At 40.4% G+C, this 60,948-nt stretch overlaps 1 protein-coding gene across 1 annotated transcript; it reads left to right on the top strand.

Annotated features, from left to right (window-relative positions):
* Positions 1-210: 210 nt before the first annotated feature.
* On the top strand, positions 211-10,921 carry fbxo5 (F-box protein 5). The gene is made up of 5 exons (XM_034016984.3): positions 211-441; positions 1,425-2,183; positions 2,518-2,608; positions 3,892-4,074; positions 10,272-10,921. The coding sequence occupies exons 2-5, from the start codon at positions 1,471-1,473 to the stop codon at positions 10,521-10,523; spliced, it is 1,239 nt and encodes a 412-aa protein (XP_033872875.3). The 5' UTR covers positions 211-441; positions 1,425-1,470; the 3' UTR covers positions 10,524-10,921.
* The last annotated feature ends 50,027 nt before the right edge of the window (positions 10,922-60,948 follow it).

The raw sequence follows: 60,948 nt of genomic DNA, 5'->3' as shown, positions 1-60,948 counted from the left end.
AATGTATGCCTGTGTGGCTGATTTTATATATATATATATATATATATATATATATATATATATATATATATATATATATATATATATATATATATATATATATATATATAAATTACAAAGCAATACATACAGTTAGTCAAGAGGTTGTCAATGGACTTAATTTTACTGACGCTCCTGTGAATCCGGGAATCAAAACATCAGCGCACTTGGACTTTGGTTCCGCTTTCTGAATCCAGGCTAGCTTGTGTCTGGTTGGTTGTTGAAAGTTAAAGTTCTCCCGCTTCATTTTGATTGGTTCGTGTATTTTGGGGGGCGAAATTCAAACTGGTTAAGGTACTGGCGCTTTTACTGAGTTCAGAAAGCAGTGAGAGAGTAGTTTAAGCAGCAGTGTTTGGTGAACTGAAGCAGCACTGAGGATATTCAAGAAACTGTAATACAAATGTAAGTATGCATTTAATTATTGTATTGTATTATGTTTTTTTTATTCGCTGTTTTTGTGACTATATTATGAGGTATCGCTTGTAGTACATTTCTAGCTGTTTTACGGGTGTTATTACATCTGTATTAAAACAATTAATATAAATAATAACTGTAATAAAATAATATTGATGAAAACAAACGTTATTAGTGATTGCAAGAAATGTATAATAATAATAATAGTAATGTAGATTTATACAATTTTGCCAAATGATTAAAACGCGCCAATAAATGAAACATTAATTGAAAGGCCTGTGTGTGCCTGCGTGTTGTATGTGTCTCATTCATGCTTTGAAAATATTTACTTCGTAATACATGTATGTTTTTAATGTAAATCACTTTTCATGATAACACTTTTCAATTAATTATACTATACCCTTTACAGTTATGTAATACTGTTTACAAAACAATAACATGTTAAACTTCAGCATATTTTCCTACTTGAATACAATATTTTTTAAAAAAAGTTTGAAAATGATGCTAAACGTTGTTACTGAACATTACGTTTGAGAAAGCAAAATCTAATTTTATTTTAATGAGGCCTTGTTTTCATCCAGCTTGTCTTTCTGGGGGAGGGGCGGTATCAATGGGCGCTAAAATGAAATTCCTACTGTGTAATCTGCATATTGTGGCCGCCATATATTACACAGACTTAAGTTGCAATTAAAATGTATGGCATCTGATTTTGTTGGTAATTTGTGTTTAGGATCGTTGTGCGATGTTAATAATGTATTTATTTGGCAGACGCCTTTATCGAAGGTGACTTACAGGTATTACAGGGCAGTAAAGGGTTACAATGGAAGCTTAATATTTAAATACAGTGTAGTTTACAGTAAGAACAATAGGATTTTTGAAAATGGTTTAATCAATAATTTCATAGAACAATGTTTTAAAATATTAATCTAAAACTGTTTACGATCAAAATATGAATCTTTTGTTTTTTACAGAACAAGAAATTAAGTCACTTAGGGAGGTGACTTTTTTCTTTTGAAAATGAAGTGCCAGTATACCAGCCAGAAAAAGCAATCCAGCCCCTGTGTTAAACAAGATGAAGGTTATTACAACAAAGAAGATTCACCAGCATCAAATCAAACATCACCTTTCAAGGATTATGCAGATGCTTATCTTCAAGAAAATAAATCGATGAATACTAAAATTAGAAGTTTAGATTTTACAGATGAAGTTGAGCCCATCCACAATAAAGAAAATAGAGAAGATCTGTCTCTCTCTAGATTTGGTGATGGCGGGGAGTGTGGGTCTGACTTTACCCTGAGCAGTAGCCCACAAGAAGACAGTGGGTACCTGTCTTTTTGTAGCAGTCAGGGCTGTAGCTCATTTGATCATGTACAACTTGACTCTGGAATAGCTGCAGATTGTAGTAATCCCAAAGTAACTGTTTTCCACACACCTGGTAGAGTAAGACCCATAAGAGAACTCCAAAATGCTTCTCCAACTGACTTGAAACTGCTCCCAGCCCTGCAGTTTGAGAATGCAGTTTGTTCTGCCTTGATAAACTGCCATAAAAAAACTCAGAAATTTGATTGGACTTTAATTGATAAAATTGCAGGGGATTTTAGTCTCCAGAACATAATAGGGAGAAAAATGGGACTTGAACAAGTGGATATTCTACAGGAGCTGCTGCAGAGAGACATGAAACATCTTATAGCAAAGTTACTACGTTGTCTGGGGGATATTGATCTTATAAAGTAAGTTGGCTTTTTGCTTCTGTTTTTCTGTCCGCACATTTGTACTCCTCTTTATCAGTAAAGTATTTACATGTTGTAATCCAGTGTATTTTTATATTGTGTGTGCTGTACTTTAACACAGACTTGTAGAACTAAACTTCTACAGCTAATGGGAATGAAAGTCATGTTTGATTGCTTATTCCATAAGATCAACTTCTAAATATGGTGGACAAATATTGGCCATGAGTAATACACAATTGATAAGTAAATATAAATAAGATCCCTATTTTTATTTACAATGAGGTGGTACTGCCACATGCATTATTTGATTTGAAATATGTAATGTCTCCAACAGCTTTGCAAGAGTGAGCAAAACCTGGCAACGGATCATCTGTGAGGATAAACTGGCAACCCAGATGCACACAGAAGCTAAAGCGAGGCTAATGGTATGTAGTGTTGTAAAATATTGTTTATTTTGTGTGTGATATATATTAGTGCCGAGAGTTTGTGAACCCCAATGATAATTATGGAAATTCCATAGTTTTACCATGATTGCCTTATTGAATCAAGTCTTTTCTTAAATATCCAATAGGTTTTATATTAACCAATTCCATGTCTTTTGAAAATGATGTATGAATTAGACAAACAATGAGTAATTAAGATTCAGGTTGTGAAAAAGTAAGTGAACCCCTGTTTTTATCAGCTCAATTAAGGGGATAATTAGAATCAGGTGTTTAAATAATTAGGTAGATCTTCAGGGGTGAGTTTGGGACGCCCCACCCTATATAAAGATCAGAAACGATATGTTTGGCGAAAACCAAACACTTCGTTCAAACAGAAGAACCTCATCCCAACCGTCAAGCATGGTGATGGGAGTGTGATGGTTTGGGGCTGCTTTGCTGCCTCCGGACCTGGACGGCTTGCCATCATTGACACAACCATGAATTCTTCATTGTATCAGAAGATTCTAGAGGAGAATGTCAAGCCATCCGTCCATGAGCTGAAGCTGAACCAAAAGTGGGTCATGCAGCAAGACCATGATCCTAAACATACAAGCAGATCTACCAATGAATGGCTGCAGAAGAAGAAATTCTGCGTTTTAGAATGGCCTAGTCAAAGTCTGGACCTAAACCCCATCGAAATGTTGTGGCAAGACCTGAAGCGAGCTGTCCATGCAAGGAAGCCCTCAAATGTCACTGAGTTGAAGCAGTTCTGTAAGGAGGAATGGGCCAAAATTCCTCAAAACCGATGCGAGAGACTGACCAACAGTTACAGGAAATGCTTACTTGAAGTCATTGCTGCTCAAGGAGGTGCCACCAGTTACTGAATCTAAAGGTTCACATATTTTTTCACACATGGATATTGAATGTTGAATCATTTGTGGATAAATAAATGTTGAAAAAGTATCATGTTTTTGTGTCATTTGTTTAATCAGGTTATCTATCTATTAGGACAGATTAAGATCTAATAACATTTTAGGTTTGAAATATGTGAAAATCCTAAGGGGGTTCACAAACTTTCTCGGCACTGTATATTGTGTACAAAATACTTTGTTAATGCATAACAACATAGTAACGTACACTCATTTAAAAAGGATCTTAAAATATGCAACGTATTGTCATGCCACTTGTTGTATTATGGTAGCAAAGACCAACCTGGTATTTACTGTGTTATTCAATGTAAATATAATTTTTTTTCTACGTTTATTAATTTAAATACATTTTTTTAGGCAAGTTCTGCAAAAAGACGAGCAGAGGTTACTACGAGGCACAATGCAGTTTCCAGGGTAGTGTTATCTTGCATTCAGGGATTGGCTTCAACACCCATTCAGACACCATTAGGGGGGACAACGCAGAAAAAAATGAACCAGAGCAATAGATCTCCACCAAGTCGACATGCAGAGTTTCAAAAGGTAGGTTGCTTTAAACTGTTTTCCTTCTCTGTATACATGTAATACATTTTGTGAAAAGTTACTTGATAAACTTATCCTTGTAGTTTTTATGAGATGACTATAATGGATTGCAGATTAGTGTAATTTACGGCTTCTGGTTTTTGGTTTTAACCGATAAACCCTGACTTTAAAAGGGGAAAAAAAAACAAACAAAAAAAACGGTATATTCAATAAACACCTGAAAACCACTGTAAATAGGTACCCCATTCACACTCAATTCACTGACTTCACACCTTTCCCAAGTGCAGAGAGAAATAAAATGTTGTTACTGTTATTAAGCACTAGTAATCTGATGCGGTGGTATTTTAAAATAATAAAAGCCTGTTTTTACTTCGTGAAGTAAGCTACAATGTGGTTTTTTTTTAAAATTAATTTTCAGCTTTCATATTGAACTTTTTATGCGCATTCAATCAAATTTCTTTACCGTTTAAGATGTTTTTCAAGTCGAGTAAGCTTATTTGTGTATATAAAAACGACAATAGAACGCAGTCCTTCTGTGTCATCTTACTTTTAAAGGCACCTGAAATTCATAAGGTAATTACAATATTTTTGTATATATTACTTTCCCCGTCGTTCAGTGGCAGCCATTGTTAAAGATATAAGATAATGTACCTCGGGGGCACGCGGCCCGTTTATCGACTGACTGCAGCCCAGTGTATTCATTGCATTTAACTTATTAATATATTGTAAATATTTTTTTTTTAACTTTAACTAATTTTATGAGTCTTCCCCTCCTTTCTCAAATGCACAAACCCGCTGCAATGAAAGAAGCCATTTCCAACGTAGGAGGCTTGTTGCCAGGGAGCTGACGTCACTGCCCTGTGACTTTTGCTACACTGCAATGCGTGTGTATATGGTTTAACAGTACGATATTAATGCTTTGTTTTTAGTTGTTTTGTATATTTTTGTTTGTGTATCGTGCAGTACAAAATAAAATTAAAAGTAATTCTAAGGGAAATTGCCATATATATATATATATATATATATATATATATATATATATATATATATATATATATATATATACACCTCTGGAAAAAATTAAGAGACCACTGCAAAATTATCAGTTTCTCTGGTTTTACTATTTATAGGTATGTGTTTGGGTAAAATGAACATTTTTGTTTTATTCTATAAACTACTGACAATATTTCTCCCAAATTCAAAATAAAAATATTGTCATTTTAGAGCATTTATTTGCAGAAAATGAAAAACTGGTCAAAATAACAAAAAAGATGCAGTGTTGTCAGACCTCAAATAATGCAAAGAAAATTAGTTCATATTCATTTTTAAACAACACAATACTAATGTTTTAACTTAGGAAGAGTTCAGAAATCAATATTTGGTGGAATAACCTTGATTTTCAAGCACAGCTTTCATGCGTCTTGGCATGCTCTCCACCAGTCTTTCACATTGATGTTGGGTGACTTTATGCCACTCCTGGCGCAAAAATTCAAGCAGCTCGGCTTTGTTTGATGGCTTGTGACCATCCATCTTCCTCTTGATCACATTCCAGAGGTTTTCAATGGGGTTCAGGTCTGGAGATTGGGCTGGCCATGATAGGGTCTTGATCTGGTGGTCCTCCATCCACACCTTGATTGACCTGGCTGTGTGGCATGGAGCATTGTCCTGCTGGAAAAACCAATCCTCAGAGTTGGGGAACATTTTCAGAGCAGAAGGAAGCAAGTTTTCTTCCAGGACAACCTTCCAGGACAACCTTGATAAGTTTGGTGGCGCACCTTTAACGTACCTGATCCGAAGCAAGTGCAGAACTTTACCCAAAATTTAAAGTACAAAATATAAATATTTTAAAACTAGCAAGAGATGACTAGCAGCAGTTACAGTGTTTTAATTTATTTTATTATGGGTTAACTTTGCCCTCCAACTCATTGACGGTTACATTTTAAACAACTTCAATATTAAAATTAAGACGACAAGCTATCGGATACAACTCAAAAGTTTTATTCAAGCACATCATATCAAACATCTGCACAGCCGAAACGCCGTATTTAAATGAACTATTAAACATGAAAGGGTTTATTTTCTCACTTGCCACAAATTAAGCACTACTTCAGAAAATAAAAAAAACTAGTGCATAAATAGCTATATGTACATACAAAACTATAAAAGTGAATTTTTTTGATTTAAAACAAAAGTAACGCATGTTTTCTCTTGCGCGTGTCGGTTGGTGCAGCACTGAATCCAGGTTGAGCTACATTTGCCTGCTGCTTTGCAGTTTTCTGATTGAAATGTTTCTGCGGAAGCGCTGTGGCTAGCTTCAAGATGAAATCTCTCCTACTGATTTTCCCCAGTGCATTCCTTGTACAAAATGAAGGAATTGATGGCTGCCAGGTCCAGTACATTGTAAAATACAACAACTGGCCACCAGCAAGAACCGGATTTCACTGAGTACTGACGTGTCATCTGGCCTAAAACGTACACTCCATACTTTGTGTCACTTTTATCCTGTCAACAGTCCCGATGGCAACTGACGTATGAAGGGAGCTGAGAATAATTACATTGTTTCTTGGCTTGCACTTGTAAACAGAGCGTAGCACAGTCGTATTTCAAAATTGTACTGGAGTACAGCTGTGGTTGCAAGTTCTGCACAGATGGTGGAAGCTGTCTTCTTGCTTTGTTCACTGTTCCAACCAGGTTGTTTTTTTTTTTTTTTTTTTTTTTCATCAACTCTTTTGCCAATCATCATTTTGTATCCTATGTGCCTCTGCTACAGTACAGCATTGAATGGGTGTAGCTTTTGCATGTCGGTTAACAAATGAAAAGCACTGCTATCGATGTTGCAGTTTGTGTACGGCATGGGACCTGAGGCTTCAGTCAAAACATTTTGTGCAGCCCGTCTTCCTACAGCGTCAACACCGGGATTTATAATTTCCCAAGTAGTGCCATCCTTCCCATTCTCCTGAATGCCTGGCTGACAGCAGGCTTCCTCCAATCTTAGGACTGTGTTGTGTTAAGCCAGAAGCTATACGGGTGGGCATCCCTGCATATTGCTTCTTCAGTCATTGTAGGTCACTGATCTACCAGCGTTCTTAGTGAACCGTACCATGTGCACCATACTTTATACTGTCCACCGTACCTTACCGCGCACCGTACCATACCATTGCACCATACTGTCTGTACCGTGCACCGTACCGTACCAGGGGTACTATGATCTGTGCACCATACAGTACCGTTTGCATCGTACCATGTGTACCATGCTTTGGGCACTATAGGTTACTGTAACGGTAGTGGACCGTGCTCTGCACCGTCAGTGTGCACCGTTCTTATACCGTACACCTGTACCAGGGGTACTATATATATGGTACACTGGGCAATATAATATCATTGGCACTACCGTACTGTGCATTGCCCATCATAATGTACTGCACTGCACCATACGCACTACTATATGTACTGTATAATATATAATTAGCACTACCATACCGTACCATTTATACTGTGCCGTGTATACTGTGCATTGCCCACCATACTGTACTACACTGTCCTTATTGTGCACAGTCTGTGCACTGTATGTACTATGCTTGTGCACTATAGACACGTTCTGTGTGTACCGTACTTTGTACTATAGTAAACAGTGCAGGTGTTAAGCATTCGATACAAGACGGTACCATCTTTGATCTAATCAGTATTCATAAGTCTCCTTGAGTACTAGTAATATATGCTATACTGTTATAGAGATTTACAGTTAAATATTGTTTGCATTACGTACTACTGTGACTACATTATGCTATCTTGTGACATATGCAAGAGGGGTCTCCTCACAGAGCACAGGCATGGCAGATGCCTGTCTGGGTCCGGAGCATGCTAAAGAGGCACTCGCCGACTGCAATTGTGAGTTTTGTTCTACGTGTAGATTAGAAAAATGAGTGTCACGCAGTTCTACAGAGCGCCCTCTGTCCGATCCACCTGGACAAGGCTCCCCTTCACCTCAGAAGAAGAGAGCTGTATCCTCTCGTGTGAGCTCTGTGCCTAGGGAAGATAGGAGACCATCACGTAGGAGACCGGCTTCACGGTCTTCCTCATCTTCTCCTTCCCCTTCCCCTCATCCGGTTTCCCCGCCTAAGAAAAGGAAGAGAAAGAGCCACCTGTCTCATAGATCAGAGAGCTCTGAGCAGCTGGATAAGCTCTGGGAGGCGGTCTCCCAACAGGGAAACATGTTAGCGGAGCTGTTGCGCGACCGCACTGCTACACCTGCTTCCTCTGCACCATTACAGTTACAAGAGTACATGCAGAGTGGCATGCTGTCTATCGCTGCTTCTGAGGAGGCGGCTGATCAAGAGTTCCCCTCTGACGAGGGTGATTCAGATGGTGCAACACCATTGGCGCATGTGTCAACTTGCTCCGTATTTCAAAATTCAACAGGCAGGTAGTGGGTAGAAACTTGCCTGCTTTAGTAGTTGCAAGACGTCAGCTCTTGCTGTCTCAGGCAGGCATAGCAGACGGTGACAAGGCACCATTGCTGGATGCTCCCATTACTCCAGGACACACTTTTAGTCCTATGGTAGATGATGTGCTGCAGCACTCTGACGTGAGAGTCAGGAACTGGTGCGCCTGCTTCCAAAGAGGCCGCCTCCAGTACGCAGACTGGCGCCAAACTGGAGACCAATGTTCCAGACTCCTGCTAAAGCCAGAGGGGGTTTCCACAACTGACCCGTGGCTGCGCAAAGGGGGAACTTCATTAAATTCTGCCAGCAAGTGCAAAGGCAAAAGCCTCAGGCAAAGCCGCAGCCCTAGCAGTTTGCTGCCACAGGCTCTGGGCCCCTTTTTAGGGAGTCACCTGGAGTACTGCCGTCCATGCACCTTGGACACCTGGGTGCTCAATACTGTACAGACCACTTATTCTCTGCAATTTAGACATGATCCTCCTCCATTTTGGGGCGAGGCACATTGGTATTGTCTCAGGAGGTGACAGCCCTGCTGCAGAAGCGGGCTATTTGCACAGTATCCTCTTCACTTGGAAGATTTTTACTCCAGGTACTTCCTGGTGCCCAAACGGGATGGTGGCCTCAGACCAATCCTCGATCTCAGACAGGTCAACCCTTATCTGAGTCGATGGAAGTTCAAAATGTTTAACATGCAGCAGTTGTTACAGTCAATAAGGCCAGGTGATTGGTTCACTATGGTGCATTTAAAAGACGCTTACTTTCACATCTCAATAAAATCAGGGCACAGGAAGTACCTCAGGTTCGCTTTCCAAGGGACAGCGTACAAGTTTCGGGTTCTAACGTTCGGCCACTCTTTAGCCCCCCGTGCATTTTGAAAGTGCATGGAAGCTATTCTGGCCCCATTGAGAATCCGGGGCATACACACACACACACACACACACACACACACACACACACCCCTTTCCCAGGGTAGTTATGCAGTATCTAGCATTGATTTGTTCTGAATACTTTAAAACCCACCCCAGCAAATTCCTAAATTTCTATTGGAGGATTATGCATGCTTGTGAGACTTAAAATGAGATTACAATTAGAAACGGGAGATTGTTTCTCGTGGTATTTATATATATTACAGTAACAGTGAGGATTTACAGTACACGCTCGTGGGATTTAAAACCAAATTGCAAAATGTAAAGAAAATGTCTAGACACACAAAAACCCCCAGAAGAATGTTCCCGTCACCGTAAGGATTTTGTTATGGAAGACAGCATAGGACAGAAGGTGCAAGTACTGCCGCGTTACTATATATATTGTGACAGAAAAAATAAATACCCAATCATTTTGGAAAGTAACTGAAAAACAATAATTTCATACAGTATATAAAAAGCGAAAGCCCCCCAAAAAAACTCAGGGTATCTACATAAAACTCAAATAGCAAAAAATAAACACCAAAAAACAGACGCCGTAAGTATAATGTTATATCATCAGTGTAGTTCTTGGACTGATAGGGCAGGATATTAAAATACACATAGACCTGAACTACAGCATTGGGATTGAGCTGGCTTCAAGCTATCAATTTATTTTTTTATTAATCAAATATATACAAATTTAGGAGCTGGTTGAAACAAACTTCTCATTCCACCTCTTCTTGTGTAGTAGTTATGGATTCTGTTGTGTTACCTGTAGAGATTACTGTTGGTGGTGGGCACTAAGAAAAGTGTAGATTTTGTTTTAATGTCTTTTTTTCTTCCTTAATAGGCTGCCAATAAGCTAAAACACCAAGAGTCTCTAAAAAAATGTGGACATTGTGGGTCTCCTGCAAAGTTTTATCCCCACCTACAGAGGGCGACATGTAGCCGTGCAAGCTGCGGTTCTGACTTCTGCACAGAATGTCACTGTGACTACCATGGTTTGTCAAATTGTGTAACTGGAAAAATAGAAACCTATAGCAAGAAATCAGGACCATTACCAGGAAGTGGCAAGAGCAAAAGGAATTTGAAAAGACTTTAAAAAAAACTAAATAAATAAATAAATGTATAAAAAAATGTAAATGTAGAAGCAAAATGTATTTTGGAGTGCATTTCCATTGTCACACATTTAGGAATTTAAATCTTTTTTATTTATTATTTTTTAAATTTTAGAAGGAAATATTTTATTACTATTAGATTGATACTGGCAATGTTTAAACTCTTTTAATATGCTACTGTATCTACGGGGGAGGGGGGGTCAAGAAGTGTTGTGAATACTGTGTGTAAATATGTTTATTTAAAATGTATGTTTCATGTAAATATGTTTATTGTCGGTCAATAAAGCTATTTTATGAGAAGTAATGACTTAATAATTTGAATGTTGAGTAAATGCATTACATATTAAACATGGGTTACATCGTTACTTTTATCCCTGGTCATGAGAACTGGTTTCGACAAGTTATGTCTTGTGTTTTTTTTTAGGAAATACTACCTTTTTATAATTAATCGGATGACTCTGTTGTTCTAGGATATGTCTTGTTATGCTACAGCTTTTGATTTCTGTAGAGGATGAAATTAAACTATTTTAAACTGAAAAACAATTGTCACTAGGGGTTGGCCACCAAGGAGACTACCGCAGAAGAGAGCAAAGTTTAAAAAAAAAAAAAAGTCTATTGTTCAATATCGATAATTTAAATAAAGATATCGTGGGATTTAAAAAAAAAAAATTCAGGTAGGCTTACAGAGACATACTTTTTATTGCTAGTACAGTCAGCACTTGCATATCCAACCCTATAAGATTTTGACTTCAGTGACGGTTAAACGCACGTGATGCATATCTGATTATTTCATTTTGGCCCGTTCCAACCCTTGTCTGTTTTTTTTAGGGAACACATACACAAAAAAAAAAAAAAAAAATACATAGCTGAAAGGACTATGTTTTAAAATAAGCAGGCTTCCATTTAGCTGTACTGTTGGTTTTGTTGGTACAGTACTATATTTTCAACATAAGTATTTTAATTCAGAACGATATGAGTCTGAAAATATCCCTTGCCAAAACTAAAGAAACGACACGTTCACTGCAATACAGTACATACTTTTAAATCCGGTGTCGTAGGGAATTTAGTAGACCGGGGGAAAAGTGGATCTCGCAAGCGCAGTAACACAAAAGGAAGGTGCAGCAGCAGTTTGATTTGGCTACAACATTTTCTATCTGGTCATTTTATTTGCAGATCGTATGGTAATGTGTACACACCACTTTTATTTATTTTTTTATTTTTGGTCTAAATATGTGCGATGCAGTGTTCAGTTATACTGTAACTTACGTCTTTATACTAGGCCTAGTGTTAAACGCTTGACAGCTTTTTTCTGCTTGTAAATATGTCGTTAATCAGATGTGTTGATGTGTGATCGCAAAGATTTATTTACTGTATATAAGGTTTTACACGTCAATGTTAATCTTCAATCTAAATAAAAATGTTTTAGAAATATATTCTAATGACATACAATCATTACAATATTATTATTTTGTCAGTAGGCCTAGCGTTAACTATCATGGTTTACAAAGATGAAACATTAACATCCTAGTTAAAAAAAAAAAAAGACATCAAACATGATCGCTAAATTAGTAAACGTGTTTTTTTAATCTTTTTTATTTGAATAGGAACAGGAGTAACCTATGTCATGTAGCCTATGTATCTAGGTTGGATAATAAAAATGAGTACTGTCTGTAAAAATAAATGAAAGAACAAAGCACATAATAAATAATACAAGTGCATCAGTGAGTGCTCTGCATCGTGGCCTAAGTTAGTAACCGCAGCATGTAGCTCAATTGTGTCCATGACTGAAAATCGTGCTTTAACTTTTTGATAATTGCTCGCATACCTATCCTTGCAGTACTGCTTACACGTTAAATATATAACAAAAACATCTTGTGTTGTTAGAACATTTGGGCTTGATCTACTAATTCCTCAGATGTAATACTAGTAGGCTTAAACCTTAAAAACAATGGAACCTCCCCTTCAAAATGGGGAGTTTTGTAGGTCACCCTAAATTGCTAATTTCTAAAGACTGGGAACACATGGAAGTTATTGATCAATTAAGCCAATAATTTGTTCCCTGGTCATTGGGCCAGTTTACATGCTGGGAAAATGTCATGACTTATTTAAGGTGGTACGGTCTGGATTACAATTTTAGTTAGTTTTGGTTTATATTTAGTTTACGTTTGAATACAAATGTAATACACTATTGTGGCGGAGTGTCCCGCCCCTATATATTTATTTATTATTATTTGTATTTTTGTTTGCGGCGCAGATAAAAGCGCAGCGTATTTGTTATTTGTTATTTATAATTTAAAACCCAGTGAGGATGCGTGGCTGATCAGCTACTGATTATTTAACTAGCTGACAGTTACGCATACTTACCAAACGCGTGCAGACTGTGGCCGAGGGGTAATAAGATAATTAACAGCTAGTTAACCCCTCGGCCAGAGTATAAGAACCTGCAGCTGTCCGTGTTGCGGGGGTGAGTGTACAGAGGAGAGTACGGGAGAACACGGGAGATCGAGCGAAAAAACAATTGCTATATTTAAAATATACTTGTTGCTGTTTATTTGTTTGGCCAACACGCCTTTTTGTTTTGTTTTGTTGTTTGTTTAAATCTGTTGTTTTTGTTTAATTATTTAATAAATACGCTGAGTGCCATAGCATTCAGCTTCACCCGCCCATCCACTGTTTTGGTTTCTATACTTCCTGGTCCGTGACGTCACCACACCTCACCACTGCAAGCCATCCTGTCACATATGGTGTTCAGAAGAGGGATTCTGTATGGACGCTGCCGCATTAGGAGCTGCCTCCGCCACCTCCACCGCTTCCACCACCAGGAGCAGAGCAGCGGGAGCTGCCTCTGCCTCCGCCACCTCCACCACCAGGAGCAGAGCAGCAGGAGCTGCCTCCGCCACCTCCACCAGCAGAGGGTGAATGCCTGCTGGTTCCGCCTCAGCCGCCGTAGGAGTACTGCTTGCCCCTCCCACCTCCACCAGCAGAGGTTGAATACCTGCTGGTTATGTCTCAAGCGCCGTGGGAGGACAGCTTACCGCTCCTAGCTCCACCAGCAGAGGGTGAATGCCTGCTGGTTCTGCCTCAACCGCCGTGCGAGGACTGCTTGCCACTCCCAGCTCTACCAGCAGAGGGTGAATGCCTGCTGGTTCCGCCTCAGCCGCCGTGGGAGGATTGCTTGCCCCTCCCACCTCCACCAGCAGAGGGTGAATACCTGCTGGTTCCGCCTCAACCGCTGTGGGAGGACTGCTTGCCACTCCCAGCTCCACCAGCAGAGGGTGAATGCCTGCTGGTTCCGCCTCAGCCGCCGTGGGAGGATTGCTTGCCCCTCCCACCTCCACAGCAGAGGGTGAATACCTGCTGGTTCCGCCTCAGCCGCCGTGGGAGGACTGCTTGGCCCTCCCACCTTCACCAGCAGAGGGTGAATACCTGCTGGTTCCATCTCCACCTCCACCAGCAGAGGGTGAATACCTGCTGGTTCCACATCCACCGTCATGGGAAGGACTGCTCCTGCCCTGCCTCGCACCGCCCAAGGATGCCTGCTGCGCACCGCCCAAGGATGCCTGCCTCGCACCGCCCAAGGATGCCTGCCTCGCACAGCCCAAGGATGCCTGCCTCGCACCGCCCAAGGATGCCTGCCTCGCACCGCCCAAGGATGCCTGCTTCGCACCGCCCAAGGATGTCTGCCGCGCACCGCCCAAGGATGTCTGCCGCGCACCGCCCAAGGATGCCTGCTTCACACCGCCTGGGGATGCCTGCTTCGCACCGCTCAAGGATGCCTGCTCCGCATCGCCTGGGGCTGCCTGTTGCTCCGCATCGCCTGGGGCTGGCTGTTGCTCCGCACCGCCTGGGGCTGCCTGTTGCTCCGCACCGCCTGGGGCTGCCTGTTGCTCCGCACCGCCTGGGGCTGCCTGTTGCTCCGCATTGCCTGGAGAGCCACCAGTTACAGGGTACGAGGGAGAAGTGGAGTTCCCGCTGCCACCTCCATGGCCAGGGGCTCCCCTCCCAAGGGTCCGCTGCTGCTGCCGTCGCCTCCCGAGGGTCTGCTGCTGCTGCCGTCGCCTCCCGAGGGTCCACTACTGCTGCCGTCGCCTCCCGAGGGTCCGCTGATGCTGCCGTCGCCTCCCAAGGGTCCTGTTTTGCCTGAGGTCGCTACCAGTCCTGCCATGCGGCAGGAAATACTGTGGCTGGAGCCCCATGAAGGAGAGCTGCCGGCCACGGAAAAGGGGGGGAGGTCAGGAGACCAGCTCCCCCAGCCGCACTTTCACGGCAGGAAATACTGTGGCTGGAGCCCCATGAAGGGCATCTGCCAGCCATGAAGAAGGGGGGGGAGGTCAGGAGACCACCTCCCGCCGCAGCAATTTCGCTGCAGGAGAAAGAGTGGCCGGAGCCCCACGGAGGGGAGCTGCCGGCCATGAAGAAGGGGGGGCAAGTCTGGAGACCACCCCCAAAATTTCCTTGGCCGGAGGAGCCGGCCTATGTGTGGTCCACTGGGACGCTACAGCTGTTTGTGTGAGAGGAGGACATCCCACTGTGGCCGCCACCTTTGGCCCGTTGCTGCCCCTGTTCCTGGGCCGGGACTGCTAGCCGGGACTTTGGGGACTAAGGGGGGAGGTGGCAGAAAAGGCCATGTATGCTGCGCAAAAGGGGGGGCATGTGTGGCGGAGTGTCCCGCCCCTATATATTTATTTATTATTATTTGTATTTTTGTTTGCGGCGCAGATAAAAGTGCCGCGTATTTGTTATTTGTTATTTATAATTTAAAACCCAGTGAGGATGTGTGGCTGATCAGCTACTGATTATTTAACTAGCTGACAGTCACGCATCCTTACCAAACACGTGCAGACTGTGGCCGAGGGGTAATAAGATAATTAACAGCTAGTTAACCCCTCGGCCAGAGTATAAGAACCTGCAGCTGTCCGTGCTGCGGGGGTGAGTGTACAGAGGAGAACACGGGAGAGCGAGCGAAAAAACAATTGCTATATTTAAAATATACTTGTTGCTGTTTATTTGTTTGGCCAACGCGCCTTTTTGTTTTGAAAAAAAAAAAATTTAAGACCTTCAGCTGCAGGGGCTCCCAAGTGGCGCATCCAGTAAAGGCGCTCCATGTGGAGTGCAGGATGTGCCCTATAGTCTGGACGTCGCAAGTTCGAGTCCAGGTTATTCCTTTGTCGACCGAGGACAGGAGCTTCCTGGGGGCGGCGCTCAATTGGTCGAGCGCCGCCCGGGGGGAGGGAGGGTTAGGTCTGCCAGGGTGTCCTCGGCTTACCGCGCACCAGCGACCCCTGTAGTCTGGCTGGGCGCCTGCGGGCTTGCCTGTAAGCTGCCCGAGAGCTGCGTTGTCCTCCGACGCTGTAGCTCTTGGGTGGCTACATGGCGAGTCTGCAGTGTGAAAAAAAGCGGTCTGCTGACGGCACACCTTCGGAGGACAGCATGTGTTCATCTTGGCCCTCCCAAGTCAGCGCAGGGGTGGTAGCGGTGAGCTGAGGATAATAAAATAATTGACCATTCCAAATTGGGAGAAAATAATAAAAAAATAATTGGCAACGACTAAATTTATATAAAAAAAAAGACCTTCAGCTGCAACTCTGTCATATTTAAGACCTTTCAAGACCTTTAAAATGGAAAAACAAATATAAGATTGTCACAAAGACAGCTGCAGTGGGTGACGTCAGACCAGAAACAGGAAGTAACACACAGAGACTTGGGGTTTTGGTGAAGCTGAGCGCGTGATCGCGCTCAGCATTTAATAATTAACAGACAGAACAGAAAATAAAAAGGGTTGAACACAAAACAGGACATGGCACTTGAGCCAAAATAAACAGACAAACAAAACATACTAACACACAAAACAAGTGGACGAACGTTAAACAAGTACCGTGCTGGCACTTCCAGCACGCTGTAGCAATTGTTATTTCACCTTAACTTAACTGTATTTCTCCTCTCTCTCTCTCTCCCGTTCTCCACTCACGAACACCCAACCCCGAGTGAGTGAAAACGTGCTGCTTTTATGCAGCTGTACTGAGACTCGATTGCTAATCAATCAATTTGAGTCTCGGTACAACTGCACATTAATTAATATAGTGTACTCCCGTGACCACACATTACATTTTAACCAGCACGTGAAGTGATTTGTGCCATCCTCGTGCCTAAATACAAATCTACATTTTTAAATACATGTGAAACACAGACCCGTTTATATCCCGTGTACCAATGACTATACACCAACATTAACACACGCAACATACAACATATAACACACAAATGCACACAGGGGCGGGGCACATTGCCACAAAGACTTATTAAGGCTCCACGGGAACCCTGAAAGATAACACTTTGTGTCTCTTTACACACGCTGACACTGCCTTCATACAGGAGAGTTTTGAAATGCTCGTTTTTCTAAAAGACTGTAAACAGCATACAAAAGCGTGCAATTGAAAAAAAAACTTCCTACACCTATGTTTGTTTGTATGTCACTATCATTTTATTTACTTATGTTTTACACTGTTTGCATGTCGTTAACATTTTATTTGCATGTCGCTATATTTGTTTGCAAGTCATTTTTAATTGCTTGTGTTTTGCAGTTCTGGACCACTTCTATAATTTCTAATTGTTATAAATATATAAAGATATAAATTAAAGTAGAGATTCAGCTTTAGAATAAAAACAACAAATTATTACATAACATACATCAAATTAAAAATAACATGCAAAAACTAATGTCATACTTTGACAAAAGTATATGGGCAATCAACATATTTTGTATGACACCCATTCATTTCTAATTATTGACAATTATCTTGATTGAAAACCAACACCTGATGATAATTATAGAATAAATAAATACATAATCATAAGTGCTGAAAAAATAAATTGGAAGTCAAAAGAACATAAATGGCTGTAGGTTGTTATACTGCAGATACATACAATTTCCTTTCAATTCATTTACTTCATTCTGATCACAGTTGAATCAGACTAACATTTCCCTCAATTAATCCTCATTTTGACCAACAATATTTAACATCTGTTTTTTTTCAAATATATCTGTCAAAGACCTGGATTATTGTTGAAAAAGAAGGTCTGATTAATCCCTCAACATGAACTGTAAAACTAGTGTATAAAGTTTGTGGTGCTGTGTGAACGATTGGTTTGCAGTGCTCTGGTAATGACAGACACAAGACATTTCATAATTAAACATCTCTTTATTTGGCTGGGTTGCGTGTCAACAACACTTAAATAATAAGCACGGGCTCTACACAGCCACGTGTATCACTTCATGCAAAACAAGGGTTTCAGTCCCGAAATAATAAGACACTAATAATAATAACGCACAACACAGACACGGTCACTTCTCCAGACAGTGAGTGCTCTTTGTGCAGGTGTGGTGCAAGACAACGATCGTGAAACAGTGGTCCAGTATAGTCCGGGTTTGGTGCTGGCTTGTAGCGACAGTTCCCGGTTAGTGTTAGCTGTCGAACAATGACAAATAACAACAGTTAGAACAACAAACCAACAAAATCCGAAACACTCACAGGTCCTTGCAGTAACCATAACAAAGGTACAGATTGCTTCGTCACATCCCCTGAAAAATCCTTAGTCACGCCCCCTTCGATAGCTAGTGCAATCATGTATCCTCCAACCCATGACTGACACATCGCTTACCGTATTAAGTCGATGACTTCTGGTATTGTGACTCCGCCCTCTTCCTGGATGGCCGGCTTCCAACTGACCCTGGAATGAACTGTCAAACCATCCAGTCCGGGGCACACTGTTCCTGTTATACCGCACCCTCACAGGTCGAAAGGGAGATTGTTGACTAGGATTAATTCGCTGTCTGTCAAATGCTATTATATTTTTTCCACCTGTTTGAAAAAAGACTATTTTGGACAGAATACTGAGGTCTGATACAATACTGTAGCAGTGAGTTTTGGAGAACATTATTCTCTCACATTCCTGAATTACTGCAGCATAAACCAGGCAACATTTTTAAATTATGACTTTTGCTAACTTTTACACTTTTTTATTACTTGCCTGTCCATGCACTTTGCTGACTCTGTTTTGTGGATAATATTTATGTGCTTACTGTATAGTTTTAAATTTGTATTTAATTATGGCTTTCCCTAAATTAACACTTCTTTTGTTCGTTTTTTGTTTGCACTTCATCAATGAGAAACAGATTGCTGCTTATTATTATTATTTATTTCTTAGCAGACGCCCTTATCCAGGGCGACTTACAATTGTTACAAGATATCACATTTTTTTTACATACAATTACCCTTTTATACAGTTAGGTTTTTACTGGAGCAATTTAGGTAAAGTACCTTGCTCAAGGGTACAGCAGCAGTGTCCCCCAGCTGGGATTGAACCCATGACCCTCCGGTCAAGAGTCCAGAGTCCTAACCACTACTCCACACTGCTGCCCTTATGCTCCACACTGCTGCCCTTACACTGCTTACCCTAATGCTGCATACTACAAGATAGTCTACTACCAAAGTCATTGCAGATACCTTTTCCTCAACACCTGACTTTAATTATTTATTTTTTACAATCCATATGGAAAGTTTGTTAATGAGGAAGTGTATTTCATATACTGCTTCTTACTCTTGTTATTTTAATGAAATTGATTCAAACTACTACTGGCGAGCTAATTGTCTTCTGGGTCATGAAGTTATAAATCTGTCACAGTTTAATTATTTTGCTTTTAATTACATCAAGATATGGGCAACCAAATCCAAGTCTGCACATTTCAGATAGCTGTCCGGATAAGTCATATCTCTATTTCTAAAATAGAAAAGGGTTGGTTTTTTTTACATATTAATATATCCAGTCTGCTTCCAAAAAAGTGATCATTTGAAAACCTGGCTTTATGCCTCGGCTCCTGGTGTGATTATAGTTTCAGAAACCTGACTAAATAAACCAATTTCAGACAGCTCTCTGTACATTAATGGATTTTCCTTTTTTTGTTTGGGTAGATTATCTAGGGTTGTGGGAGGAATGTCGTGATCTACACAAAGGAAAGTTTGCAGTATGAGCTTGTTCTGCCAAAAATAATTCCTAAGAATTTAGAACGCATAATTATTAAAATACACTTGGCAAAAAACTTTTCACTCACAGTAGCTAGATGTTATGTACCACCTGTAGGCTCACTTACTTTGTTTAGTGAACTCATTGCACCTCATATCAATTCAGAGTTTACTCTACTCTGAGACTTAAATTGGGATATGAAAATATGTTTTCAGTTGCTCTTCAATTTGACTCTTTAAATCTCCATCAACTTATTACTGAAACAACTAGACTGAATTTAAAATCTTTGGAGAATAGTCATTACACATTGTCCTTTAAAATGTAAATCTGGTGTATTCTTTATAGCATGTGTTAGGGATAGTAGGACATCTGAGCTGTAAACATTTAGATGATTAGGCTTTCTTAAATTATCTTTGGAGAGTGGACTGGAATAAATTGTTTTAATTCCTTCTACTGAAGAAGCATGAGATTATTTTAAATGTTCTTTTTGCACTATTGTTGATAAGCAATTAAGAGTAAAAAATCTAAATAGTCCCTGGTTTTACCTTAATTTGTTAATTATGATTGAGCAGAAGAATTAGATCAAAGAGCATGACTGGCTAAATTTAAGACAAATTAGAAATAAGTGCATGCAACAGGTAAACAACAAATGGTGGAGATATTTAGCAGTCATTTTATTAAAGCAGGTCATGTTTTTCAGGATGTTGTTGTGCAGTCTCTTTCTGATTTTTATGTCTTAAATGAACTACTTAGTCTGGTTGGCCATGACAAAATTGATTTTTTTTTATTTAATTGGCAGCTGATATTATTTCTGCCCCACTGTTGTGTATTTGTTATCTTTCTATTCAAACTGCAGAAGTACGGCTCTGTTACACGACTTTTTAAAAGTGGAGATAACGAAGTGGCTCTGGAACATGTAACAGTGTACAAATACCTGGACATATGGCTGGATACTGATTTAACTTTCAGAACACATATTACTTCTATTAACAAAAAATCAATTCTAATTGGGTTTCTTGTATAGTAATATGATAAATTTCACGTGCTCTACTAATGGCCTTACTACCAATTATGGACAATGGTGATGTCATTTATAGATTGGCCCCTAAGAATTTGGATACTTTATATTATCATTCAGCAGTTAGATTTGTAGCAGAGCGCTGTACAGAACCCATCACTGTGATGTGTACCAGAGCACCGTACAGAATCCGTTATTGTGATTTGTAGTGGAGCGTCGTACAGAACCCGTCATTGTGATTTGTACCGGAGCACCATATCGAACCCGTCATTGTGATTTTTAGCGTAGCGCAGTATCGAACCTATCATTGTGATTTATAGCATAGCACTGTGTTGAACCCATTATTGTGATTTGTAGCGGAACGCCATACCGAACCCATCATTGTGATTTGTACCGAAGCGCCATATCGAACCCATCATTGTGATTTGTACCAAAGCGCCATATCGAACCTATCATTGTGATTTATAGCATAGCACTGTGTTGAACCCATTATTGTGATTTGTAGCGGAACGCCATACCGAACCCGTCACTGTGATTTGTAGCGAAACGCCGTACCAAACCCGTCATTGTGATTTGTAGCGTAGTGCCGTATCAAACCTATCATTGTGATTTGTATTGAAGCGCCATACCAAACCCATCATTGTGATTTGTACTGGATTGTACAGACTGCTGAATTGTCCTTCTTTGAAAAAAAACATGGTTTCCTTTTGCATTGATCCGGGTTGTAGTAATTAGTCAGTTTTTCAGAAACGTCATGGAAGGTTTTGCGACGTATGTATTTATTAATTCTGCAACTTTATTATGTGTTTGATGGACTTTAACTTCACGGCTTTCAAACCACTGAATCAGATCCACCAGTCCCTTGGCATGCTTCGCAATTAGGGGGAGTTGAGATTTTAAACTTTGCACATCTTTAAGCAATTTCTGGAGGTCCTTTAACACTACAGTGTTTGGTGAAATGTGCATTTCCTTTTCTATGAAGCCTGCGTAAAAAGGGATGTATTTGGAATGATATTCAGCAGCAGAATACCAAGTGCCCCATTGTGTCATGCATGGCTCAGGTGGCAACTTTATGGGTAAAGCACAGCTTGTTGGATTGCTTCTGTCAGGTGGTCTTTAAAATGTAGTTTTCTGGTTGGGCAATGTTTAAACAATTTTTTAACAGTTGCAACCAGCTTGTCTGCTTTTGGAAAATTATTTGCCCAGATATTGCTGGCAAGGGCTATTATGTGGGCATTACAAGTCAAATGTACTGAATTTGGCAGTAAACCTCGAAGAATGTCATTGTATGCCTTGATCATATAACTGGCATTATCAGAGACAAATCCAGTCACATTATTAAAATGAACTTCAAATGCGTTTGAAACATATCACAACGCCCTGTGCCACCGATGAGTAATTCACAGAGTGCAGATTAACTGTATCGGCTAATATTACTTCGAAGGTATTTGATAGTCCTTGGATAACAAACAAAATTTGCAAAACATACTGATCTTTTGCATTTGTAGACTTGTCAGTAACTACAGACACACTGTCAGACATCTTTACCAGTTGTACAATTTTCATCTAGTGTAACTCAGCAATTTGGGGTAGATATTCCCTTCTCAGTTGACCTGCTGTAGGAATTGCTCCCGCATTTATTACATGTTTGTTCAGAAATGCACGTAGTTTGGGATTATCAATTTCTTCCAGGGGAATATTAGGAAAAACAAATGCCTCTATCAAATCGAAAATAACATCTCGTCGGCGTTCAGAATTTTCGTTCCCCTTATGTTTTTTACTGGAGGACGCCGTCTCATAGCCGTCAATCTCAGTCTTTCGTTTTCTGTGTTTTTCTGATGGTAAATGTCAGTCTATTATTGACTTTCAAGTGTGTTCCAAAGATAAATTGCAAGTTGTGCAAAATAAATGATACCCATCGGTGTACAGAACACCAGGTGGATATTGTTACGTGCGTTCGCTCAATGAAATAATTTTTGATTGCGATGTCTTTGACTCCATGTTTAGGTCTCTCGATTTTTCTTTTAAAGCATCAATTTATTCAATTACCATTTATACTCATCATAATTATCTTTTATTTTTCTAATTAGTCAAAGTGTAATGTGTTGATTTCTTAATTGTTTTCTTAATTTGATTACTATAACTGGAATGACTGCAGGGACATCTAGGTGAGAGCAGTTGAATTACAATTGAAAAAAACAGGTTGCGTAAAATGCAGGCCCCTAGTTATAGCAAAAGGACAATCAAAATGAAGGATAAACTGTTGGAGTAAGTTAATGAGACGAGATTGTGAATAAAAGTAGAATTACAGGTACTTGTTCGTCTCATGTGTGCAATGCATAAAACGCAGCGCAAAAAGCAAAAATCCCAAACTGAAGCTGAACTTTTATTGAAAATCAATTGCCACATGGTTGCTGAACAAGCCAAAAAACTTTTTTTGTGCTTTTTGAAAACCTATATTCACAACAGACATGCCTTTTTTCAAATGATCAATATAGTTTCCAACCTTGTTGCAAAATTGATGCATTAAGTGATTTTTAAAACCCAAAAAGTAATGACTAAAGCTAAGGTTTACAATTTAGAATAGCAAACTATGAAGGTATGAAACAGAAACTAACAGAAGTAGATTGGAGTAAAATAGAGAAAACATCCACAGAAAAAGGATGGCTGTTTTTTAAAAAAAAAAAACGTACTAGAGGCACAAAACAATTACATCCCAAAAGTAGACAAATCTAAACCTAAAACAAAATGGCCAAAATGGTTTAATAGATCAATTTTAAAAAAAACTATTCAGCGAAAAAAGGCACTTTACAGAGTGTTTAAAAGGGACCAAAAACAAAGTGCACAGAAAGAGTACTTGGAACTGCAAACAGTCAAAAAGGAAGTTAGAAAGACCAAGAGAGAGATAGATATGAACATTGCTAAGGGGGCTAAAACCAATTCCAAAATGTTTTTCCAATATTATAACAGCAAGAGAACATTCAAAGAGGAGGTTAAATGTGAGATACAAATGGCAAAATCATAGATGAAGAAAAAAATAACAAATATATTAAATTTTTACTTTTAAGTGCATGCTTTTTATTAAGACAAAAGAGTTGACTTCACTGTCGAGGTAGCATCCCTTTCGACAGTGTGTGTTTATATTATCTTTTTTTAATTTTTTTTTTATTTGGGTTCCAGGGGCCAGGTTCGTTATGGCCTAAAGTTTATTATAATGAAAGGCGTTATAGCAAGGTGTGACAGAGAAAGAATGAATCTTTTTTTATAAATCTCCCTCCCGACCTGTGAGGGCGCTATGTAAAGGGAACAGAGTACCCCGTACTGGATGGTCTGACAATTAATTCCAGGGAATGGTGCAAGTCGGCCATCTAGAAAGGGGTGAAGCTACGGTACACCAAGTCATCGCCCCAGAAAGGAAGCAACGTGGCAACCACAGTTTATAGAAGAAACGGTTGCACTCACTAACCAAGGGGATGTGATTGACGGTACAAAAGAGCACGTGGCTAAGCGATCTGTTCCTTTGTTATGGTTGCGAGTAGACCTATAATTGTACCGTGAGTGTTTAGCGTTTGTTTGTTTTGTCGTGTCTAATTATGCTTGTTTGTTTATTAGACGACTAACACGTACTGGGAGCTGTCGCTTAAGGCCAGCACCAACCCAGAAAACACTTCACAACTGTACACAAATAAATTGTATTTCACCACTTGCACGTTAGCACTCACTCTGGACTTGTGAATGTGTGTCTTTGTTTGTGTTTATACTGTGTTTATTATTTTGGGACTGTAACCTGTTCTTTGGAACAGAATTATTATTTGCGGTCGCCAGACCGGGATTACAAAAATAAATGTCTGTTTGGATTGTCTGTCTTCTGTTTCATAATCACATCACCTCTACACCTGCGCACTGTAAACCACTTTGCCACACGAGGGTGTACTGTATCTGGGAAAAACACAATCCAGCACAGTTTTTGTATAAAATTATTTTTGCTAGCATCTTTAAAGAATAATTCTCACTGATAAACTCAAATATTACACTTGTTTGTTTCGTCGACGTCCACCGAATTACCCTTTTTGTTTCACAAAAATAACTTGTAGGTCCAAACATAGTTATATGGTCACCTAGATGTAATATATAATGGCAGTATCTCAAACTTCACATATAACCTATATAGCTACATCAGTATTTGAAGAAACAAATTAACAGGGGCTATGTTGGAATATGCAGTACATAAGAATAATTGGTGTATTATTAAATATAAACAAATAAAATAACACACTTTACAGATCTTATTGTATTATAGTGCCAAATTGCTCAAAGTTTTTTGTTTCAGGTAATGTTTTGCTTAGAGATTATTATTTTTGATTTCTATTACACAAGAGTAGATGTTAAAACTTCATGCTGATTTGAACTCGGCTCTCGCCAAGATAAAAGCACCAACTAAGACGTAGCTTTACAGTAAACTAATGTGATCCATCTGTGTCTCAATCCATTTGCGTTTCCTTCCATATGATGATGTAGATATCCTTCTGCCTGGTGTTGGTGGTTGAAGTGTAATGCTGGCTCCAGGGATCAGCTCATTTTGCCTCCGTAGAGCATCAGCACACACAATGGCTGCGATGCTGGCTCCAGGGATCGACCACAATGCGGTCTCCCCAGCGCATCAGAATGACAACCGTCTGGATTGAGCTAAGTAGGGTACATCTCTGGGGCCTTCAAGTGGGCACCTTCCATCCTCAGTGTTTCATCGACTAGCCCACGACACCTCAAGGGGGCTCGACAGTGATTCTGGCATCCCAGCAGTAATTTCCTAGGCATAGAATGCCACTGTATGGCCATTAAAGTTAAAATAATGGCCAGATTTTGCAAATATCTTTGGTCTTGATACTAAATTAAGACTATTATTACCATCCATATTTAAATGTATTGTGTGTATGTTAACTAATATTAACTGAACATTAAATTAGCATTGGGTACAAATTTTAATACATTAAGTCTCACACCTTTAATTGATGTGCATATTGTTGACAACAATTAAAAGTTAAAAAAACAACAAAAAACATGTAGCTAACTATTAACCCACATTATAGTCTGACATAGATTTAAGAAGTGCAATAAAATTAACGAACAACTGACAGACAATTTGGTTTGAGATTTTAGGAAAGTTTCACGAATACATAATGATCACCTCTTGATAGGAGTAAAGTAGCACTATTAAGAGTCTTAGCAGCAATTACTTGAAGTAATAACTTTGCTGCAAGATATTGCAGATAACATACTAGATGAATAAAATGGTTCAGAAGTAAATAAAGTGAATAAGAAAGACAAAGAATAATGTAAGAGTCTTTGACAAAGGTTTTTAAAAGGCAAATGCTGTAGCACAACAATGACAATGCCATACATCCCCTGCTGCGGCTATTGGTAACATGAAAAAGTAAGTTAACTACAGACAGGCAGACAAACACTGATACTATCACTAACTTGTACTAAAGAATGTGCTTACCAAGTTTCATCACAATTGAATAAAAACTTCTCTAGGTAAAAACCTAAGTGACAAAAATGTAAGTTTGACAAAGACTGCCTCCACATACAGTACCCCTGCATTATGATATACCAAAGATACTATGTATATTCCTGTAGTCTAGATGGCAGCAGGAGATTGAGCGCTTAGTTAGAGAAAGAAGGCAGCTGAGGAAGCAATGGAAGAGAGCAGAACAAAGTCAGAGGGGGACACTCCATCTATTAAAAAGGGTAAAAAAAGATAAGCTTGCAACATTGTGCAGAGCTGAGCGCCTACGGAAACGCTGCAAAAAGAAGGAGGATGCGAGAACTAACTTTTATAAAGACCCATTCAAATTTGCAAAGAAGTTATTCACCAGGGAGAAAAATGGCACACTAAAGGCAACTATGTCTGAGCTGGAGAGATATCTGAAGGAAACACGCAGATTCAAAAAGGCACGAGCCTATGTTGATTCCTTCAGACATCCCACCTATCAATCCACCAGAATACCAAATGGAGGACTGCATACCTAAGTGGAAAGAAGTAGAGCAAGCTGTGAAAATGGCAAGGGCGTCATCATCTGGGCCTAATGAAAGTAGCAAGGGAAACAGAGGTTGTACCAAGAGCATAGTCCCGAGCAGGTGGGGTCTTTATACCAAAAGAAAAAGATTCTAAGAGTTTCAATCAGTTTCACCCTATTTCCCTGTTAAACGTGAAAGGCAAGATTTTCTTCAGTATTGTTGCTCAGAAAGAGCTGCTTCATTGACACGTCAGTACAGAAAGCTGGTATTCCAGGTTTCCCATGATGCTAGGAGCACATCAGTGTGATCTGGAAGCAAATTCAAACAGCTAAAAAGGAGACGAAGGAGCTCTATGTGACATTCCTGGATTTAGCTAATGCATATGGTTCAGTTCCACATGAGCTTCTTTGGGCAGCTTTTAATTTTTTTCAGTGTATCGAGGACAATAACAAACTTAGTAAAAGCCTACTTCAGAGATTAGCAATTTTGTTTTAGAACTTCTGAATTCACCACTGCATGGCACCTCTCCAACCGCACTTACCAGGTAAACCTGGCGTGGAGCAACCTCCACACCTTGCCCTCTCTCAACAGGAGTCCCCCAAGGGTCAGTCTTGGGTCCTCTCCTGTTCTCTCTCGACAACCGCTCCCTGGGCCCCCTCATCGCATCCTATGGTTTCTTATACCATTCCTATGCTGATGATGCTCAGATTTTCCTTTCCTTCCCCACCTCTGACTCCACCATCCCTTCCCGTATCTCTACCTGTCTGTCTGCTATCTCCTCCTGGATGCAGTCACATCACCTCAAACTCAACCTCTCTAAATCTGACCTCCTGTTCTTTCCCTCCTCCCCCTCCTCTGATCTCTCTATCTCTGTTCCTCTGGAATCTACCACACTCTCTCCCTCCTCCTCAGCTAAGAACCTCGGAGTCACCCTGGACCCCTGCCTCTCTTATTCCCAGCACATCTCCACCCTGGCACACACTTGCCGATTCTTCCTGAGCAACATACGAAGAATCCGACCCTTCCTCACCAACTACGCCACCCAGCTCCTGGTCCAGGTCCTGGTACTCTCCCGCCTAGACTACTGCAATTCCCTCCTGGCTGGCCTCCCTGCGTCCGCCACCTGTCCGCTCCAGCTCATCCAGAACTCCGCTGCTCGCCTGGTGTTCTCTGCCTCGCTTCTCCCATGCAACTCCACTGGCTCCTGATCACCACTCGCATCCAGTTCAAGACTCTTGTACTAGCCTACAGATGCCTTGACCAGACTGCACCCAGCTACCTCCAGACCCTCATCTCTCTCTACACCCCCACTCGACCTCTCTGCTCCTCCTGCACTAGAAGACTGGCTCTACCTCCTCTACGCTCCCCTGCCTCCAGAGCCCACTCCTTCTCCACCCTCGCCGCTGTGGTGGAATGACCTTCCTACAGATGTCAGGACTGCCCAGTCCCTTACCACCTTCCAGCGCCTCCTCAAGACTCACCTCTTCAGACAGCACCTGTAGAACTCTTCTTTTTTTCCCTCTGGACACTTATCACTCTTCCTTAAATGTGCTTTACTTGCTCTTATCTGCCCCCTATTTTACTGCATTTAATCTTGTACTTTAGAGTACTGTAATCTGTCAAGTGTTATTTAAACTGTAGTTTTTGTATTTAATTATATCCTGATGTAACTATCACTGACACTGTTATATGCTCCGTTATTGAATCATATTTTGTCATACTTGTACTTTGTAGAACCAAAGTCATTGTAATTATCTTGCTCTTAATTGTATTATTACTTGTACTGTGATTCTTGAAATGTATTTTTGTTTACAACTGTAAATCGGCCTGGATAAGGGTGTCTGCTAAGAAATAAATAAATAATAATAATAATAATAATAATAATAATAATAATAATAAGGTCTAGAAATTGGAATAATGGCAGGGTGTACCATTCCTCCACTGGCTTTTACCATGGCAATGGAAGTAATTATTAGGGTGTCAAAATGGGTGTGGGAGGAAAACGCTTGGCTTCTGGAATGTGACTGCCACCAATTAGAGCACACATGGATGACATGACAATCATGACTACAACAATAGCCTGCACTAATCGGTTATTGGGCAAACTAATCAATAACATTGAATGGACATGAATGCAATTCAAGCCCACTAAGTCAAGGAGCATCTCTACCATTAAAGGTAAGGTAGTGGATAATAGATTCTACATTAATGGTGAGACAATACCAACAGTGTCTGAGAAGCCTGTGAAAAGTCTTGGGAGATGGTGTGATGGGGACCTAAAGGACACAGTTTGTGTGGGAGAAGTGAGACAACAAGCAGTGCAAGGGTTGAAGAGCATAGACAGCAGCGCTTTACCAGGCAAACTTAAACTCTGGTGCTTTCAGTTTGGTCTACTGCCAAGACTTCTGTGGCCACTCACTGTGTATGAGGTTTCCTTGAAAACAGTAGAGAAACGTTAATCAGTTCATACGTCACAAAATGGTTAGGCCTCAGCAGAGTGTGACTGTATGGTAAAGGGTTACTGCAGCTGCCAGTCTCGGCTCTAACTGAGGAGTTTAAATGTGCCAAGGTTTGATTGAAAATGACACTGGTAGAGTCACATGACGAATGTGTGAGGGAGGTAGCACATGTGTTGAAAACTGGAAGAAAGTGGGCGGCAAAGGAAGCTGAGGAAGATGCAAAGGCTGCCCTTCGTATCAGCGATAACATTGGGCAAGTACAGCATGGAAGAGGAGGCCTTGATCTCAGTTCAGCTCCTCTTACATTGCACAAAGCAGCCCCAGCTCAATGGAGGAAGCTGGTAGTCAATGAGGTGCAAAAGCAGGAGGAGAGGATAAAGTGTGTAAAGGCAGTTTCCCAGGCCAAACAGGGAGAATGGACAAGATGGGAGGGTGTGGAACAACACAAGATCGGCTGGTGAGATCTATGGACAATGGAACAGAGCAGGATCAGTTTTCTCATCAGGTCAACATATGATGTACTCCAATCACCACAGAACCTTAATCTATGGGTAGGAGAGGATCCATGGTGTCCTTTGTGTTCATCACCAGCTACATTAAGACACATTTTGACAGGATGTAAGGTGAGTTTTAGCCAAGGACGGTTTACTTGGTGTCATGACCAGGTGCTGTGATGTTTGACCTTAGCATTGGAAGACAAGCGCAGCATGACCAACAGGTTTCCACTAATGCCAGCAATATATGACACACTAAGAACAACATTCCTCCATCCAGGGGAGCAACCTCCAAGAAAAGGTATTAAAAACAAAACTCATCTAGGACAACTGGAAGATGCTAGAGACTGGAAAATGCTGGCAGATTTTGGACAACGGCTTATTTTCCCACCTGAGACCTGATATTGTCTTGTGGTCTGGATCAGCACACCTTGTTCACTTGGTAGAGTTAACAGTGACATGGGAGGATGCAGTAGATGAAGCGTATGAGAGGAAGAAACTTTGGTACGCTCAACTAGCTGCTGAAGTGGAACAGCGAGGATGGAGAGTCCAGCTTTACCCAGTGGAGGTGGGTTGTCGAGGATTTGTGGCACACTCCACAACCCGGTTTATCAGAGACATTATCTGAAGCAGCAGATAGGGGCAGCAACTGGCTCTGGTTGAAACGAAAAGATTCTGGTTCTGGACCTCAAGCACAGTAGAAATAAAAAAGTTGATGTAAAGGAAGGTAAGTAAGCTGGGCTTAGCTGAGTGGGGGACGGAGAGGATGATGCTGGGATGCCAGAATCACTGTCGAGCCCTCTTAAGGTGTCGTGGGGTAGTCGTCGAAACACCAAGGATGAAAGGTGCCCACTTGAAGACCCCAGAGAAGTACCCTACTCAGCTCAGTCCAGACGGTTATCATGCTGATGCGCTAGGGAGGCCGCACTGTGGTTGATCACCGGAGCCAGCATCGCAGCCGTTGTGTGTGCTGATGCGCCAGGGAGGCAAAATAGGCTGATCCCTGGAGCCAGCATTACACTTCAGTCATCAACACCAGGCAGAAGGATATCTATGGAAGGAAACACAGATGGATCACATTAGTTTACAGTAAAAGAAGCTATGTCTTAGTTGGTGCTTATCTTGCCGAGAGCTGAGTCCAATATCAGCATGAAGGTTTACCACCTACGCTCATGTAATGGAAATCGTTACATGAGCAGCACGATCCTGATGAACTTGAAAATTCCCAACAGCTTTCTGGGTGAGGTCTGTCAAGGGAGCAGCGATCGTGGTGAAGCTCGGGATGAACTTCCTATAATAGCCTGGTATTTCCAGGAAAGAGCGCACTTGGATTTTGGTCATAGGGACCGACCAGCCAGCCAAAGCTTTCACCTTAGCAATCAGCAGTCTGATCTGGCCACTCCCTACTCGATACCCCAAATACTCAGACTAACTCTTCCTAATAGCACATTTCTTTTGGTTAGCAGTGAGCCCAGCCTCCCGCAAGGATCGCAGCACGGCCACTACCTTACACAGTTGACACCCAATCCTCGGCCAGTCCTCACTGTGGATAACCACGTCATCTATGTAAGCAGCGGCGTACTGCTGATGGGGCTGCAAGATGCGATCCATCATCCTCTGGAAAGTGGCTGGCTCTCCATGCAACCCAAAGGGCATGGTCATGAATTGGTACAACCAGAAGGGAGTCGAAAATGCCATTCTCTCTCTGTATTCCGGGGTCAGAGGTATCTGCCAGTAGCCCTTCGTTAAATCCAGATTCATCATAAAATGAGCTGTGCCTAGACGCTCCAGCAACTCATCTACCCGGGGCATAGGATAAGTGTCAAACTTCGATTTATCATCGCCTGAAGTCAATGCAAAACCAAGTTGACCCGTCTGTCTTATCTACTAAAACAACAGGACTGTTCCATTCACTTTGGGACTCTTCTATTAACCCCAGGTCTAAGCATTTCATCAATTTCTGTTTTTATTACCTGCCTTTTGCGTTCAAGTATACGGTATGGCCTCTGGCAAACTGTCGCCCCCGGCTCAATTTCAATGTGATGATGTGCTACTCGAGTCTGCCCCAGGATGGGAGAAAACACATCAGGAAATTCCACCACCAGAGCCTGAATCTGACATTTCTGTGCTGGTGTCGATTTTCTGCAACCTGTACCGAACCTTTTCTCCCCAACACGATCAGGTCCCAGGTCTGTGACGTCATCCGCTTGCACCGCTGACAATGCATCCTGTTGCAACCAGGGCTTCAAGAGGTTGACATGATAAATGTGCTTCTCTCTCCGTCGCTCCGGCTGGCAGATCTCATAGTCCACCACCCCAACCCGACGTGTAACCTCAAAAGGTCCTTGCCACTTAGCCAGAAGTTTCGACTCAGAACTAGGTAATAATAAAAGTACTTTATCCCCCGGCCCGTTTCCCCGTCCTAAACTTGACCACTCCCTCAGCCTGCTTGCTATACAATTATGGGGTCTGCCCAAGGTTTCCCTGCTATCGATTTTTTTATTTTCTTTGGGTTCTTTTGTTTTTCTTTTCCCGGCCTTTCTTCGTCTCATTAATTTGTCTTAAAGGGGCAGATCTGAGGGAACAACAGAACGTTATTTTATAGGGCCAGCAATTTCCCCAAGGCCCGCCTCTCAGCCACACAGAGAGAGGGAAAGCCCACACACCCTCTCTCTCACCTCTCTGTGTCACTGCCATGACTGACAGGTGGATTTTGCAAGGCTGCTACCCTCTTCCTGCAGCACTATGAACGCACCAGAAGAACGCACAGATCTTCCCCCGGTTACACCCCTCTATAGCAAAACAGGGTTTAGGATCCTTATTGCCGCCAGATGGGGAAACCTAAGGCAGTTGTTCTGGGGGGCGCCTTCCTGTGAACCCGACTGGAACCGGACCTTCAGTGGTGGAATGGAACTTATGTGCAGCTGAGGAAGGTGCGTTAGCAGTGGACAGCAGGCTAGCTTGCCCGTTATCTTCCTCCTCTCCCTTGGAGAGCCTCTTCCCCATTATGCCACTGGTGGTGCAGGACACCTGTCCTTGAGGGGTGATGTTTTGTTGCCTAGCAAGGGGCTCCAATGAGGGAGTCTCCTTTACAGGGACTCCCTGTGACCTACCTCTAGATGGTGCGATGGTGGTCTTTGTTGCCCCCTGCTTGGCCCCCCAGTGGACTTGGCCTTTTTCTTACAGGGAGATTTTGTGCCATCAGCAGCTTTCTCCCCCTGACCACTATCAGGTGGTGCAGAGGGTCTGGCCACTTCAGGGGCTTCCTCTCCCTTCCCCCCTTCAGATGTAGTTGGGAGGGCCAGGTGTAATCCCCCCACCCTCTGTAGGCCTTTTTGAGGGCTCTGGGGGAGGTGGACTCGGAGGGGACCACAAAACTGCCATGTACCACGTCCTGCCCCGCCAGGTGGATGGGGGCCTGGTCCTTGCACCCTAGGGGGGTGGGATGGATGGCTGCCTTCATCACCCCTAGAACTTGCAAGTGGGGCTTGAGCAGGGCATCCTGTATAAAAGGTGGCACATTTGACAGGATGACCCTGTTGCCCAGCCCCGCAAGGGGTTCAATAGGGATGAACATCCCTGCCACTGTGAGACCCCTCGATTGAGAGGGTGTCTCTCAGGAGGCACCTGACCCTGTTCCTCCTGGTGATATTTTGTGCCCACCTTTTTGGGGCCTGTGGAGCTTGTCCACTCATGATGTTTTATTATTGTTTATTTATTTATTTCCTTTTTGACAAAAAAAAACACACCCCAGCACTGCAAAAATCGCCAGTACAGGAGTATACACACACACAACACAAGACAAAACCACCTACACTGCAATAGTAGCAGTGTAGGGGCAGACACAAACCCAAACAGTTTTTTTAAAATTAATTAATTCATTATTTATTCTTTTAATAAATAAATAAACAAAAAAACAGACACACACCCCATGCACTGGAGCAGAGCAGGGGCACACATAACACTAAACAAAACTACCAACACTGCAATACTGCAGCACCAAAGAAGTAACATTATGTTTTTCAAAATGAGCTTGTCTTAGCTGTGAAAATGCGTCATGCTTATGATTAATAATTGTTTTTTTAAAGCGTAATATTTAAATACTAGGAAGCCAGGAACCTAAATTAAATTGATCTATTTTAATTCCCCACCAGGTGGCACACTTAACTTATGAAAAAAGACCTCCATGATTGACTCTTGGTTTAGTTACTACTCACCAATGATGAAGGCACAGTAAGGGCACATGGAATGTGAGGTGACGTTGATCTGAGTCAGAAATTGTTTTGTGATATGGACACAGGAAAACTAGAAGGACACTAGCTAACTACAAGGAACTAGATGAGGCCAACACACCTCATTTCACACAGCTTCCAGATGACAAAAAATACTAGTTGGAAATCAGACACAAACCTATATGTGATTACTGTGCATAACATAAGTTGCCTGAGCTATATACATTTTTATGTTAATACGTTATGTTAAATAATCTACAAACCACCAAATATTTTGGCACAATTGGTAATTTTTTTTTTTCAATTCTTATAAAAGTGTGTGCTGAAGTGCACAAGCATAGTTTTTTTTTCTGCAGGTTGACATTAAAGAATTGAGATTGAGATATAATTATTAAGAATAATTAAACTACCCCAGATGTTTATGGGGGTACGAAAAATTGACTTCTGTTTCCACAGCTCTGTTACCAATGAGTTTCTTGATTGCCGTTAATGCTATTTTAACGAGTAATTAAACACCAGGCTTAATCAAAAATTACAACTGAGAATTATGAAAGAGTCAATGTGGAAGAAACAGAATATACATCACAATTTAAACTTATAAGAAAGCTAAAAAGCGCTGGAAATACCATTGCTTCAAAGATCAAACATTACACACAGCAATTTGTGGTAATGGGATTCCCATAGCTAAAACACCTCTCTCATTAATTCAATCATAATTAGAATGTCTTCTAATTATGCACCGCCATTGACCTTAAGCGTATATTTTGTTGAGATCATTATGCTTTGATATTTAAATAATACATGTAATTATATAACTTTATCTGCAAAATAAATTGCAAGATTTCATGTAACAGTATCGGAGAAAAGTCAGAATGTAGGAATTAACAATGAGGTAAATGCAAAAATGTGTTAACCGATAACAGGTTTAAACCCCGTGAACACAGTGGTTAACAATTAAACTGGTGGCAGGGGGATGATAATGACATGCAGCTGTGGGCAGTAGCATATTATGCAACATCCCTTCTTTTCAACATTTATACATTTAGCTACCTGAACACTGTTAGAAGGTAAATGATACAATGGCAAGGCTTGTCCTCCTATTCATTTTAATGTGTTTTTTGAGATATCACCATAGCCATGGTGATATCTCAGGACAGTCACAGTTCTCTTAAAACCTATTTTTGTTAATTGTTTTTAATGTGAAATGACCTAGTAGTCTTTATATAACTGCGATATGGCACTCCATGGTGTGTGTCGTTGTGGGATATTGACATTTCTCGGGCAGGTAAAGGCACTTAGCTTCACCCTGAGGCATGGCAGTATCCCACAACAACACACACCCTGTCTTTATATATTGTTAAAAAAAAACTATACCTGTAGACTACTCTGTAAAGCATGGAAACCCCCTAAAAGAGGCAATATGTAAACAAACAAAAAAAGTTTACAGTACAATTGGCTGCAATACATTTTCTTGTACCAGCAAGACCAGTTGAAATAAACAAAAGTACAAGCTGGTATAAACCAGTGCTGGTTGATGCAGAAATTTCTAACAAGAATACATGTTATGTGATGTTGTTCAGTCCATCTGTATGCTGATGACACTGTGACCCTAGCCCTCATTTGATTTAAAAGTACTGATATGTTAAACATTTACAACATGCTTCAAAAACACACTGATTCTGTTTGAATCAGGTTGCAATTCTGTATCAACATTGTCTGTTGACACCTCGTCATTATAATTGGTTGAGAAGGTATTTTGCATTTCTGGACCTCTGTGTATAAGGGTATTCCCTCAGTACTTACTGTGTCATACATTAACTCACATCTGTGTTGTATAGAATACATTAACTCACATCTGTGTTGTATAGTGCATAAACAGGCTAGAAGTATTTTTCATTGTCTTAATTTGAAGACATTGCTGGCTTCCTAGTTGAAAGATTTGTCAGTGAATTTAAGTTTCTTTTGTCATCTTTCAAAACTAACAGCTGGAATGAAGAATATTTATGTAGCCCATGCAGTGATGATGATGATCCACGCTCCAATGGATGCTGTTATTAAAGAAAAATTGGAGAACCTCTAAATGTGCCACTATAGGAGCACACCATGTGGCATTACCTATCAGATTTCAGTGATCTGAAAGATTATGATGATAGCCATTTTTGGCCCTCTGGCCCAGTTCTATATCCACAGAAACAAAATGCAAACACGTACAGGTACTTGGAGTGACTTAACTGGCTAGATGACAAGAACAAAATGGTGACCCAAATAGGAAATCTGTGTCTATGTCATCAGCATATAGATGGACTGAAATTTCTGCAACAACCAGCACTGGTCTATGCCAGCTTATACTTATATTTTAACTGATCTTCCTGGTTCAAGAAAATGTATTGCAGTCAAATACTTTAAACACTATAAATTTATTTTGGGATATTCCTGTTAAACTGATTTTTTCAATGACAATTCAGTCATTTTAGATTTTTATTTTATTTATTTATGTGTATTTTTTCTTTCTGCACAAATGGACAAGTAACGTTTTAATATACTTTTTTTAATATACTTTTAGGAAATCAATGTCGTCATTAATTTATGCGTAACAGGGTCAATAATGCCCCATTCTTTCACATGTTTATTTGCCACGTGCTGGTTTTATTTTTTTTATAATTTTACACATTGATTTGATTAGTGCACATTTTATATATTGTCTAATACTTTGTAATTGATTTGTATCGCTTTCTAGTAGCTTCTTCACCCAATCCCCTTGATATGTCTTAATTGAGTAGGCTATCAACAAATTTAATTGGTGATAGTTTTACACACCTTGTGACAGGGTCTCGCTCGTGTCACGTGTGTGGGTAACCACTGTTCAAGCAACACAGAGAGACATTGGAGGTGGAGTTGAAATGGCGGCACAGGTGTGCAGGATTTATTAATAATAAACAGAAAGTAAATAAAGGTGGTCATGTGACGTTACAAGCCATGGTAATGCACAGAGGACACATACAGCAAGCTGTACAAAAATACAAAATAAAACACAGTACAAAAACTTCAAATAAAAGGTGCCACAGAGGGTGAGCGCTGGCCTTATAAAATGAGGCGTCCAGCTCCAGGAACCAACTACACTACGTAACCCTCGCGCTACATCACATGTGATCACTTTCCCCTAAACTAACCTACTGATGAGCCGGTATTCATACGGCCTTGGCTGGGCATTGCCTTCACAAGCACCGCTTGCAGTCTCAGGGTTGCGTAGCTGTCGTTCATCTGCACTGACTATCTGGCACATGCGTAAGTCAGTCATGGCAATGACACGGAGAGGTGGGGAAGAGGGTGTGTTGGCTTTCCCTCTCTCTGAGTGGCTGAGAGGCGGGCCTTGTGGGATTGCTCGGCCCACCCATTCGGGTGGCCGTGATTGGGAATACACAAAGACGCTGGCTGAGAAGGTCAGTGTAAGCATAGACCAGGCAAGAATGCCAGTGGTTGGAGCGGGCGAAAACAGGCAAGCACGGCTGAGGAAGACAGCCAGCCTTATACAAACCATTTATTTAAAACATATGGTTATGTACCCGAGGGGACTTGTGTAATGATAGGGGAATCTTAGCCACTCTAGTGAACAGCGAAACGTAGGACGGAAGCCTGAGCTGACCGGCATAGCGGCAGTGGGGGCAATGCGTAAGCAGCACTTTTGTTTTGTAGTTTTATTACTGTGTTTTATTTTCTTTTTTCATTTCACCTTTGGTTTTCATTATTATTTTTGAGCACCTGTGAGTTTACCTGCCTATACCTGTGTTGGTAACCTGTGGTCCTGATTACCGTTGCCGGTATACAGGCCACAGACAACAGCGCCCTCTACGGGCTAAAATAAATAAAAACGAAAATAAATAAAACTGGGCACCTGTGCGGTGTTTGCAAATACAATCTTCTGTCTCCCGTGTCAGTGAATACCCCCACCATTCCACACTGATTCATTTCTAATGTAAATGGAAACTGGCGTATCTTTTATATATATTCTAAGCCAGTATCAGTCAGATTTGACAGACTTTTATAGAGATATTTCACAAGCAACTGTGGGTCATTCAAGAGACCAGAATTTGATGCATCTTCCCTAAAGGAAGGAATCATTGAGGAATGGTCACACATCAAAAACTATTTAAACACCTTGCAGGCACATCACTGTCCAGGTTGGCCCAGCACCCTGTTGACAGTGTTCATTTTCTTACCACCCCCATGTAAAACCCATGGTAGAGAGGATAGAAACAAATAAGGTAATTAGATGTTAATTATTTTTAAAACCACCTTATTAAATAAAACATACAGTATAGTTCTGCTTTCCATCACAACTGACAGTGATTGCAGCTTGGCTCTGACTTAACTAAAGGCTGGATTCCAGCACAGGCTCCTGTGTCACAAATTAATGCCAATCTTAATAAAAATGCATCTTAATTGAGATGAAGCTGTTTTTCTGAGGTTAAAAGAAAAAAAACTGAAAAAAAACCTTGAGTTGACCAAAAAAGTGTTAACATGACAAGAAGTAGTATGTGCATTTATCATCCCCGCAAGGGAATACATATCGATGGTGATGTCGACATAGTGGAGATGCTCTTACATGTGTCTCTTGTGTTGATTTTGTTACTTGCATACATATTCTGGTTTACAGTGCAGATATGCTTGCATTTTACTGATAGCTCTAATTTTGTACATACGGCTACGGCTGTGAACTGTTTCCTGTTTTCCTTGATTTGAATTGATGCACAGCTGATTATACATTATGGATTTGATATTGCCAACATTTTACAGTTTAAAATGTATCCTGAAAATACCCCCAAAAATGCTACTCAGTAAATAAAGATCCAAAGGAAATTATTTAATTCAGATGTGCATTTGATAATAGGAGGCTGTGTGGTCTAGTGGTTAAAGAAAAGGGCTTGTAACTAGGAGGTTCCCGCTTCAAATCCCCCCTCAGCCACTGACTCATTGTGTGACCGAGAGCACGTCACTTAACTTCCTTGTGCTCCGTCTTTCGGGTGAGACGTAATTGTAAGTGACTCTGCAGCTGATGCATAGTTCACACACCCTAGTCTCTGTAAGTCGCCTTGGATAAAGGCGTCTGCTAAATAAACAAATAATAATAATAATACTTGAATGACATGGAAGATCATCCATCCCTTTTTTTAAATGTTGCTTGTATCATTCTGCCTGTGTTTTTTGGGGCTTTGGGGCTTGGGGTGTTGAACATGCTATGCACTATTTGGTAAAGTTAATTAATGAAGGTTCCCCAATTATTGCTTTGCTTCAATGCAGTACCATTCTAACCTAACCTAATCCATTACTTGGCTTTCTTATGTAATAGTTTTTTTATGTTTAATCATATTGTTGCCTTGTGAATTGAATTATAATGATGAAAGATTACATAGAAAATTGTATTTACAAGACCATAACATAAAAGGAAATCTGAGTTAAATAATCAAAAGTGTTCAAAATGATGAATGATGGCTTTGATAAGATCATGTCCAAGATAAAATCAGCACAAAATATAATCATCTTTGTATAATTTTTCTGTTGTTGTTTTGGAGCAATTGTAGTATGATAATCCGCATATCCAACTGCGGTGGGACCAGAGTAAGGGTGGATATGTAAAAAGTAGGATGAATGAATCCTGTTTTAAATGCCATTATACACAGCTGTAACAATTACTATATTCACACAAATTATTGTTTTAAGATTCAGCTTTTATTAGGCATCTCCCCTAAATCCCTTATTTAGAAAGATACAGGGTATTAATGCTTGTGACAGGGTAGCCGTCTGCCATGTGGGTTCGTGCATTCGCTGCTGAGTCACAGGCAGGAGATCGAGACAGAGGTTATTATTATTATTATTATTATTATTATTATTATTATTATTATTATTATTATTATTTATTTCTTAGCAGACACCCATATCCAGGGTGACTTACAATTGTAATGAACCAGATGATGAACCAGATGATGACTGCTGCCCCCTAGATGTTCCTGATATACGATACTAAATTAAAACATCAAACTCTTTAGACTAAGTAGAAGAGTTACCGTACTAATTCAAGTTAAAATGAGAAACCTCAATAAAGACACGTTTTCTGAAATGAAATTATTAATAAAACCAATATCAAATATATAGAATCCAAAATATGTATGTAACATTTAGCAGAGCTTTCAAATTGTAATAAGGCAGTAAATATAAAATAAAACACGATAATGAAAAGCTGCTATGTACTGTAGGCCTACAGTGCTTTGCGATACTTTTGTATAAAAAAGGGCTATTTAAATGCAATAAATAAATACAATAAATAAATAAATATTAGTGACTCCAGGCTCGCTCAATTAGGAGGTGGCTATTGTCTTTAACCTACATGTCAATTGGATATTAAGCTGTCTCCTGTATAAAAGTGTGCCTCATTGTTACCGTCTACATCAATTCAATTTGTACAAAGATGTTAGGTGATTACGCTTATGGTTAAGCTAGCAGTCAGAAGACTGATAGAGTTGCTGGAACCACGGCTGCAAACCAGAGGAAGAGGAGGCATCCTATTGACCCAACACTTCAGGTTTTAATAACTCTTCGGTTTTATGCCACGGGATCCTTGTTGCGTGTTGGGGGGGGGTATCTGATTAACATTTACGAAAGCACCGTTTGTCGTGTTGTTCACAGGATCTCGAAGCTCATAGCGACACTTCGGTGTCATGCAGCCCAAAGAAGAGGAGCAATGAGATATTTGCACCACGTTTTATTCTACAGCTGGAATACCTGGAGTTATTAAGGCAATATAAGGATCCGAGCTTCAAGGCATAGCTACACGTCAATCAATTGCCAGATGGTGTGTGACCATTATCTTTGAATATGTAACGTGGTTGCACGATGGGCATGCAGCACACATGATGCGCAGATTTTCGAGAACAGTGATCACTATCAATAGCTCCTTCGATTGATGCAAGCAAATTGGGTATCATCAATGCAATAAGGCTGTATATCTGGGGCAAAGGATGGTCAGGCACTCTGCTCAGTCGTTGTTGGCGTTGCTTTGCAACAGCATTTCTGGTCTCCAGTGTAAGCCTTTTCCAAACATTTTTTTAATGTAATATTGTTCCTGGATGCCTTTCACTTAACACAGTATTAAATCTAGTTGCAATTTCACTGCAGACATTTGAGCGTTGCAATCTTCTACCATTTTGATGTATTTTTTTTATACTTATTATTTATTATTATTATTATTATTATTATTATTATTATTATTATTATTATTATTATTAGTTATTTCTTAGCAGACGCCCTTATCCAGGGCGACTTACAGTGGTAAACAAAAATACATTTCAAAAATCACAGTACAAGTATTAATACAATTAAGATAAAATACAATCACTTTGGTTCTAGCAAGTACAAGTATATGACACTTGACATATTACAGTACTCTAAAGTACAGGGTTAAATGCAGTAAAATAGGGAGCAGAAAAGAGCAAGTAAAGTGCATTTAAGGAAGAGTGATAAGTGTCCAAATGGAAAAGAGGAGTTTCTACAGGTGCTGTCTGAAGAGGTGAGTCTTGAGGAGGCGCTGGAAGATGGTCAGGGAAGGTCATTCCACCACTGCGGGGAGAGGGTGGAGAAGGAGAGGGCTTTGGAGGCATGGGAGCATAGAAGAGGTAGAGACAGTCTTCTAGTGCAGGAGGAGTGGAGAGGTCGAGTGGGGGTGTAGGGAGAGATGAGGGTCTGGAGGTAGCTGGGTGCAGTCTGGTCAAGGCATCTGTAGGCGAGTACAAGAGTCTTGAAATGGATGCGAGCGGTGATCAGGAGCTAGTAGAGTGAGCGGAGCAGTGGAGTTGCGTGGGAGAAGCGAGGCAGAAAGAACACCAGGCGAGCAGCGGAGTTCTGGATGAGCTGGAGCGGACGGGTGGCGGACGCAGGGAGGCCAGCCAGGAGGGAGTTGCAGTAGTCTAGGTGGGAGAGGGCCTGGACCAGGAGCTGGGTGGTGTAGTTGGTGAGGAAGGGTCGAATTCTTCGTATGTTGCTCAGGAAGAATCGGCAAGTGTGTGCCAGGGTGGAGATGTGCTGGGAATAAGAGAGGCAGGGGTCCAGGGTGGCTCTGAGGTTCTTAGCTGAGGAGGAGGGTGAGAGTGTGGTAGATTCCAGAGGAATGGAGATAGAGAGATCAGAGGAGGGGGAGGAGGGAAAGAACAGGAGGTCAGATTTAGAGAGGTTGAGTTTGAGGTGATGCGAGTGCATCCAGGAGGAGATAGCAGTCAGACAGGTAGAGATACGGGAGGGGATGGTGGAGTCAGAGGTGGGGAAGGAAAGGAAAATCTGAGCATCATCAGCATAGAAATGGTATGAGAAACCATAGGATGCGATGAGGGGGCACAGGGAGCAGGTGTAGAGAGAGAACAGGAAAGGACCCAAGAATAACCCTTGGGGGACTCCTGTTGAGAGAGGGCGAGGTGTGGAGGTTGCTCCATGCCAGGTTTACCTGGTAAGTGCGGTTGGAAAGATAGAAGGAGAACCAGACCAGAGCAGTGCCAGAGATTCCCAGGTCAGCGAGAGAGGATAGTAGAATAGAGTGATCGACAGTGACAAAGGCAGCAGAGAGGTCGAGGAGAATTAGGACAGAGGAGAGAGAGGCAGCTCGGGCAGAGTTTAGTGAGTTAGTGACAGACAGGAGGACGGTTTCAGTGGAGTGAGCAGAGTGGAAGCCATATCGGAGAGGGTCGAGCAGAGAGTGGTTGGACAGGAAAGCAGAGAGCTGGCGTTGCACAGCCCGCTCGAGGGTTTTGGAGAGGAAGGGTAGGAGGGAGACAGGACGGTAGCTCTGGAGGGAGGTGGGGTCGAGGGTAGAATTTTGAGGAGGGGAGTGATAGAGGCTTGTTTGAAGGCAGAGGGAAAGAGATCAGAAAGGAAAGAGGTGTTGAGAAGGGAGGAGATGAAGGGAAGTAGAGCAGGAGCAGCAGCTTGAAAGAGGTGAGTGGGGAGTGGGTCCAGGGCACACGTGGTGGTTTTGTGACCCTGGAGCAGGGAGGAGAGGTCAGAGTCTGAGAGGGGAGAGAAGGTGGAGAAGGAGGGTGAGTTAGTAGGGGTTGCAGTGGGTGTAGGGGTTTGAGCAGGAGGGGGTGCGGGGGAGGGAGAGGTGTTAAAGAGTTTGCGGATATCTGAGATTTTAGAAGAGAAGAAAGAGGCAGTCATCAGAGGAGATAGAGGGGGAGGAGGAGGGGGGAAGGTTAAGGAGGGAGGAGAAGGTAGATAATAATTTATGTGGGTTGTTTGTGGAGGCTTGGATTATAGGTTGGAAATAAGAACATTTAGCAGAGGAGAGAGTAGAGAAGGATGAGAGAAGAGTGTGGTAAAGGTCTAGGGCAGCAGGGAGTTTGGTTCTCTTCCATTTCTTTTCAGCAGATCACAGTGTGGTTCTTGCTGAGCGGAGTGCAGAGGAGAGCCAGGGTTGGGGAGGGGAGGGGCAAGCAGGTCGGGAGGTGAGGGGACAGAGGAAGTCGAGGGAGGAGGTGAGAGAGGAGAAGAGGGTGGAGGAGGCAGAGTCTACAGAGAGTTGGGAGAAGGAGTCGATACGAGGGAGGTGAGAGAGAGCGGTGGAGGCAAGAACAGAGGGGGAGAGAGAGCAGAGGTTACGGCAAGAGGTGACAGTGGGTGTAGGAGGAGCAGGGAGAGAGGGGAGAGACAGAGAAAAAGAGATGAAATAGTGATCAGAGAGGTCCAGGGGGGTGACAGAGAGGGTGAAGGGGCAGCAGGCCCTGGAGAAGGTGAGGTCCAGTTGACGGCCAGCTTTGTGGGTAGGGGGGGATGGAGAGAGACAGAAGTCGAAGGAGTGAAGGAGAGGGAGGAATCCGGCAGAGTGGCTGGGGTTGGAGAGATGGATATTGAAATCACCTAACAGGGCAGTTGGGGTAGACAGAGAGGGGAGAGAGGAGAGTAGATAGTCGACTTCATCGAGAAAGTGAGCGAGAGGTCCAGGGGGACGGTACAGTACAATTAGCAGGAGTTGACAGGGAGAGGTAAGTTGGACAGCGTGAAATTCAAAGGTGTTAACAGAGAGTGAGGAGAGGTTGGAGGGGACAGAAAAGAGTAAGGAGGGAGAGAGGAGAAGACCAGTCCCACCTCCCCGTCCAGTGAGACGTGGGGTATGGGACAGGACGTAGAGAGAGGACAGGGCGGTAGGAGTTTAAGTGTTATCAGGGGACAGCCAGGTTTCAGTGAGAGCAAGGAAATCGAGAGAGAGATGGGAGGCAAAGGCAGAGATTAAATCAGCTTTGTTAGCAGAAGAGTGACAGTTCCAGAGTGCACCACAGAGATATATACACTCAACAAAATAAAGTTTCTGCTCTGTAGAGTAATTCTGAGCATTATTACTTTTATGTTTTACATATATACAACTTTTTAATTGTTGTTTTATTTTTATTTTTTGCTGAAAACAATTTGCTTAATCACATAAATCCTTTGAACTATCACAAACTGGAATCAATCTGTTTGTGCGCACAGGCACTTGAGGTTTGGAAATCTTGTTCCTCTGCTGCGTACTAAACCTGAGGATCAGCTGATCCCCAACTCTTTTGTTTGTTGCAATTGGAACAAACTTAATCCGCAGCTGGGGATGATCCCCAGGAAAGTACCGTAACAGCTAGTCTGCAACCGAGTACACTTGATGCGTACTAACTCTGAATGTTCGTTGCAGTTGACCCAAGGTGTTTTATGCAATGTTTAGAAACATCTGCTTACTGGAAGAAGTTATTTTGGACATGCATGTTTATTTAAATATAAAGCTAATTCACTGAAATTGATCTTGTTACCACAAAAAAATGTGCTGACAAGTAAATTTGTCTGCATAAAGTTCATTCTACCATCCCTGGTTATAACAAAACAATTTCCACAGGGACACAAAACACTTATCAAGGTTGATTTACTTCAGTTTGTTAAAATAATGTTTTTCCACTGCAAAGTAGATGAGTATCTATAACCGCTACTACTATTTATATAAGACACAACAGAGAACACATATATAAAACAATACACATCACATTGTGTGGAAAAAAAGAAAGCAGTTATTTGGACCCTTATGAATTGGTATTCACAAATCTCCATACTTTACCTATGGCCTCCTTGCCTCATATAGATATTTTGTATTGCATTGGGGTATTATCCATTAAACCTTTGATTTTATACAAATCCAGCTTCCATTTCTAATAGCAAGGTTTTGTGTGTGTACTGGCTATTATAATTGATGGGATGAAAAAAGGTAAAATTATTTATGTTAGGTATGTAAAATACATCTGTAAAACATGGCCATAAATTGCACAAAATGAGTTGTTTCCCATCACGCAGCTGAATTTTTTTTAATGTGCTGTTTATCCAGTGAACCAGGTTAACAATTAATAGGACATACTATTGTACAGGAACTGCAGAATAACTATTATCATAATTATGTAATTACTTTACAATCAAAAAGAGGTGTAAAGAAGTAATTTAATGTGGACAAAACTATTAATAATCCAATTTTCAATAAATGAATCGTGCATACTTATTAACAGAAAACTGACTTGCAATAAATACTTCATATTCAATTTTTCTTTTTTTTGCAGCATGCACCTCTTCTTGTTTGTATACTACAATAATTTCTGCGATGTGGTTTATTTAGACTGAATCTTTGAAACTGAAAGCAAAATAGTTTTCAAATAGTTTCCCAAACCCCAGGGCAAGAGTCCATATCAAGAAACAACACACAGTGTGCCACAGTCTGCTTGAGCCCATGAAAGCTCCCAACTTTCATGAACAACAAAAAAATAATGTTTTAGACACAAAACAATGAAATAACAGGTCCTATTTAAAAGGCTTTAACTAATGTGCTAAATAATGCTTTTCAGAGTCTGTTTTTATTAATAATATTAAGTTTCCTTTTCACTTTACTGTTCTGGGCTGTTTCTGACTTCAAACAAGCAACTCTCAAAGACACAATCACCAGCTTTAAAGTAATTGAGTACAATAATTCCACAATTCTTACCTGTTTTGCACTTCCACCCACATTTATTTTAAAGGAATCATTAAGTTTTATGTGAAGGGTTGAAAAATATGGGGTGAGGGGTGGGATTTATTTAGAATGCTGTGTTAGATAAGAAGTCTATATCAATGTCTTTATATGCTATGTTATAATTATAACATGTTTATTTTGAGTTCTACGGATTAAAGACTATGGCCATGGCACCTCCAACAGGAAAGCACCCCCAAACTTGTATGCTTTAATCTGCCGTAGGTGACACTTTGAAAGAGGTACAAACTGTATACCCTTTATTATGCTTCTGCAAAACAACAATAAAAATGAGTTTAGCAGCTTACTATGCTTACAGCTATCTCTTTCAAAACTACAGTTACCTGTAATCATAAAAGGTGGTTATAGTCACTTTTGGACCAATGCTAAAATGTCACTTTCTGCAATTACAAATGCACATTTTCCTTTTACTTTTAAACATTTCTTATCATATTGCCCTTTATACTGGGGCATTTGCCTTAAATCAGGGGACATTTTCAACACAACTTAATAAGGGGATTTATATAATAAAAATGTACTTACTTTAAGCTATTATGAGTAAAACTGTACCACCAGATCAGTTTTTGAATAGCAATATGGATGACTTTCATTAGTTTTGAACTAAATTCATTTTATTATGGCAGTTGGCAAGTACTTTTATGACTAGGGCCTGATATAATCAAAATAATCCATTTACTTTTTATTTATAATTTCCAGTTATATTATAGCAATAAATATTAACCACGCTTTTTAAATATATATATATATATATATATATATATATATATATATATATATATATTTAAGCATGGTTGATATTCAAATTAGAGCCATCCTCGAATTACAGATGCCCTTGTATTGAGGCCACAGTCATAAAATCAGCTTTATAATAGAGACCGTCCTCGAATAAACACCGCTATCAATAAAAAACGTTAAGGTGTTTTTTTCTACCCCTTCTCAAAAAAAGACACAGTAAATAATCACTTACAGTATAGCATAACATTACAAATAGAAACAAAACAAACTGAATAAACTTAAATACGGTAAACTTTATTTAAATACAATTCAATTCATGGAAATAAAACATACCGTAATACTGCTACCCAGCTATTTCAGCCAAACGTTTCAGGTTTTTTTTTTCTTTTCTGAAATACAGGTAATCTTTTCAGAAAATAAATAAATAAATAAATAAATAAATAAATAAACAAACTTAAATACTGCAAACTGGAACACAAACAAAAAAAAACAAACACAGACAGGTCCACTATAATCTACCGATACTGGTATGTGTCCTCATCTATTCAAACACAACTTCATGTGTATCGTCCTCCTCCTGCTCCTCATTTTCCTCCTCTTCTTCATTTCTATAGCCATCAGGTGTGCTGGTATTGGGAAGGATGAGCTCCCGTGCAGCTTCTGCTATTCCTCCACTCTTTGTACAGTGTATTAGATTTGGGTCAGCAGTCGTTATTCCACAAGTTTCAAATGATTTCACAATGATGTCGATGTCACGTTTCCCATGCTTTTTTTATCCACCCTGCCATCTGAAGCTGTGTAGGAGCTCAGGGATTTTCATGTGCTGTTAAATCGTGAGCACGTTCAGGTAGTTGCAGCCACTTCTTATAGTATTTACAATACCTTGACTTAAAATGGAGCATTCCAAGAAACATCAGCCAGCTGGACCAACTTTGTACAGCCGCCAGGAATGCAAGACATTTTTGTTTTTGCCTCCTGGAGAGTTGCATGTACCTCATCAGTTAGATGACCTCGATATGCATCCCATACAAGAAGTCTTGTTCGAAAGCTAAAGCTTCCCCAAACCTGTCGAATCCATGATTTCGTTGTGTTAGGAGTTATCCTTCCATTCGGAGAAAATTCAATTGTCACTCCCCGAGCATCCCTCAACAAACGGTGGAAGCTTGCAGCCATCAGCCATTGCAATCAAGCAAACTATCACCCTGCTTTTCTCGTGACCTTTTGTTAGAATGGGTAGACTCACCCGACATGTCTGCCCAGATTGCTGTCACATCCATCCATCCGATATCTGAGAGTGAGCTGTAAATGTTCTCTGAGTCTGGCAAAAATTAACAAACTGCTACCTTCTCTGTCAGATGTTCGAGAAGCCTTTGTCCAGCAGTGTGGAGTAGTGGTTAGGGCTCTGGACTCTTGACCAGAGGGTCGTGGGTTCAATCCCAGGTGGGGGACACTGCTGCTGTACCCTTGAGCAAGGTACTTTACCTAGATTGCTCCAGTAAAAACCCAACTGTATAAATGGGTAATTGTATGTAAAAAAAATGTATAAAAAAAATAATGTGATATCTTGTAACAATTGTAAGTTGCCATGGATAAGGGCATCTGCTGAAAAATTAATAATGTATTGCAGCATTTGTAAATCATAGTATTATTAATAAAGGCCACCGTCGTTTAAGGGCTGCTGTCATTTTTATCAATTTTTTAAATGCTGCAGCGCCAAATTGAAGTAATAGGGTGTATATTGTAACAGATGTAGCAGGACAGGGGGGCCTGCAATATAAAAGTGTTTTTTTTTTTATGGCAGGGACAGAGTTAGAGCCTCCCTGCCAAGGTAATTGCTTAATTTAATTGCTTAATTTAATTGTTTTATTTAATTATTAATTATCACCTGCACCTGGCAATTATTGCAAATTAGAGCCACGTGCAGGGTATAAAAGGGAAGCAGTCAGTCTACTCTACTCTAGGCTGCTGTTGTTGAGTGAAGAGCCCGAAGAGTCATAAAGGTCTGTTTTGGTTTTATAAAAATTTGTATTAAAGTGTTTTGTTTTGGTGTTATATGTCAGGTAAACAGCTTAGCTGTCCTGCATGTTAGACAGGGACCTGTATGTGTGTAGTGAGTGTTCAATGAAAGCTAGGGTTTTTTTTTGTTTGTTTTGTGTTTTGAATAAAAGTGCGCAGAAGCGCTAAAAATCAAAGTTTTTATCTCTGGGTCACGTTTTTAAAGGGGCACGAACCCAAAGGTATGGCCAGCTTGGTCACAATATATACAGTCACCTCCAAAATTATTGGCACCCTTAATAAAGATGAGCAAAAAAGACTGTATAAAATAAATAATACCAGTACTGAGCTATATTGTAATTTTCCAACATGCAGAATATATTTGACTTTATTAATGATTCAATGGAATCAACCAAAATTACACATTTCTCAAATTATAAATTTATTTCCAAAAAAAATGAAGTGTCACAATTATTGGCACCCTTGTTTTCAGTACTTTGTGCACCCTCCCCTTGCAAGGATAATGGCACTGAGTCTTTTTCTATAATGTTTGAGATTGGAGAACACATTGGGAGGGATCTTAGACCATTCCTCCATACAGAATCTTTCCAGATCATTGATATCCTTCGGTCTGCGTTTATGGACTGCCCTCTTCAATTGAAACAACAGGTTTTCAATGGGGTTCAAGTCCGGAGACTGAGATGGCCATTGCAAAATGTTGATTTTGTGATCAATTAACCATTTCTTTGTGGATTTTGATGTGTGCTTGGGGTCATTTTCTTGCTGGAAGATCCACTTGCGGAGAAGTTTCAGCCTCCTGGCAGAAGCAACCAGGTTTTTGGCTAAAATGTCCTGGTACTGGGTAGAGTTCATGATGCCGTTGACCTTAACAAGGGCCCCAGGACCAGTGGAAGCAAAACAGCCCCATAACATCAAAGATCCACCACCATATTTTATAGTAGGTATGACGTTCTTTTCTGCACACGCATCCTTCTTTCGACGCCAAACCCACCGCTGGTGTGCGTGGCCAAAGAGCTCTATTTTCGTCTCATCTGACCATAGCACCCAGTTCCAATCGAAGTGCCAATGCCATTTAGCAAACTCCAGGCGCTTACGTTTGTTGGTTGCTCTCAATAAAGGCTTTTTTCTGGCAACCCTTCCAAAAAGCCTATTGGCATGGAGGTGGCATGTAATTGTAGATTTGGAGACTTGGTGACCCATAGATGCAACCAAGTTCTGTAATTCTTCAACTGTGGCCCTAGGATTTCCCTTTACCTCCCGAACCATCTGCCTCACTGTTTGCAGGGGCAAGATACACTTGCGTCCTCTGCCAGGCAACTTCTTAATTATTGCCCTAATAGTGGTAAGTGGTATATTTTGTTTTTTAGCTATTGTTTTGTACCTATTGCCTGATTTATGAAGGTCAACAACCATTTGTCTCTTTTCATTTGTGAGTTCTTTGCCTTTCCCCATGGTGATGGATGACAAATGGATTTCATATGCGTGTTACCTCATTTTTATACCCCAGTGAAACAGGAAGCCATGGAAGGCCACAATACAGTTCCTTAAGACTGAGATGAAGTTAAAGAAGTAGAATGTTAATGCAGATTTAATTTTGTTTGATTTTATTTATAAGAATCTTTAGGAGTGCCAATAATTCTGACACCTATCTTTTTGAGAAAAAATTGTATTACTTGTTAATAAAAAAACTTTTTCTCTGAGCAATTGTATCAGAATAAAAGAATATGGTTTTCCCATATATTCGAGCATATATTATAGCTCATTACCTGTGTTGTTTATTTTATGCAACCTTTTTTATTCATCTTTATCAAGGGTGCCAATAATTTTGGAGATGACTGTATATATATATGGTAACTGAACTGCAACTCACTTTGGTTCATTGCCCCTTTCAAACAGACCCAGAACACACAGACTGGAGGTTTTAAAGTGCTTACCCGCTATTTTTAATAAACAAAAACCTAACTTCGTTTTTGGAGCACTAACTAAACACGTCAGGAAACTAAACTATCTTGCAGGACGGCTAAGGCATTTACCTGACAAATAAACAATAGACACACAGTTTTTAAACAAACACGAAACAAAAGGATCACACAGTACCTTTTTCTTTCTAGACGTTTGAGCACTCTACTAAGTGGGCTTCTTCCCACACAGCAGCCCAGAACAAACTGGCTGCACCCTTTTTAAACCTTGCACCTGGCACTAATTTACAATAATTACCAGGTGCGGGTGATAATTAAACAATAAAATAATTAACAATTTAGTTTGGCAGGGAGATTTTAACTCTCTCCCTACCATAAACACACATTTTCCCTGTGCAGGGCTAGTTTCCCTGCCACACATCCTCCCCCATGTCTTTTTAAGACAATGGCCATACCAAGGCCACCCCACTCCCTTTAAAGTCCGGCGCCCACAAGAAGGGACCGCGATCCGGCGAGGAGGGACCAAAACGGCTTGCCAGGGTCGACCGACATGTAGGTCGGTAACCTGGATGGTGCAGCGACAGGCAGAAGTGTGAGCCATGGGGTCGGTGCAGCGACATCTGAGACTCCAGGGGGAACAAAGCGGGAGGAAGGGGGAACGCCAATGACGTCACATGACCGCGTCGTAATGTCTGAGGTTTCAGGGGGAGCTGAGCAAGGGACCAGGTAAGCAACTGTGTCTGGCGGTGCCCCGACCTGGGCACGAGGTCAAGCACAGGGACGTTCATACATTCTGGCAGGTTGTCAATGAGCACGGGGCAAGGAACCGTACCCATCAGCTCCGGGCTGCTTTGCAGCGGTGGATGTCGGGGCTGTGGTGGAGCTGGGCAGTTTAGCTACTCTTCCAGCAACGGCTCTTGAACTTCAGGCTCCTGCCCGGACAATTCTGGTTCCTGCACAGGCACCCCTGGCTCTGGTATAGGTATGGTTGCGGGTAGTTCCGGCACTGACGATTCCTGTTTTGGTGTAGGCCACACCCCCTTCTGCAGCAGCCGCTCCAGCCCCGATGCAGGGAACTCCAGTTCTCGTGTGGGCAACCCCTGCTCTTGCCTCCACTGCCGGTTGCTCTCCTGCTGCTTGCGGGTCGCCTCCTGCGTCTCCACCTTTTCTAAAGTCCTTAGCAGCTCTGCAATGTCCATTTTAATTTTTTCTTCTGGGTCAGTTGGGGTGCTCACAACCGCTGCCGCCATATGTGAACCAGATGTTCAGTATTTGTATGTGGTAGCCAACTGGCGGTGACACTCAGGAGAGACACTCAGAACAACAGAAGATGAAGTTGAAATCAAGCAGTTTTATTAAATTATAATACTGTGGTATGAGGTATGTGGTATGTAATCAGAAACAAAACAAAAGAAAACTAAACCTGCCACTCTGGGTGCTAACTACAACGTTCAGTTGACCTGACTCAGCCTTACCCGAGCCAACCTCCAGGTAAGTAAAGTAAAAAGAAACAGTTTGTACTGCTACTCACAGTAATCTGTGGTATTTTTACTGCACAGTCCCATGCAGTCTTGGGAATTCCATTCCAGGGTTTCCTGGTTGCCACCAGCTGACTCCCGATCCTGCTTGTACTTTCCTGGTGAAGATCTTTTAAAGAAAATATACACTGTATATATATATATATATATATATATATATATATATATATATATATATATATATACTGTATATATATATACATAATAATTATTTATTTCTTAGCAGACACCCTTATCTAGGGCGACTTACAATTGTTACAAGATATCACATTATTTCACATTATACAGATTTTTTACATACAATTACCCATTTATACAGTTGGGTTTTTACTGGAGCAATCTAGGTAAAGTACCTTGCTTAAGGGTACAGCAGCAATGTCCCCCACCTGGGATTGAACCCACGACCCTCCAGTCAAGAGCCCAGAGCCCTAACCACTACTCCACACTGCTGCCCATATATATATATATATATATATATATATATATATATATATATATATATATATATATATATATATATATATATATATATATATATATACACTTTTGTCAAATAAACATAATTATTCCTTATCAATAATTCTTGTTGTAACCATGCTATGATGCATACAGAAATGTTCTGAGTTAATTACAAAATTCCATTCAGAAAAGATTTTAGGAGAGGATAATTGCAGATTTTCTTTGCCATAGAAGACCTGCAAATATGCAGCAAAAAGCTATATTTGTTATGGAAATATTTAGCAGGACTCGCTATGCTATAGATCAGGGGTCTCCAACCCAGGTACTGGAGTCTATGTCATTTATGGCTAAAGATCTGGAACACCTGTTAATCTTGATTAATTAAGCCAATAATTGGTGCAATTAAGTTACTGAGAGCTCGGTTGAAACAAAAACCAGAAGACCCAGTAGCTCTCCAGGACCAGGGTTGGAGACCCCTGCTATAGATGAATCCCAAGGTAAATATGCAAATGTCCCATTTTTTTTTCTTTTATCAGAAAATTGAAGTAGCAACATATTCTGTACACTACACGTTTTGGCAAACTTATATTACAAAAAAATCCTTGAGATAGGATATTAAGTAAAATATTTTTGTTCCATTTTGTGGATTTTCCTTTATCAACACAATAGCTCTGCCTGTCTTCATTTTCTAAATTAAATTACAACAATGGAAAAGAAAGACGGAAATGAAAAAGAACAATATGCAGGCTAGATGACTTTGTTAATACAGACAACCTCCACACTTTCATATATACAGCCCTTTCACAGACTTGAAAATGTCTTTATGAAGCCAAGAACCCTTTGAAAGCCAGAAAGAAACACAGATTCAAAGAGGAGCAGCTACTCTGACACCTCAGGCTTCTGCTAACAAGAGCAAATTAGAGGTGTGAGGCTGCACAGACCTTCATATTGGCACAGCTCACAGACAGATTTCAATTCTCCTGTAATGATGCAGGTAATATCTACATGATTTTGGGGGCGGGAGGGGGGGGGGGGGTTATAACTGTTGATTTCCATTGTTATACTACGGTTAATGAAAGATCATCTCACCTGAGACAATGCTTTCATTGCTCAATGAAAACTAGATGGATTATAGGTAACCAAGGAAACAAAGAAGCAACATGACTTCAGAAAAGCACAGCAAGCATAAATACATCTTGTATTTAACAAGCGTTTTGCATCACCATATAGTATCAACTAATTTTGCTTCATAACGTTGAATGAAACCCGCTGAATAACCTTATGTTAACATATTGAATTACATACCGCTTAATGAAAAACTGACAATAATTGAAAAATGTGACATTTCGAAATCTAAAATGAAATACTGTACTACTATTATGGCTTCCGGTAGACTTTTTCAATATCATTTTGTTGTGTCTTTGATTACACGGTGTTATATAAAATATCTAAATTATGTTTATATAGTTTTAAAACAAAATTATGTCTCAATCCTAAAATTGTAGGTGATGCTATTTGGCCAGAGCTGTACAGGGATTCAGTTAGAGGTCCCCAAACAGGATTGGTTTAAAGTTAATGAGATGCTTTCGTGATGTTAAAAAATAAATAAATAAATAATCTGATAAATAATGAACCTTTATGAGCAGGGATACAAAAAACAGGTTGCTTAACATAGTTTGTTGAACTGAAACATGCACTAGAGATGGTATTACAAATACTACACATTACAGTTCACTGAAAATGTAGCAATGTGGTGATATGTACTGATTACATGCAGAATCACAATGTAATGCACACCTTATCCATGTTAGTGTGTATGTTTTGCATCCTTAAGCGCCCATTCACAATGAAACCTACTCTAAAAGCACTGACATGCTGCATTATTCAACGAATGTAGAGATACAAAAATAGCCATTTTTTGGAGTGATGACATGGTCATTGCTGTTTGAACAAAAGTGAAGCAGCATAGGTACTGTACTTTCAGTGCAATAGGAATTCTAAGATATGTTCTTGGCAAGATACAAAGGCAGAATGTATGTGTGTGTGGGGGGGGGGTATATATAACGTATACGCAGGGCTCACGTACTAATGAGCTACTTCACACTGTTTAAATCAATGCGCACAACATTATACAAATTCCATAACAAACTGCCAATTTTTTTTATTAGCTATAAAACCACTGCCACAAAATGAGTGACATTCCACTCATTTTAATTAATATATTTGGGGATGAAACTCCAGAGAACTGATGCAGCACCAACTTTACTAGGGAAGACAGTAATCCACCTGAAAAAAATGAAAAAAGTAGACACAAGATTAAATGAAGAAAATGAAATAGAAGAAAACAAAGATGAAAAAATACTAAAAAGACTACAACATGGGCTGTTAAGTATTTAAAGAAAAAAATATGGACATTAATTTTAAGGAAACAAGTCTAGAAAACCCCAATTTTATGCCAGTGCAAAAAGTTCAACTGGCGACCAGTACTGAAGTCTCCAGTTTTTTAACATTGAGACCCCAGTTGTCAGGTACAGAGATTTAAAAAAAATATTTGTTAAAATGCCCTCCCGATGTAACAGCCTTTTCCTTCACCCACTCAGAGCTCCTCAGCAAATCCTAGACACTAGACTCTACTGGCACTCCCGTGGACCAATGGGAATACATTTCCTCAAAGAAATGATGCCTAAACTAAGCAACAAGCCAGTAAAACTTTGGGCCGTGCGGTTCTCATGAAATATATGCACATATCTGGGTGGTTAAAAGCCCCTGGCTTCGCCATAGGCCTAATCATCACCCAGACGTGGTTATATTTCATGGGAACCACACGGCCTGCCGTGGCTTATATATATATATATATATATACAGTGCCTTGCGAAAGTATTCGGCCCCCTTGAACTTTGCGACCTTTTGCCACATTTCAGGCTTCAAACATAAAGATATGAAACTGTAATTTTTTGTGAAGAATCAACAAGAAGTGGGACACAATCATGAAGTGGAACAAAATTTATTGGATATTTCAAACTTTTTTAACAAATAAAAAACTGAAAAATTGGGCGTGCAAAATTATTCAGCCCCTTTACTTTCAGTGCAGCAAACTCTCTCCAGAAGTTCAGTGAGGATCTCTGAATGATCCAATGTTGACCTAAATGACTAATGATGATAAATAGAATCCACCTGTGTGTAATCAAGTCTCCGTATAAATGCACCTGCACTGTGATAGTCTCAGAGGTCCGTTTAAAGCGCAGAGAGCATCATGAAGAACAAGGAACACACCAGGCAGGTCCGAGATACTGTTGTGGAGAAGTTTAAAGCCGGATTTGGATACAAAAAGATTTCCCAAGCTTTAAACATCCCAAGGAGCACTGTGCAAGCGATAATATTGAAATGGAAGGAGTATCAGACCACTGCAAATCTACCAAGACCTGGCCGTCCCTCTAAACTTTCAGCTCATACAAGGAGAAGACTGATCAGAGATGCAGCCAAGAGGCCCATGATCACTCTGGATGAACTGCAGAGATCTACAGCTGAGGTGGGAGACTCTGTCCATAGGACAACAATCAGTCGTATACTGCACAAATCTGGCCTTTATGGAAGAGTGACAAGAAGAAAGCCATTTCTTAAAGATATCCATAAAAAGTGTCGTTTACAGTTTGCCACAAGCCACCTGGGAGACACACCAAACATGTGGAAGAAGGTGCTCTGGTCAGATGAAACCAAAATCTAACTTTTTGGCAACAATGCAAAACGTTATGTTTGGCGTAAAAGCAACACAGCTCATCACCCTGAACACACCATCCCCACTGTCAAACATGGTGGTGGCAGCATCATGGTTTGGGCCTGCTTTTCTTCAGCAGGGACAGGGAAGATGGTTAAAATTGATGGGAAGATGGATGGAGCCAAATACAGGACCATTCTGGAAGAAAACCTGATGGAGTCTGCAAAAGACCTGCGACTGGGACGGAGATTTGTCTTCCAACAAGACAATGATCCAAAACATAAAGCAAAATCTACAATGGAATGGTTCACAAATAAACATATCCAGGTGTTAGAATGGCCAAGTCAAAGTCCAGACCTGAATCCAATCGAGAATCTGTGGAAAGAACTGAAAATTGCTGTTCACAAATGCTCTCCATCCAACCTCACTGAGCTCGAGCTGTTTTGCAAGGAGGAATGGGCAAAAATTTCAGTCTCTCGATGTGCAAAACTGATAGAGACATACCCCAAGCGACTTACAGCTGTAATCGCAGCAAAAGGTGGCGCTACAAAGTATTAACTTAAGGGGGCTGAATAATTTTGCACGCCCAATTTTTCAGTTTTTTATTTGTTAAAAAAGTTTGAAATATCCAATAAATTTCGTTCCACTTCATGATTGTGTCCCACTTGTTGTTGATTCTTCACAAAAAATTACAGTTTCATATCTTTATGTTTGAAGCCTGAAATGTGGCAAAAGGTCGCAAAGTTCAAGGGGGCCGAATACTTTCGCAAGGCACTGTATATATATATATATATATATATATATATATATATATATATATATATATATATATATATATATAATTTATTTCTTAGCAGATGCCCTTATCCAGGGCGACTTACAATTGTTACAAGATATCACATATTTTTACATACAATTTATACAGTTGGGTTTTTACTGGAGCAATCTAGGTAAAGTACCTTGCTCAAGGGTAAAGAGCAGTGTCCTCCACCTGGGACTGAACCCACAACCCTCCGGTCAAGAGTCCAGAGCCCTAACCACTACTCCACACTGCTGCCCTAATATATATATATACGGAAATGGCATCTAAGGTTATGAGGCGAGACTGACAGGAACGTGGGGATATTGGTAGATTTTCCATATATAAGAAAATAAGAACTAGAACCTTTGTGACCAGCAGTAGACAGCAGAAACTAAAAGACTACAATTCCCAGAAGTAGCAGGGTAACAGGAAGTCAGCTGACCTGGGAGGGCTCAGTACAGGTGTGGGTGTAGGAGCGTGTGTTTGGCTTGCCGTGTGTGGTGTAAAGAAAAGGCCTAACAAAAGTGTAAACAAAACAAGCTTTTTTTTAAAAAAAAAAAGGGGAACCATGACAAAAGGACAAACGAAGCAACTAAAGAGAGGATCGTTGGAGCAGTGCAAGTAAACAGTGGAAATTGGAGTGAACATTTCCCTGGACACAAAATAATAAACATTAACCTGTACTTACTTGACCTGGACAACGTGATGGTCCAACTTCAAAATTGGAATACTTACCATTGACCTGTGAAAGAAAGTACAATCACGAGTGTGCCACTGTGACAGGATTACAATTGATTGCACCAGTAATTACTTACCTTGGAGTGACCTGGGTGGGCACCAAGCCTTCAGTTACAATAGTTGCAGCCATTAACCTTTGCCAGCCCACAATACTGGATTTGTTGCACTGCAGTAAAAACACTGTAGTTTACTGCACTACTTGTGTTGCTTGTTTTTTTTTTTTACCTGTTTGAAGGCTAGCTTCTTCAGGGCTAGCTAAGGAAATAAAACAAAAGTGAGTTAGCGCCTAACAGGCAGGTTTTCTTTTTGTTTATTTCTTTTCAGTAAAATGCAGTATTGTTTGTGTAAACAACAAAACTTACCAGTTTTCCTCAAACTCTGTTGTCCTGTATGCTCTCTGAGGAGGTGATTTGGCTACTACAATTACTCAACAGGACGTGTATATATATATATATATATATATATATATATATATATATATATAGATAGATAGATAGAGAGAGAGAGAGAGAGAGAGAGAGAGAGAGAGAGAGAGAGAGAGAGAGAGAGAGAGAGATAATAGATCGGCTTCAGTGAGTTACAGGAAAATAATTCCATCTAGGGTTTCTGTGACATAAATTACAAGACCAATACACATTTATTATTGAAATTATTCAATGAAGCGGATGAAAAGAGATGGATGTAAATGCTGTGTTATTGCGATGTATGTCTGTAAATTGTTAATACTAAAAATACCTCCTGTGTTTTTACTAAAGATCCTCTGTACAGATTTATAGATATCTTCAAATGATTTAGAGATGTCATTAAAACCCTCATTTTAAGATATCTCTAAATGGCAGTTTGGCATACCATGCTAGCAAAATCCATATGGTTCCCATATTATTTAAAGATGTCTCTAAATCATTTGAACACATCTCAAAATAACTTCCTGTTCCTTTAGAGATATCTCTGAATCATTTAGAGAGATCTCAAAATGAACAGGAAGTCATTTCAAGATATCTCTACATGACTTCCTGTGAAAATGTGTTTTGAATGGACCTCCTGTCCATTTAGCAATATCTCTAAATGAACAGGAAGTTATTTAGAGATATTGTTAAATGATTTAGAGATATCTTTAAATGAACAAGAAGTTATTTAGAGATATATTTAACTAGTTGAAGATATCTTCAAATATTTAGGGGTATCTGGAAATGATTTAGATATATCTATAAATTAATTTGAGATTTCTCTAAATTATAATTTGGCTTACCATAAATAAGGTTTTTGTATCCTGTAAATACATTTTCTGACCACATGGAATCAATTAGTAATTTCTATTTTTGAGAAGCAAATGGCTGTTAATTCAGGTCTATCTCTCTAAGAGCAAGTATACATACTGACAGCTGGCAGTGTAACCCCACACATAAACAGCTTACAACTTGGGAAAGCTGGAGCAAGCTTACCTCCCTACTAAAAGTGTAAATAATTGTAACTGGTTAATGACTAGTGGTAATGTGTAATGGTAAACAGGTAATGTGTTATTTCAAATGCATCAGTATTAAGAGGCCAGTCCTTGCATGAGTATTCCCAGGTAGGTCTAATACACATGAAAATGTGCCACTGTCCACCTTTTATATACATCCACAACTATTAAACACTCAATAGTGCTGAATTTAGAAATACGAAAATAAATTAAATTAAATTACAAATATTTTAACTTAAAAAAAAATAAAAAGGTAGTGGAAAAAGGCTTCTATTTGAAACGTTTGTCTAGAATTTTAGTTATTTTTCATATTTCTGAATTCAGAACCAGTATATATAAAGAGTGGTAGGCTGTGAGAAAAAGCTAGTCAGGATCAGTGTAGCTGAATATTGATACAAATGATGGATTTAAAATTTAAAAATGGTATTAGGGTTTTTAAGATGTATGCTGTCATTCCTTATTTATCTATGATTTTACTGTTTTTTTCGGTATTCCCGGCCTGTCATTCCATATCATTCCATTTTTATTTTGTACATAGTTTATTTGGAAGTATATGTGCAATTATGAAAACTTATTTTGACATTGTGATAAGTATTACAATTATATATTAACAATGTGAAATTCTAAACTAAATCACAAATGCTGTTCTAAGTGTTTTTGTTTGAAATGTGTGATACTATATTAACTTACTGTTGAAATGATTGGTGCAAAATAAAATGGTATTCGCTTTTCTGTTGACTTTATACGAGACGCCTGTGGTTTCGTTGATGGATCAACAGTTTTCTATGGGTTCGCAGCACAAACTGTGGATTCGTTAATCAACAATATCTGCCCTGTGCTCCCCTTCTCTTCAAAGCCACTCAGCCACCTTTAGTTAGACGATTCATAGAATGAATCATTTGAAAGATCAAAGGGTGATGTCACAGAAATGTTTTAGGTGAAGCGATAGTTTCACATTAACATTGCAATTTTTTTTAATCCTACAAAAAACACGTTATACCATTATACTAAGGATGGTAAACAGAGGGTGTTAACAACCATCTCCAAGGCCTTCCATGACAAGAATTCCACGACTCTATTGGAGGCCACAGTGGAATAAAAAAAAAAAAGATTTTACTGGTCATGAATGTCAAATGACATTCAAGACTGGGTATGTTAACAACTTTTTTTACTTGTAGAAATAAGGCAGTTGCTTATTATAGCAAAGGCATTTGCTGGGGCATAGCCACTTATTTGATATTTATATATCAAAAGTTTCAATAAATATTAGGCTATATTTCGATGCCTTGCTGTAGTGATGATGAACGAATGCACGGCAGATCCGCCAAGAGAGGTGATTTGGTATTATTTGTTTATTTTTATTTTTTTGGCCTGTTCGCATGGTGCGAGAGACAGTGCCAATTATTTTTATTATTTTCTCCCCAATTTGGAAACAGCCAATTATTTTTAGGCTTAGCTCACCGCTACCACCCCTGCGCTGACTCGAGAGGGCGAAGACGTACACACGCTGTCCTCCGAAGCGTGTGCCTTCAGCTGACCGCTTTTTTTCACAATGCGGACTCACCATGCAGCCACCCAAGAGCTACAGCATTGGAGCACCTTTACTGGATGCGCCACTCGGGAGCCATTTGTTTATTTTTTTAATAAAGATTTAAGTAATGGGCATTGTACAAACCAAAAGATCAAATGTCGCCTGACGAATCTGCAAAGGTTTAA

Source organism: Acipenser ruthenus, chromosome 6 (assembly GCF_902713425.1).
Source record: "Acipenser ruthenus chromosome 6, fAciRut3.2 maternal haplotype, whole genome shotgun sequence".
Classification (NCBI taxonomy): Eukaryota; Metazoa; Chordata; class Actinopteri; order Acipenseriformes; family Acipenseridae; genus Acipenser; species Acipenser ruthenus.
This window is presented reverse-complemented; position numbering and strand designations above follow the sequence as displayed.

Excerpts from the sequence above, each read along its gene's own strand:
- fbxo5 (XM_034016984.3), top strand. The coding sequence starts at position 1,471 with ATGAAGTGCCAGTATACCAGCCAGAAAAAGCAATCCAGCCCCTGTGTT. Across the intron at positions 2,609-3,891 it reads AAGCTAAAGCGAGGCTAATG|GCAAGTTCTGCAAAAAGACG; the intron begins GTATGTAGTGTT and ends ACATTTTTTTAG. Across the intron at positions 4,075-10,271 it reads GACATGCAGAGTTTCAAAAG|GCTGCCAATAAGCTAAAACA; the intron begins GTAGGTTGCTTT and ends CTTCCTTAATAG.